General features: G+C 40.9%; 1 protein-coding gene across 2 annotated transcripts; it reads right to left on the minus strand.

Moving 5' to 3' along the window:
• Positions 1–8,435: 8,435 nt before the first annotated feature.
• SEC23IP (SEC23 interacting protein) lies at positions 8,436–59,258 on the minus strand. 2 transcript variants are annotated; one of them, XM_017872287.1, is made up of 19 exons: positions 58,515–59,258; positions 52,545–53,077; positions 47,856–48,066; positions 46,531–46,724; positions 42,309–42,398; positions 38,978–39,098; positions 36,163–36,252; positions 35,111–35,252; positions 32,973–33,181; positions 32,500–32,618; positions 31,426–31,578; positions 30,040–30,135; positions 24,751–24,942; positions 20,905–21,060; positions 20,229–20,331; positions 18,328–18,513; positions 17,448–17,607; positions 16,828–16,929; positions 8,436–9,975 (listed from the first exon to the last, which is right to left on the minus strand). In XM_017872287.1, the coding sequence occupies exons 1-18, from the start codon at positions 58,675–58,677 to the stop codon at positions 16,848–16,850; spliced, it is 3,000 nt and encodes a 999-aa protein (XP_017727776.1). In that variant the 5' UTR covers positions 58,678–59,258; the 3' UTR covers positions 8,436–9,975; positions 16,828–16,847. The 2 variants fall into 2 exon arrangements, with proteins under 2 accessions (XP_017727776.1, XP_017727775.1); XM_017872286.1 differs by having other exon boundaries at positions 17,448–17,610.
• Between the last annotated feature and the right edge of the window lie 1,575 nt (positions 59,259–60,833).

A 60,833-nucleotide genomic window follows, 5' to 3' on the forward strand; every position in this document is an offset into this window, starting at 1 on the left:
AAAAAAAAAAAAAATGTCTGTAGAGATGAGGACTCCCTATATTGCTTCCCTGTACTGCTAGTCTCAAACTTTTGGGCTCACACAATCCTCCCACCTCAGCCTCCCAAAGTGCTGGGATTACAAGCATAAGCCACCGAGCCCAGCCGAGATCATCTTTTTTAGATAATCACATATTCCTCTCCCTTCCAAATCCACTAGAATCTTGATCAACACACTCAGAGATTTTTTCCAAACTTTGAGAGAACATTAACAAAATAATTTTATTATTTTGAGAAAAAAATTCATTTTGAGAGAAAAAAACAAAATAAGTAAAACTTTGGATCTTCATCTCATTTTTAAATTTTTGCCTTCTCTACTCTGACCACAATTCTACCACTTAATCATTTTGTGATCTTGAACAAGTCACTCAGCTTTTAAAATCTGTTTCCTTACCTGTAAAATGTGCCTGTCCCATTCCTGTGCCACAAACGTCAACATGATGTATGAAGCTCTTAATCAGTTTTGGACTCGAGGTGGACATGAATGGACCTGGACTCAGGAGACTGGGACCATAGTTCTGGCTTTGTCATTATCTACCACCGTGATCACACCTCCTCCCTTCTCAGATTGCCTGGGACTGGTTGGTGGATTCCTGAGTCTGCACTCCAGCCACGGTTCAAGCTATACATGTCTGCATATCCACTGGTCTCCCAGAATGGAGATGTTTACATACAAGTGACCACCCTGTTATTTCAGGCAGCATTCTGCCTCTGTCTGCTGTGTCGACTTTACACAGATGGTGCTGCCAAGCTGCCAATCACAGCGTTCATTTGAGTTGTTTTCCTAGTTACAGAAATAAACAGATTTGCACTGACATGTCCGCGGGTTTTTATTGTCTGATAAGACACCTGTGACCAAAACTACAAATTTGTGACATTTCAAGGCATCCTCCCTCCTGTCCTCCAGTTTCTTCCCAAACTGACCATCCTATTTTGTTTAGCCACTCTGAACATTTTTCCAAGTTTCCACTCTATAAACTTCCCATGATGAATAATCCAGAATAATCCAGCATATATAAATTTTTGTCTTTTTTTTTTTTTTTGAGATGGAGTCTCGCTCTGTCACCCAGGCTGGAGCACAGTGGTGCGATCTCAGCTCACTGCAACGTCCACCTTCCAGGTTCAAGCGATTCTTTTGCCTCAGCCTCCCAAGTAGCTAGGATTACAGGCATGCGCCACCACGCCCAGCTAATTTTTGTATTTTCAGTAGAGACGGGGTTTCACCATGTTGGTCAAGCTGGTCTCAAACTCCTGACCTCAAGTGATCCGCCCGCCTCGGCCTCCCAAAGTGCTGAGATTACAGGTGTGAGCCACCGTGACTGGCCCTGTCCATTTTTTTTTAAAAGACTCTATTTCTGAAAGTTCAATTATTGGACTAAAAGATACAGATCATTTTAAGGCTCTTGATACATATTATACCAAGTCATTTTCTAGAAAAGAAGCACCCACTGATATTTCCACGAGCAATGTATGAGCTTGTGGGTCCATCTCTTTTTATCTGCCAATATGAGCAGTTAAAAGAAGACATTTCTTTTAAATTTTAATTTATATGTTTGAGATAAGTAATGAGGATGAACATCTTCTTTAACTGGGGTTTTTTCCCTAGTGAATTGTCTGTTTATGTCCTTTTCATGTTCTTCAGTTGCTAAAAGTTCACCATAAGAAAATCTGTAGAGCAGTTTCTTCCACAGCTAAAAATACGGGAGACTTAACTGTCAACATAAAAAGTGACCACTTTCAAGCTGGTTGGGNAAGACATTTCTTTTTAAATTTTAATTTATATGTTTGAGATAAGTAATGAGGATGAACATCTTCTTTAACTGGGGTTTTTTCCCTAGTGAATTGTCTGTTTATGTCCTTTTCATGTTCTTCAGTTGCTAAAAGTTCACCATAAGAAAATCTGTAGAGCAGTTTCTTCCACAGCTAAAATACGGGAGACTTAACTGTCAACATAAAAGTGACCACTTTCAAGCTGGTTGGGATTCATACTATGCAAATGTAAACATCTATAAAATAAAACTTTTCAAATGTTCATTTCTTTTTGGATCTTGGCAAGTGGGAATTTAGTTCCAGTTGACTCCCCATGATCCCTCCCGCAATTGAAGAATGCTTTCCAGAACTCTCAGATATGCCACGGAGTAGAATGTTGATGTTCTTCTCTCAGCACCAAAGAAAGCAGTGACAGATATGGCTCTAAAACCCAGTCACCAGACTGAATTTAATTCTTTACACATAAGCAGCACATGTTCGACTACAGAGATGCCTGGGGATTCTGAAACCTTAATTTTAACATGTTTCTTCTGGAGAAGACTTAATTTTTTTCTTATTGAGTCTCAAAATCAATTCAAAACTCACTATATTTGACAACAGTTGAGGTTAACAGACTATTATTGTCACTTAACAAAATTACCCTGATTATATAGAGGGTAAAACTCCATAGGACCCGGGCAATAAAAAGTGATGGCAGAGGGAGATAGTCATACACAGTCATCCAAGGTCACAGTCATGCTAGATTCGGATGTTGACAAAACTGATTTGGAAAAGGGGCAAAAACGTAGAAGTATTTGGCTGGATTCTAAAATGTGTTCAAAAATGAAAAGTGGTATCAGAAAACGAATTTTTACAAAAGTTAGTTGAAAGGTATCTGCGTTAAATGAGACACAGCATCAAGAAAAAATCTTGGCTGGACGCAGTGGCTCACGCCTCTAATCCCAGCACGTTGGGAGGCCAAGGCGGGTGGATCACCTGAGGCCGGGAGTTCAAGACCAACCTGGCCAACATGGTGAAACCCCATCTCTACTAAACATGCAAAAAAGCAGCTGGGTGTGGTGGCACGAGCCTGTAGTCCCAGGCACTCATGAGGCTGAGGCACGAGAATCACTTGAGTCCAGGAGGCGTAGGTTGCAGTGAGACAACATTGTAACACTGCACTCCAGTGACAGAGTGAGACTCTACCCCACTCCAAAAAAAAAAAAAAACAAGAAAAAATCTCAACCCTCCACTACAACTGTCTATTCCAAATCTGAGGCTCTGAAGAGAGGTGCCACCCCGACGCTGAATGAATGAAATAAAATCTCTGTCTCTCTCTCACAGACTCACATGGAAGAAAACAAGCTGGAAGTAGACTTCAAGGCACTGCCAAAGTTCTAATGATAATGAAAGGAAAGGGACGCTTCAAACTAAGAATTTCTGGATGCTATCCAGAAAAAATCTATCTAGTAAAAAAGATCATGGGTATTAAAGACACTAAAGTAAGTGTTCTGACACAAGATAATGATTTGAGGGGAAGGTTTAAATTTTTCCACAGGGAAAAGCTTTCCAATCGTTTTTTATTGCGATTAAAAAAGAGCACTAAATCCAAAGTCCTTGAGCAAATGTGTACTTCCCACCCTAGCAAAACCACCTCACAAGATGTCTGCACGTTTTGAACAAGGGCATGTCCTTGTGTCACTGGCTGCTTGCTGGAATCTCCTCTCTCGGGTACCAGGGCTTGCCATGAGAACCAGGGAGCAGAGGGCAAAGTCGTCATTCACACCCTTTCCTCAGCTTACAGATGTTCACGTGGCCCAGCTGTGCTGAGTGCCCTCTGCAATTCCACCGTTCCCATTTTGTCGGGGGAAGGGGCTGCAAGGTTGAGGACAGCATGGCAAAAGTGGATGCAGATACCAAGAAAGGGAGAAGCAGCACTCTAATAAGCTTGCTCTGGGAACTCTGGGTTTGCCTCCCCTTTAATGTCCTTTGAGACAAAAGAGTGGAATGAATAACCTAGCTTAGTTCACGCAGAGGGAGCAAAGGCAAGTCCAGCTGGGAGAAAGGCTGGAGGAAGGCAGGGAAGGCCAGGGAATTCTGAACACAGGAAATCAGCTCCTTCTCTCCTATGGTTCAGGGGAGCCGGGAAGACTTTTAAGGATGAGCCAGAAGGGCAGAGGTTTCCGGTCGGACTGCAGTCATGGTACGTGGGCATCGGCCCCAGCTAACGGAAAACCAGAGAATGAAGGGAGGATGGAGGGGCCAATCCAAGGAAAACAAGGCCAGCAGTGACCACTAAGAAACTCGGTAGACACACAGCCTAGGTCAACACTTTCCACTCTTTTTTGAAGACAAATAGATCATCTTGCGTGTATTCCTCCCTTTTCAGTTCAAAGGGTAGTTATACAAACATCTGGATCCTGTTGTTAATTAAACAGCTGGAGTGCAGTGGCGTGATCACAGCTCACACTGCAGCCTCGACCTCCTTAGCTAGGACTAGTCATGTGCCACCACATCCAGCAAGTTTTGTTTTTTATTTTTTGTAGAGACAAGGTCTTGCTATGTTGCCCATGTTGGTCTCAAACTCCTAGTCTCAAGTGATCCTCCCACCTCAGCCTCCCAAAGGGTTGGGATTACAAGCATGAGCCACCACGCCTGGCCTTTATCCTGTTTAGAACAATTTGGGAATCTTCATTAACACAAGGTCTTTACTCCCACATTTAAAAAAAAAAATTAAAATGGGCTTTGACTGCCTAAGTGTTTGCAAAAAGAGGCAGGCAATTTGTAAGTATTTGAAAATACGTCTTTCTATAGTAGAGGTTTCCCTTTATTTTTATGTTGGAGGCACATGCATGCTTTCTTTATTCTGCTTGCCATTAACTGTGTGGGTTTGGGCAAGATGACGAGCTTCTATGAGCCTTGCTTCTTTCCTCTGGTAAAACAACGATGACAACGCCCTCAATCGCCTCTGTAAAGATTACACAAGAGCTAGAGCTTGTGCAGCGCCTAAGACACAGTCAGCATCCAAAACGCACGAGTTCCCTCCCCAGCTCTCTTCCAGGAGGTAACAGCCAGGGAACTACAACAGCTTCCTTCACTTGAAGTTGCTGGAAGGGTCAGAAGCGCTCTTCAAAATAGTTTTACAACTCCTGACTAGTAAATATACCCTGAAAAGAGGAGCAAATTGGCCTCAAAGAAACAGCTGGGCACAGGTGTTGAGCGGCATAGGCGAATAATGCATCTTAGCTGGTAGCAAGCACTTTCCAATATTCCAAACTGTGCTTCTTTCAACAAGAGTGAATGTTATTAAGTGGCTGCAAAAATAAAAGCACCACTAGAAATGCTTTCTTTAAAAATTGTTTAATGAAAATCACACTCAACGCATTCATATAGCTCTCTCTGCATTCTGTGTTAACAACTTAATTTCTTCAGTTGCCCAAGTTGTGATACTCTTTCCCACCTCATGTCTTTCCACAGGTCTGGAATGCACTGTCCTTTTTCTGTCTTCACCTGGTCACATCTCTTTACCTGTCTTTTAGGTTCCTGACTGTATTCGTCTGTTTTCACACTGCTATCAAGGTACTACCTGAGACTGGGCAATTTATAAACAAAAGAGGTTCAACTGACTCACAGTTCTGCATGGCTGGGGAGACCTCAGGAAACTTACAATTATGATGAAAGGCAAACGGGAAGCAGACACCTTCTTCACAAGGTGGCAGGAGAGAGAGTGCAGGGAAAACTGCCACTTTTAAAGCCATCAGACCTTGTGAGAACTCCCTATCATGAGAACAGCATGGGGAAACAGCTCCCATGATCCAATCACCTCCCACCAGGTCCCTCCCCTGACACATGGGGATAACAATTCAAGATGAGATTTGGGTGGGGATACAGAGCCAAACCGTATCACTGACACCACCACTGAAGCTGGGAAAAAGGCACATGGGGATTCATTGTACCATTCTCTATACTTTTGAGTATTTGTGAAAATTCCATAGTAAGGTCTTTTAAAAACCACTCTTTAATACAAGAAATGAAAGAAAAACATGGTGGGTTATCCCAACTACACCAATCCCACCAGTCCATGAACGTGAACGGCAGCACAATCACTAATAAATATGTAGCATTGCCCACTATCTCATGGATGTGTCCTCAATAACTGCTGGCCTGTTTTATGTGTCTTCATACAATTTCATATATGAAACTCATTTCACTTGATCTGAAGCTGAAAGAAGTATTAAACAACAAGCCGGAATTATATCCCAAACTCCCACTGGTGTTACAACATGACATTATTTTCATTGTTCTGTGGGACCAATACATTTGGGAAATCTGCAAGACTTGCTGTTTTATTTTTTATTTACTTATTTTGAGATGGAGTCTCGCTCTGTCACTCAGGCTGCAGTACAGTGGCGAGATCTCGGCTCACTGCAACCTCCACCTCCCGGGTTCAAGCAATTCTCCTGCCTCAGCCTCCTGTAGCTGCGACTACAGGCACGTACCACCATGCCCGGCTAATTTTTTGTATTTTTAATAGAGACGGGGTTTCACCATGTTAACCAGGATGGTCTCGATCTCCTGATCTCATGATCTGCTTGCCTCGGCCTCCCAAAGTGCTGGGATTATAGGCATGAGCCACTGCATCCAGCCAAGAGTTGCTGTTTTACAGCAGGAAACGGTAGCAGGGAGAAAAGAGGGCAGAATTTAGGAAGGAAAAAAAAAGTGTTTTCTTGATCCTTATACCAAAATGAGTTTAAAGTAGAGAATCAGGGCGCAAACAAGTTATCCAAAAGTGTTATATAAGAGCCCCGCTGACTTGCATGGAAGCAAGCATTACCTCCCCACATGCCACCTAGCCCACCTGTTCCACAGCTCCTCACCCCTTTCCAATGACTGTGCCTCCTGCAGACTTACGCACTTGACACCTCTGCAGATATCTGAGAGGCCTCTGTGAGCAGACTCTACGGTGCTCTCCCTGGCAGGGCTCAACCACAAGAAACCTGGCCAAAGCTCTACCTAGGGAGGACTGGAAGTGGTGGTGACCTGAAATGAAGGCCTGGGTCATTCCCGGGCTCAAGTGCTCATGGTAAAAGAACAACAGTAGTAATAATCAGTTAACATTCTGAGTGCCCACTGTGTGCTGAGCACCACAATAGGTATTTTATTCATATTTTTGTTTAATCCTCACAACTCTTCTATGAGGTTGAGGAATTTAATGAGAAAGGAAACTGAGCAAAACAAGACAAAACACTTTGCTGAGAGGTTAGGGGGAAAGATCTTGCCCAAGGATTCACTGCTAAATAGAGCTTGGACACAAATAAAAGTAGGTGGACACTAGAGCTCTTTAGTATGCTATTAAGTTTTGGTAAGCTCAATTAGGAGGTGAAATACCAGGAAAAGACAGATAACCCCCTGGGAAGTATTACAGAAATGTCATGAAGACAGGTTAGCTGACAGTCCATCCTGTGCACCGCAGGGAGACAGTCAACAGCAGGAACACAATGTCAGCACCCCAGCTCATAGACGAACTGAATTCTAACCACTCTCCTCTGAGGACCCAGCCCTGGGAAACCGACTCAAACTAAGCCGGAATGCCAACTTATTAAGTTACAATGAGAACTATAACTTGGAGGAAAACCAAAACACTCAGTGTCTGCAGTTCAAGTTTCCACCAGAAAGCTGCTTGGTAAACACTAAAGTACAGCATTAAGATAGTTAGATGCCTCAAGTCATAAAAACCTGAAACAATGGTACTATAAATACCAGTATCATCCTAGGTTTTCTGGGATAATGTTCAGTACTCTTATCATGAGACCAAATGCTGTGAGTTACTATTTCAAATACATGATCATCCCTGCCAAGATAGCAGCATCTCCTCCTTTTCATGTTCAAGGTTCTATATAGATCACACCTTTCCAATAACATACTTACCTCAAAAATCACTCGAATCTGTGCAGTTTCCTTGTCTTATACTGTGGTTTTGAAAAAACATGCTTGTCTGGTTGGATTCAAGAAGCACTCACGTCCAGCAGACTTGGAAAGCAGGTTCCTCTTATCATACAGCACGTTAACTAGCAGACGAGGCCTGGGTGTCTTCATCAGTACTGTGACGACTCTTTCACCTTTGATTTCAGATGCTGGTGCTTTTTAATTTTTGTGCCAAACTCTACACATGAAACACTTCTGGAATAACTAGAGACATGACTTTCTTTATCTGGGGAAAAGGAGGGCATTAAACCAGATTAGGGGCTGGAAGGGGAGGTTGTCAGGGGATGAGCTGCTCCTGAGGAAGAGGCAGAGGTCAAGTTTCACTCAGCAACTGGACTCTTACCTAATTTATAGACTGAAATCCTGCAAGGTGGTTACAACAGTAAACAATATGTTCATAGACTCTGCCCTCAGGGAACCTACTGTTTTTTGTTTTTTAAGAGATTGAATAGTAATACATACATACATATGTATATCTGTATGTATGTATGTATGTATCCACACGCAGAATCACCCAAAAATTCTATTTTCTGTTTCCTCAAGTATTGAAAGGAAAGGGCAAGACTGCTGCCACTTAGTTGCCATATGCTTCTTCTACGAACCCTGGTCCTTCTCTGCCCATTACTCAGAAGACAGGCTGAATGACACAAACAAAACCAGATGTAAATTGAAAAATCAAACTGGATTTTATTGAAATATATATAAATAACCCTCTCTTTTCTTTATTTCATCAGTATTGGGAAGTTAAGTGAAAATTAATTAAAAAGTAGTAGTCCTGAGAGAAATGAAGGCTGAAAGGGAATCAACAAAACCATATTCTATCCCAGATCTGCCACTACCCAGCCTGGGAAAGGCATTTAGTGTCCTGGCCTCAGCTGTAGAATGAGGTGACTGAAATCTATGTTGTCCAGAGTCAATTACAGTTCTTAAAATTTTGCTGTTCTAACTCTACCATTAGGAGCCAATGCTAATGCTATGTATTGACCATATAAGCAGATACTCACAATACAAAGGGAATAAACACTGAGTTCATCAAGATACTTTTAAGGAAGACAAGAGAAATACAGAAATTTGCTGCTTTAAAAAATGCATTAATGTCACTGCTTTATTCACACTAATTAGAATATATACACAAAAAATGTGTATCATATATCACTTTCAAAAATTTCCATGTTCCATGAGAACTATGTAAACAATGCAAAATGTTTCCACTACGTAACAAAAGAAGAAAATCAGCATTCCCATGTAGTATTAGGAAAATATTTAGATAATTTGAATTTATAGTAAAACAAAATGAAATATTACAAAGCAGTCTTGTCATGAAGTAGCCTTATATAGCCCAGAAGCAATACATTTTATATTTTCAAACACTTTGGTATAAGTGAAATTAATACAAAGCAAAAAGAAGAAGAAAAAAAAAAACCTCTACTTTGGTTTTCACATTATTGGAACTTCAGCAACAAGGCAATTGCACAGCTACCTTGGATGACAAAATGGAAAACCTCTCATCTGCTCGCTTCTCCTCCTGGAAATGGACGTGCTAGGAGAGCACTTCACAAGACTTCTGGAAAATAAGGTGCATCTCACTTCCTTCCACAATCAGGCTCTCAGCAATAGTTTGAGAGATTTATAAAACCTCAGATTCAGTTGGGATATGAGTGATCTTGATTATTTCCTCTTAACAAATATAAATGATCTTGCATTAAGGCAGCTCAGAAGTACAATTCACATTTAAAGTAGAACATAAATCTCTTAAAAATCATATTACTATAGTTTCTCAACAAGTTCGTACTTCAATTAAAAAAAAAAATACTGCATTAATAAAAGAAAATCAAAGTTTAATAGCCCACTAACAATACTTCTTAAGAAACAGAAATCACCGTTTACATGCTACAAATATTTCTTCATTGATATCACATATAACTTTGACAACTATACAACTAAACTGATCTATGAAATTTTTCATGGCATCATTTTTATAATTACGTTTTCTCACCGATACTGTCCAAATGTGGTACTGATTTTTTTCACTGTCTTAGTTCTGTGTACTGTCTTTTGAATCCCTATATCCGAGGATTGTGGCTGAGCAATTGTTGATGAATCGCTCTTCTGTCATCCATCACAGGAGCAAAGTGGGAACGTCCTCTGAGGATTTTCTCAGCAATGGAAGTTGTACTGGGATTTTCTGTGCAGACAAGAAAGTCTTAAAAAGAGAGAAAAAAAACAAAACAAAACATCAGTGAACTCTACAAATTTACAGTCAAATATAATGCACCGTTGTCTTTTCTTAAGTAAAAGAACGGACAATTGGCCGGGTGTGGTGGCTCAGGCCTGTAATCCCAGCACTTTGGGAGGCCGAGGCAGGCAGATCACAAAGTCAGGAGATGGAGACCATCCTGGCTAACACGGTGAAACCCCATCTCTACTAAAAATACAAAAAATTACCTGGGCATGGTGGTGGGCGCCTGTAGTCCCAGCTACTTGGGAGGCTGAGGTAGGAGAATGGTGTGAACCCGGGAGGCGGAGCTTGCAGTGAGCCAAGATCACGCCACTGCACCCCACCCTTGGGGACAGACCAAGAGTCCATCTCAAAAAAAAAAAAAGAACAGACAATCCACCAGTGCTCAACTTTACTGACAAACACTGCAAACCGCCTCCAAAGAGCACAGCCTGTGAGCAAGTCCTCAGACAGGCCTTCCAAAGGGACAAGAGTGCCCAGGAAACAGTAAGATTAACCAGCATGATAATCTTCATAGCAAAGCCAGTACAGAGAGTAAAAGCCACAATTTAAAGTTAGTTATGGCCATAACTGTAAAGTTAGTGGCTCATTCCTGTAATCCCAGCACTGCGGCAGGCCAAGGCAAGTGAATCATCTCCCAAGGCAAGGGGATCATCTCAGCTCAGAAGTTTCTGGGCAACTTGGGGAAACCCCATCTCTACCAAAAAATAAAAAAATTAGCCAGGCCTTGTGGCACACACCTGTGGTCCCAGCCTCTCGAGGCGCTGAGTTAGGAGGATCACTTGAGCCCAGGAGGCAGAGGTTGCAGTGAGCCAAGATCACGCCACTGCATTCCAAGATGGGTGACAGAGTGAGACCCCTTCTCAAAAAATTAAAATAAAGTATTTTATTTTATTTTTCTTCTTTGAGACAGAGTCTCACCCTGTCGCCCAGGCTGAAGTGCAACGGCGCGATCTCGTATCACTGCACCCTCCGCCTCCTGGGTTCAAAATATTCTCCTGCCTCAGCCTCCCAAGTAGCTGGGACTTACAGGCGCATGCTACCATGCCTGGCTAATTTTTGTATTTTTAGTAGAGACAAGGTTTCACCATGTTGGCCAGGCTGGTCTCAAACTCCTGACCTCGTGATCCGCCAGCCTCGGCTTCCAAAAGTGCTGGGATTACAGGCGTGAGCCACGGCACCCAGCTAAAATAAAATATTATTGAAAAATAATATTAGTTATTTGCCATGTTAACTTGAGGCTTTTTCGTTTTTATTTAATTATTTATTTTTGAGACAGGGTCTCACTCTACAATCCAGGCTGGAGTGCAGTGGTGTGATCACAGCTCACTGCAGCCTCAATCTCCCGAACTCCAACAATCCTCTCACCTCAGCCTCCCAAGTTGCTGGGACTACAAGTGCACACCATCATGCCCCCAGTGATTTTTCTTTTTTTTTACTTTTAGTAGAGACGAGGTGTTGCTATGTTGCTCAGCTGGTCTCAAACTCCTGAACTCAAGCAATCTGCCTGCCTCAGTCTCCAAAGTGCTATGATTACAGTGTAAGCCACCACGCCTGGCCAATTTGAGGCTTTTCAAAGAACAATCCTAAAAAGGACTAAAAGGACATAAACATAAAACAACCATTCAGCAAAACTGCTCTAAGCTTGAATGAACCATGTATAGAATGACTGTTAACATTTTAAATGGATTATCTTATGATACTAGTATAGTATTAGAAACTTAAATTCTTGCCTAAATTTTACAGCCAAGTATAGGAAGAAATAAAGAAAACAATTACAGTGAACGAATCATATGTGAAATAGAAGGTTCTTACTGAGTTTTTCATAAAAGGTGATGGCAAAATCCTAGACTTATTCTTTTGGTTTTGTTTGTTTTGCTTTGTTTTGTTGGGGGAGAGAGCGTCAGGGGAACTTAAATTATTTCCAACTTCATTCGGGATAACTGCAAAGACTATGGTATACTGAGGACTTCTACTGCCAGATATTATGCATAAAATTACAATTATTAAAACACCATATTTCACCAAATCTAAGACACCATCGATTGTGACACTTCACTGTTATGTACCATAAAAAGATGCCCAGAAAGGGAGTCTCAAAGGAAAAGCCCTCACAAAAAGTGGGGGTACCAAACATCTATAGTCTCAGTGCGGGATAAAAGCAAGCAACTACATGCATAAGGGATGGCAAAGAGGCCTGCACCCCTCTTCCTTAACAATGGAAAATGGGAATAAAACCTCCGATATCTGAACTGATAATCCCTGCAAATTTTGGGTGCTGAATTCACACTATCAGCATAGTCCTAAAAAATCTCAAGCAGAGAAATTAGCTTAAGCAGAGGCAGGTCGGTAAAACCCTTCCCCCAGTAACCAGCAGAAGAAAATGCATGGCTTCTCACAAAGAACTCAGCTTCCGTTAAGACAACAGCTGACTTAAATTTTCTTCTTCTTCTTTTTTTTTTTTTTTTTTTTTTTTTTTTTTTTTTTAAGAGAGGAGGTTTCACTATGTTGCCCAGGCTGGTCTCAAACTCCTGGGCTCAAGTAATCCTCCCACAGTGCTGGGATTACGGGTATGAGACACTGCACCAGCCCCAGCAGCTGATTTTAAGATGCATTACAAATTTAAAGATGTTAAAATGTGGAAAATGTATGACTTGAAATCAATGAAGTACCATAGACAAATAAATTGCTAGAAGAGATGAGAAAGCCTAGGAAACAAATATTAATTAAAATGTCAAACAACACCAAAATATTTGGCATATGATAAAAACATCAAACCAATGACAAAAGGGTACATTATTCAATATATGTTACAGACAGACATGATTATGTAAGAAAAAAGTTAAATTGCTTTCCACACCTTACTCTTCTAAATTACAAAGCCAAATGGGAAAGAAAAAAAAAGAACTAAAAGAAAATAAATGTAAAAATCTAAAAACTAATTAATCATAAAAGACTGAGCTATGGTGTTGTTGCTGCTGTTGTTGTTGTTTTGAGACGCGTCTCGCTCTGTCATCTAGGTGGGAGTGTAGTGGCACAATCTTGGGTCACTGCAACTTTTGCCTCCTGGGTTCAAGCAATTATCCTGCCTCAGCGTCCCAAGTAGCTGGGATTAGAGGTGCCCACCACCACACTCATCTAATTTTTGTATTTTTAATAGAGGCTGGGGTTCTCTATATTGGCCAGGCTGGTCTCAACCTCCTGACCTCTGGTGATCCATCCACCTCGGCCTGCCAAAATGCTGGGATTACAGGCATGAGACATCTTGACCGGCGTAGGGCTACGTGTTTTTAAAACGTGCTCCCCTCAACTCCCGCCAAAAAAATCCAAAGTATAAGGAAAACTAAAAGGCTAATTTCAAACTGGGAAAAAATATTTCCAATGACAAAGGCTGATATCCTTAAATATATTTATAAATCCATAAGAAAGAAAAGGACCCTACCCCACACCTCCAAGAAAATGCAAATAGGTCAAGAACAGGCAACTGACAAAAGAAACATAATCAGCCAGTTAAGATACACCCGAAGAGCTCAACTTCACTAGTAATAGAAATGTAAGTAAAAATGGTATTATAACAATTTCTGGCTACCAAATTGGCAAAAAAAATTTTTAAATCAGTAATACCGGCCGGGCGCTCATGCCTGTAATCCCAGCACTTTGGGAGGCCAAGGCAGGCTGATGACGAGGTCAGGAGATCAAGACCATCCTGGTTAACATGGTGACACCCCGTCTCTACTAAAAAAATGCAAAAAATTAGCCGGGCGTGGTGGCAGGCGCCTGTAGTCCCAGCTACTCCGGAGGCTGAGGCAGGAGAATGGCACGAACCCAGGAGGCGGAGCTTGCAGTCAGCCGAGATGCGCCACTGCACTCCAACCCGGGCGACAGTGAGACTTCATCTCAAAAAATATATATATTTAAAAAAAAAAATCAGTAACACCCACTGTTTCCAAGAGTGCAAGAATACTGGCCTTTACATACTGATGGTAAATATGAAAACTGAGCAACTTTTCTGGAATGCAATTTAGCAAAACATAGGGATCAAAAAGCTTTTCTTTTTTTTGAGACAGAATCTTACACTGTTGCCCAGGCTGGAGTGCAGTGGCGCAAAATCAGCTCACTGCAACCTCCACCTCCCGGGTTTTAAGTGATCCTCCTGCCTCAGCCTCCCAAGTAGGTGAGATCACACCTGGCTAATTTTTTTGTATTTTTAGTAGAGACGGGGTTTCACTGTGTCAGCCAGGCTGGTCTCAAACTCCAGACCTCAAGTGATCCGCCTGCCTCGGCCACTCAAGCTGGGATTACAGGCATGAGCCACCGCGCCCGGCCAAAAATCTTTTAAAAATGTGCAATATTCTCAGAAATAAGAACACTACTTCTAAGAATGTATCCAAAGCAAACAGAGATGGGCAAAAAGTGTGTAAAACTACATATCAGAGTTATTTATAATGAAGAAAATTTGGAAAATCACCTAACACCCCAACAATGGGGTAAAATTAAGTATTTTAATACGAGAACTATAAAATGGAATGAAATGCAACTATTAAAATACCATGTATCACTGTAGTACTGTTCATACTAATAAAAGATTAGAATAACTGAAATGCCCATGAGTAGGGACTGGTTAAGCAAATTATGGTGCAATAGTCAACAGAATACATAAAAAGAACAAGGTCACTCTCATGGTCTGATCCAGATTTTTCTCTCCACCTGAAATGGTCTTCTTCCTCCAGATATCCACCTGGCTCACTTGCTCAAATGATACTTTGCCCGTGAAGGGGGTCCCTTGCCATCTTATATACAATAACAACTTGCTTCCATCCCAAATGAATTCCTCTCCTCCTTGTCCAGCTGCTCAATCTTTACCATGTGGTACATTTCAATTGTCCACGTGCTGTCTGCCTTCCATTAGAGGAAAAAAGGTCCTTGAGGGCAGAGGCTTTGGTCCACTGCTGTGAAGCCCAATACCTAAAATAGCACCTGGCACTTAAGTAAGGTGCTCAACAGATACTAGACAGATGGATGAATGGACGGATGGGCGGACAGATGGATGAATGGATGGATGGATAGATATGGGACAATCTCAAAGATACAAAGGTAATAACGGTGTGTCAATTTTGCTATCATTTGTCTTTTTTTTGAGACAGACTCTCTGTCATCCAGGCCGGAGTACAGTGGCGCAATCTCAGCTCACTGCAACCTCCACCTCCTGGGTTCAAGCGATTCTCCTGCCTCAGCCTCCTGAATTGCTGGAATTACAGGCGCCCACTACCACACCCGGCTAATTTTTGTATTTTTAGTAGAGACAGGGTTTCACCATGTTAGCCAGGCTAGTCTTGAACTCCTAACCTCAAGTAATCCACCTGCCTCAGCCTCCCAAAGTGCTGGGATCACAGGTATGAGCCACCACGCCCAGTCTCTTTTGTCTTTTAAGAAAGAAAAACTTAAAAGTGTATGTGATATGTTAACAGATATCTGGAAGGATACACAAAACTTGGAACACTGGTTGCCTCAGGCAGGGAGGTTGGGGGTGAGTTATGGGAGAGCAATCTTTCACTTCTGGCTTTGCATTTCCCAACTACAGGCACCCGCCACCACACCCGGCTAATTTTCGTATTTTTAGTAGAGACGGGGTTTCACTATGTTGGCCAGACTGGTCTCAAACTCCTGACCTCAGGTGATCTCTGCGCCTTAGCCTTCCAAAGTGCTGGGATTAGAGGTGTGAGACACCATGCCTGGCCTACACTTTAGTTCTCTTTTACTCTGTTACAAGTTTAATTTTGGAAATGGAGCCAAAAAATTTCTCTAAGGAAACCCTACTAAAAGTAGCTACCTCTCTAAAACGAGGAGGCAGAAGATGAGGCTGAAGGAATGTTCATCTACCACTTACGATTAGAAAACCAAAAATGGCAGGAACTTCCTTTGATTTCAGTAATTTAGAGCTCAGCATTTTGTATCTGATTCTTTCAAAGGCTTTAAAATTTCTAACTACGTAAAAAACACATTAGTAATTTTTAAAAGTGATGCATAATCTAGTGAAGAAAAACAGGTATCTGGTGTCTCAGGAGGACAGTTAGGAATACAGAGTGTGGCTGAGTTGCAGGTCGGCTGACTCATCACAGACTTAACCTCCTTCTCTATTCTTTCCCTCTATAAAGATTGGGAATGCTCAAAATATCACTTCTACAATCTTTCACACAGACTGGAGATATTGGACATTAGACACAGGCCTAGTCAATAGGTATGAGTAAACTTTTGGACAAGCTTCTGCTTCCCTAATTAAGAGAGCGACAGATGTGAGGAGTACCACCCTCTCCCCTCTTCCCTCTTATTCATATTGTGAATACAGGCATGGTATCTGCAACTATGGGGGCATCTTGTAACTATGAGGCAGCAAGAGCCAACATTCAGGTGGGAAGATGCGAGCACTCTAGGTGTCTAGCAAAGTCATTCAACAGAGGAACCCTTCTTGTTACAGAATAAAAATAAACCTCTATTTGTTTAATGTATTGTAAACTGGGTTCTGTGAACCTGCAGCCAAAAGAATTCCTAACTGATATTCTTCGGAATCTATTTTAAAAGAAACTAAAATAAATGAACTCAAATTCTATGTAAATTTAGAAAGAAGACTGTAATAAATCAGAAGTGTACATTACAAACCAATTTTCTTCCTTAATGTCTCTATTGTAAATTTTTAAAAACGACAACGAAAACTCAGAGGTAACAGAAAAAAGCAAAATCAGTCAACATCAACTCCACACAACACATTTGAGAATGCAAACATTCAGAATTTATACATTCAATAAGGAATAAACTCACACAGTAAAACTGAAGTTTGATCAATGCTGGGGCTGTTCTGGACTAATGTTCATTGTTCGATAAATTTCTTTAAGTAATAACAGAGCAGTATCTTCAGATTCCCTATGAAAAGGAAAAGCATATTTACTTAAGAGACAATTAGTAGAAATTAACTTCTACGCACAACGGTGGAAAATGCAGGTTCTATTCTATTCAACTCTATCTAAGAAGGGCAAATGATAGCAATGTAATCTCAGTGTAATAAATAAAGCAGTGTAATCTCAGGGCTGTCCTTAAAAACCAGATGGATACTGATTAGCTCCTAAACAGCTGTGTTGCAATTCTCCTTGGTGACAGGGATACAGGAAAGAATGACTGATTTCAAAGTCCCTACCACTCCCACTGTGAAAGGCATTCCCACAAAAACTGTGCAAGAACCAAGGGTCTTTGATCAAAAGCAGATGACATACTGCCATCTTGTGGGTAACTAAAGGGGAAAAATAATGATTCTGAATATATAGGAGTTCAAATGAATATTCATAGCACATAGTATCAGTAAAAGAATCTCACTAAAACTAAAACTGCTGCACGTGGTAGCACCAAAAGCCCACTCAAATGTTACCAAATTGAAGAACACTTACCAATAGCATAAGTGACTCTGAAGAGCGAAAAGATATTCATTAAAACTCTCTATTGGTTTTTCTTGGAGAACGTAGTCAATTCGGCGGCCTCCATTTAGCATTCCAACCTTTCCTAAGTAGTCCTCATCCTTGGAAAAATCTGGACTTTCAACAACCTTTTCTGCTAGAATTTAAACCATTTCAATATCAAAGTCAATCACTTAATCATTATCCTTTGACTTTAGCTGACTTTCTGGGCTCAATGAGAATACTGCTTGACGCAGGTAGCAGTCTGAGGAACTACCAGGCTCACTCCCAGTTCTCCAAAGAGCCAGGGGAAGAGGGGCTGGTTACCCGAGAGAGAGGAGAAAGAGCCAACAAGCTGAGAGAAGTTGTGAAGATAAGGGGTGACAAAGCATTGTAGAAAGAAAGGAAATAGGATTAGAATCTGAAAAAGTCAAAAAACATCATAGCACAATGACCTTCGCATTGCATGTCAGGTCTCTTAAACAACAGTAGTTAAAGTCTAGTTAAACAACAAGTCTAGTTAAACAACAGTATCAGGAAAAAAACTTCTCAGAGTGAGTCTTTAAAATGCAAACACTAAAACAAATTGAGTTCTCAACTCAGATATTCCACTCTGGCTTTAAGAATCTCAATATAATTTTAAATTGCAGAGGGAAAAGTTCAGTAACTATCAGATAAAACCCACTAAAAAAAGATGCCATGGGTTTTGAAGTAATGCAATTGACAGTACAGTTTATCTTCACAGATTTTCCTTTAAAGGGCTTCTATAATTTAACCAAAAAGTCTAGAAAGGAAACGCATCATCATATAACTTTTAAGTATTATGTTCATATAAAACATTTGTATTAGAAAATGCCTCAAATGTCAAATTTACCTTCAACTACTTGCTTTTCTTCTTCTTCTTTGATCTGATTGGCCACCTTCTCCAATTCTTCTTGCAACTGGGTTGAAGAGGTATGAGCACGGGCAAACTCATTTAATGTCTGCCAAGCACTTTTGAGAGAGCTAATAAAACCCTGCTTCAAATCAGATCCCATACGAGAGAGACTTTCTTTCAATTCTAAAGAGATTAAGATGACACAACAAGTTAATTAGTCACTGGGTAAACTTCTGCCTCACAAAAATTACAAGTTAACACTCTTCTCAGACAGGTTAAGACTGCTTCTTCCTCTTTTAAATGTCAAATATATGGAGTGCCTCAGCCAAGAACCAACATGTTAAAATGTCATGAAGAGTCTTATTCTGTTTTTTGGTTTTTTTTGTTTTTAATGACTAAACCTGATCCAGCCAAAATCTATAAATTTCCTCTTTCCAAATAAAAGAAGTTCAAATACCATAAAAATGTAAGCACATTCGGCCAGGCGTGGTGCCTCACGCCTGTAATCCCAGCACTTTGGGAGGCCGAGGCGGGCGGATCATGAGGTCAGGAGATCGACACCATCCTGGCTAACACGGTGAAACCCCGTCTCTACTACAAATACAAAAAATTAGGGCATAGTGGCGGGCGCCTGTAGTCCCAGCTACTCGGGAGGCTGAGGCAAGAGAATGGCGTGAACCCGGGAGGCGGAGCTTGCAGTGAGCCGAGATCACGCCACTGCAGTCCATCCTGGGCAACACAGCAAAACTCCGACTCAAAAAAAAAAAAAGTAAGCACATTGTTATGCTTTTTTTTCCCCCCTTTTTATTACTGTAAGTTTAAACACGGGGGTCAGACACAGTAGCTCACACTAGTAATCCCAAAACTTTGGGAGGCCAAGATGGAAGAATCATTTGAGATCTGGAGTTCAAGACCAGCCTGGGCAACATAGTGAGACTCTGTCTCTATTTTAAATAACAAATAAAAATAAAAAGAGGCCTACGAGATTTAAAATCACTGTTTTCTAATCCGTAAACAGGAAGTGGTTTTGGGAATTTAAGATTCCTTTTTTTTTTTTTTTTTTTGAGACGCAGTCTCGCGGAGACTGGAGTGCAGCAGCATGATCTCAGCTCACTGCTACCTTCGCCTCCCAGGTTCAAGTGGAGAATTAAACATTCTGATAAAACCACAATTTAAACTCCAAATTAGAAATGAAGAAACCCCTGCTCCTTCACTTTTTCTACTATTGTCTAATAATCACGTGTGAATTCAAGGTCTCTAAGTTATCAAACACACATCTTATTTTAACTAAAAAAGAGTTCAGTATTTTTAAAAAGCATGTTAGCAAAACAAAAAACACACTTTCACATAAGAGTGCACGATCCCTTTTCCTTCTCTTCTACCCCTCCCATCCCTTCCAGCCAAACTATTAAATGTAGGGTTAATATACACCATTAACAGGAAGGAGACAAACCTAATTCTACTTGGAATCACCAATCCATTATGTTTAATGAATTTTTTCCACTAGAAAAGTGTGTCTAGTTAGCAAGAAAATAACAGCTCACTTAGATAACATCAAGTTTCTTTCTTGATGGTCTGGTCATTACTTTAAAAACTGTTCTTCTTCCTAATTCCAAAACTTATAACCAAACTCTATCAAAATCTAATTATGCATCTTATTGCCTTATTACCAACTTCTCCCTACTCCTAATTACCTCGACAATTAGAATGCCATCAAAGAGAAAGAATTCATTTGTAACTTTGTTAAAGCTCTTCCAAATTCTTAGTTTAAAAGTTCTGAACATAGTAGGCACTTAAATAATATTAATTCTCTCAGAGACGATTTAGTGTCAAAATTTTCATAATTCATTACAGATTACAAATGACAGGAAAAAAAGTTTTATAGTATTTGCTTTTACCTAAATGAAGTCTTTTTCTGCCTTTGTGATGTGGAATGAGAACAGCTTTTAGGTCCAAATCTGGAACAATCATAGGTTCTAATCTATATGCCACTGGATCAAGCTATAAATAGAAGAATTTATGAATAAATAAAAGAAATTTATGAAAGCTGTTTTGAGTTATATGCCTTCACTGGGTAAGAAAATGGATACATGGCAAACCAGAGATTTTTATTTTTCTCCACACCTTATTCAAATACTGACACTTATGAAAAGATTTTCCAGTTTGTGTGTAAGATTACTTTGCAAGCAAAGCAAAAGAATTATTTCCCTGAACAAAGGTTTTTGATAAGTAAGTTTATTGGAAAGTGTCAGACTATACCTCTTAGAACACAGAGCTGAATCTTATAAAATCAAGATAGGTATTAATTCCCAAGAAATAAGAATATGAGAATTTATTAGGATAAAGAGGACAGCTTCTTCATCTTCTTCTTCAAAAAAGAAAGTAAAAGGCCAGGCACAGTGGTTCATGCCTATAATCCTAGCAATTTGGAAGGCTGAGATGGAAGGATCACTTGAGGCCAGGAGTTTGAGACCAGCGTGGTCAACATAGTAAGACCCCATCTCTATAAAAAAGTAAAAAATGTTAAAAAAAGAAAAAAAGATTTTAAAAAAGAAAGTAAATTCAATTACTCACCGGATGATAAATATTGAAGAACCCTTTACAGGTAGGAAGGCTGTAATTCTCATCTATCCTATCAACTCCTCGAATAGTGAGAAACATAGCAATTGGAGACCCCAAGGCAAAGAATATCTCTGGTTCAAAATCTAATGAGTTGTAAGCAACAGAAACCTGGAAAGAATCAAATAACAATAAAAGATGATTGTTCCAATGTTACATAGTAGAAAATTCTTTTGAATTTTCAGGCCGGGCGTGGTGGCTCATGCCTGTAATCCCAGCACTTTGGGAGGCCGAGGTGGGCAGATCACGAGATCAGGAGATGGAGACCATCCTGGCTAACACAGTGAAACCCTGTCTCTACTAAAAATATAGAACAATTAGTCAGGTGTGGTGGCATGCACCTGTAGTCCGAGCTACTCAGGAGGCTAAGGCAGGAGAATCGCTTGAACCTGGGAGGCGGAGGTTGCAGTGAGCCAAGATCACGCCACTGCCCTCCAGCCTAGGTGACTGAACAAGACTCCATCTCAAAAAAAAAAAAAGTACTAAAAGGTTATCTTTAAAATCTTTATAGACTATTATATCCTCTGGCTATACTTTTACTTATTGTCTAGCACAGCATAATAGTCTATAAGAATTACTATATTTATTAGGGTTATAAATATGGTTAAAACTTTAGACTTCTAAACTCAAACTGCCTGGGTCTGAATCATGGTTTCATTCACTGTGTGACCTTGGGCAAGTTTCTTAACCTCTCTCTACTCCACCTCAGTTTCCTGATTTATAAAATGGGGATTATAACAATGCCAAGCTCACATGTGATTGAAAAATAAATAACCTAATCCACATAAAGTGGTTAGCACAGAGCTTGGCACAGCTTAAGCACTCAGTGAGCGTTACTTCTGTTATTATTATAACTATCATCCTCTCCAGTTAAGTTTCTTTCCATCAGAAAATGATTTGTCCTGAAAGAGCACATTTTGAGTAGCTTACATGTAGCCTCTCCAAGAGAAAACACAGTTATCTGAATAGCACTGTACAATTTGCAAAGCTCTTTCATTTGGTTCTCAGTAGCAGGAAATGTGTCTTTTTACTTCAGTATCTTGAGAGTGAAGCACAATGAATGGCATAATCCAAGTGTTCAACAGAGGTACACAGAAAGAGGGAGGCAAGGCAAGGCAAGAACCATCGTGCCTATGGTGAAGCTCAAATATGTGACACGACTTACCCAAGAACACAGAGCCAGTGAGTGGTGGAGTGCGGATTTAGATGTGGGACTTCTAATTCCAAATCCAATTCTCTTTCTACTACACTAAGCTGTCCCTTCTAACAAAGTCTAGACTTCACATTCCTAGGCTTGCCCTTATATTTGCAAATTCAACGGTTTTGTTCCAGCAAACAAAAAGAAGAAAAAGAAAGTTAAAGAACAATTACAAACTGGAAGAAATATTTATAACATACATGACAAGGAGCTAATAACTTTAATATGTAAATATTTTGTAAATGTCCGTAAAGAAAAAAAGAAAACAAATAGAAAACAGGTAAATTCAACACTTCACAAAAGAAAATGTCTAAAAAACATATGAGAAAATAACCTCACTAGTGCTCAAAGAAATACAGTGTGATACCATTTTCCCTATGGGGTTATCAGAAACGTAAATGAAATACTAAAAAGAAAGTAAGAAGCACTAACAAGAAAGAAAAAAAAATTGCACGAAAATACACACAAAAAACTAATTCTTTAGAATCAAGTTGTCAAAGTGAAACTACTACATATTTTTAAAGGAAAATGATAATACCAGTACTGGCAACGGACAGAGGAAACAGGCAACCTTCTAAAGTGCCAGTGAGAATCCAGATTGATGTGTTCCCCAGGGAAGGGACTGTTTTCATCCTTTGGCCCAGCTATTCTATGTCTACCAACTTAACTGGAAGAAATAATAAAGAATGTGCACAGAAAACTGGCTTTAAAATATTCATCACTAGACAACTTAAAAGAGTAAAAAGTAGAAATTGCCTATATGTTAAATATGATGGGTTGAACTGTGTCCCCACAAAACATTTATGTTGAAGTCCTAACCCCCAATACCTCATAATGTGACTTTATTTGGAAATAGGGTATTTAAAAAGGTAATCAAGTTAAAATGAGATCACTGTGGTGGCCCTAATCTGACTGATACATAAAAAAGGGAAATTTGGCCACACAGCCAGACACTCACAGAAGGAAGATGATATTAAGAGATAAGGAGAATATGACATAAAAACGAAGCCTGGAGGGATGCATCTGTAAACCTAGAACTGCGAAAGATGGCCAGCAAATCCCCAGCAGCTTGGAAGAAACACGAAAGGATTCCCCTCCAAGTTGCAGAGAGAAAATGGTCCTGCCACCACCCTATCTACTCTGCTCTGCAGAACTGTATGGCAACAATTTTCTACTGTTTAAGGCCACCCAGGTTGTGGAACTTTGTTATGGTGCCTTAAGAAACTAATACCTTCAATGATAAGGAAATAAGAATAAGTCATTATCTCTCCAAACAGTGGAATTAGTCATTACTGATTACAGCAGTCATTAAAAATGCAGTCGTAGGCCCGATGCAGTAGTTCATGCCTATAATCCCGGCACTTTGGGAAGCCAAGGCAGGAGGATTGCTTGAGGCCAGTTCGAGGCTAACCTGAGCAACACAGTAAGACTGTCTCTACAAAAAATGAAAAAATTAGCTGGGTGTGGCGGTGCATGGCTACAGTCCCAGCTACCTGGGAGGCTGAGGTAGGAGGTGTCCCTTAAACCCAAACCCCAAAACCTTGTTTTGAGGTTACAATGGTCTATGAACACATCACTGCACTCCAGCCTGCGCAACAGAGCAAGCCTCTGTCTCTAAAAAAGAAAAAAAGAGGCCGGGCGCGGTGGCTCAAGCCTGTAATCCCAGCACTTTGGGAGGCCGAGACGGGCAGATCATGAGGTCAGGAGATCGAGACCATCCTGGCTAATACGGTGAAACCCCGTCTCTACTAAAAAATACAAAAAACTAGCCGGGCGATGAGGCGGGCGCCTGTAGTCCCAGCTACTCGGGAGGCTGAGACAGGAGAATGGCGTGAACCCGGGAGGCGGAGCTTGCAGTGAGCTGAGATCCGGCCACTGCACTCCAGCCTGGGTGGCAGAGCAAGACTCCGTCTCAAAAAAAAAAAAAAAAAGAAAAAAAGAAAAGAAAATGAAGTTGCAAAGGAATATTTACTTAAATAAGAATATATTCCTCTAAAACTTAACTGTTAATACAAATAAAACATCCAATTTCATTTTGTACCTTCATGAACTCACTTATAGAAATGCATCTTTACATACTCAACTGTAAATATCCTGACAGTAACACTGTCTAAAAGGATTTTAATAATCCTAAAAGCCACTGTGATATAAGTATGTTAAAGCATATTACTAAATGTAGCATTGGTCAATTTTTATAAGACTTTTTCCCCAAGGGAAGAATTATGAGTACTAGGAAACATAAGTTGAGTCAATACAGCGAAGTTGCTCTCATAGAAACTGAAGTATATTCTGAACATAATTTTTTAACTATGGCCACTTGTGTTGTTAGTGGCCATAACAGACTGATGCTATAAAAGTACGAGTGGTGGGAAAACTGAAATAGAGACAATTTCAAAAGTCAGACAACACGTTCTGTATGCATTTAATCCCTTATTTTGAGCACTGTTGAAGAAGAAAAAAATTTTCACTAAGAGAAAAATCAGTTTTCTCCACATCCCAAATAAATGTTAAATAAATATTTAAAGAACTTAAAGCCAAGCCACACGATAAAGATGTATGATTTCAACATGAACTATGTAGTCCTAGTCAATACGTAAACTTACCTGTCCGGCACCAACTTCAAAAGATTCATAATTCACACACACCGAAGACACGCAAGCACCAACTGGAAGTTTCCTCTTTGGCTCATTAGATTCTGAGGGGAGGGAAGCCATGTCTTTAGTCTTCTGGGTACTTTGCTCTTGTCCTTTTGCAGAAGTGGCAGCCACTGCCTTCTTTTCTGATGCTGCTTTTTTCTGTAAAATACCAAAATTTAATAACATAATCATGAGGAAAGGTTCAGCTCTCAGCTATCATTACAAAACATGCTATCTCAGTATTAAGGAATGATTAGCAACTTCTCAGGAATAGTAACAACATTGTGATTACTTTTAAAAATGTCCTTTTCATTACCTGCAGCCTTTGCTTCAGCTGATTAAAAAAAAAAATGTACAGGCCAGGCACAGTGGCTCACCCCGTAATCTCAGCATTTTGGGAGACCAAGGGGGAAAGATAGTTTGAGGCCAGGAGTTCAAGACCAACTTGAGCAACATAGTGAGACCTCCATCTCTAGAAAAAATTAAAAATTAGCCAGGTCTGGTAATGCAGACCGGTGGTCCCAGCTACTCAAGAGGCTAGGGTGGGAGGATCACTTCAGCCAAGAAGGTCAAGGCTGCAGTGACCTGTGATCGTGCCACCGCACTCCACCCTGGGCAACAGAGAGAGACCTGTCTCAAAAAAAAAAAGTTTAATTGAAAAAAATTTTACATGTCCTTTTAGAAATGCATACTAAATATTTAGGGAACAAATGTCATGATGTCTATAGTTGAAAATTCTTAAGAAAAATAATTAAGAAACAAAGAAAATATAGCAAAACAGTTACAACTAAGTATAACTATTGGTTCTCATTAGACAAATCTCAAAAATATTACTTTAAGTAAAAGAAACCAAGTATAAAAGAATACATACTGTTCATTCTACTTATATGAATTTTTTAAATAGGCAAACTATTCCATGTTGAAGGAAATCAGAAGAGCGGTTCTGTGGTGGGAGGAGTTAACTAGAAAGAAGCATGAGGGAGCTACCTGAGCTCTCTCATGAAATAGAAATGAACACAAAACATAGAAATGAACACAGAAATGTTCATTTCTTGTTTTAGGCAGTGATGATGCAAGTGCATGCAATCGTGAAAACTTACCCTACTGCACACTTACAATTTAGGCATTCCAGCACAGTGGCTCATGCCTGTAATCCCAGCACTTTGGGAGGCTGAGGTGGGTGGATCACTTGAGCTCAGGGGTTCAAGACCAACCTGAGCAATATGGCAAGACGCCATCTCTAAAAAATTACAGAAAAATTAGCTGGGCACGTGGTGCATGCCTGAAGTCCCAGCTACTCAGGAGGATGAGGTGGGAGGATTGCTTGAACCCAGAAGGTGGAGGTTGCAGCGAGCCATGTGTGCGCCATTGCACTCCAGCATGAGTGACAGTGTGAGACCCTGTCTCAAAAAATAATAAATAATTTTTTAAAAGATCTATGCGTTTCCATAAATGAACAAAAGCTTTGGGGTATCTACATAAAAGGTGTTATCTCAGCTGGGCGCAGTGCCTCATGCCTGTAATCCTAGCACTTTGGGAGGCTGAGGCGGGTGGATCATTTGAGGTCAGGAATTTGAGACCAGCCTGACCAACATGGCAAAACCCCGTCTCTACTAAAAATACAAAAAAGTTACCCGGGCATGGTGGCAGGCACCTGTAATCCCAGCTACTCGGGAGACTGAGGCAAGAGACTTGCTTGAAACTGGGAGGCGGAGGTTGCAGTGAGCCAAGATCCACCACTGCATTCCAGCCTGAGCGACAGAGCAGGACAAAAAAAAAAAAGGTGTTATCTCTATAATGAGAGAAAAGTCATTCACACTGGTTTGTAATTTGCCCTGAATACAGCAGCAACAGTAACACAGGAGAAATTTAAACAGTTGGGTGGGAGGGGGAGTTGTTTACTTCCCAATAACACAAGTTAGGCTGTGAATGACTGAGTGTTAGTCTCTGTTTAAACAGCTATTAACAGTGCCTAAACAACACAGCTGGCCAAAATGATTTATCTACTATTGAATTCCAAACACCAGGAAATCAGGAAAGTAAGTCTAACTGGTTAATTGAAAAGGTAATCTATAAAAAAGAAAACTCTTAGCGAGCTTGTAACTGTTTCCTCCATTAGTGTTTTAGAAGGCTAGGTTATCTCTGCCCTTTGGAGGCAATACAAAATTAAGCCTAAAATCCGAAATAAGGAACATTTTCAGGGTTTCTCACTTCTGAGTGCTTTCTCACTCAGGAGTGCCTCCCGTTAAATTCATAAAACATTCTAAATTGCTGAGAGCTGTCTGAGGAAATCAGAAACTGTCCTGTTGCCAAGAGTTGTTTTGTTCAAAATTTTGCAATAATTTTTAAACTGTGAACCAACAGTGTTTAAAAGTGAACCAACATAGGTGGGCGTGGTGGCTCACTCCTATAATCCCAGCACTTTGGGAGGCCAAGGCAGGTGGATCACCTGAGGTCAGGAGTTTGAGACCAGCCTGGCCAACATGGTGAAACTCCACCTCTACTAAAAATACAAAAATTAGCTGGGCGTGGTGGCAGGTGCCTATAATCCCAGCTAGTTGGGAGGCTGAATCAGGAGAATCACTTGAACCTGGGAGGCAGAGGTTGCAGTGAGCCAAGATCATGCCACTGCACTCCAGCCTGGGAGACAAAGCGAGACTCCCTCTCAAAAAAAAAAAAAAAAACACTGAACCAACATATACATACTTGATTATCAATATTCCCAACACTAGAAACAATTCCTTTTCAAATGAAAATTACTAAGATGCTTTAAAAAGAAAAAAAAGTACACAGTCACAAATATCACAAATATTTGATCTCCTTATTATATTATAATCACTAATTTTGGTCCCATTATTTCAGTTACAGTAAATCAACAGGACATACCATATTACTTTTGTATTTATCTAGTAGCACCTTGTTATCTGTAAAGCAATCAATGGCAACTCAGCTGAGAAAGTTTCATGGTTCATCCAAAGGCAATTACCTTTTAATTTAAAAAACAATGTCACTCTATAGATTTTTGCTCATTTCAAAACATTCTTATAAATGCCATAATTTATATATCTAAGCAACTGCAGTCCATAAACCAGTCTCCTACAAATTCTTCAAGAACTATAGAATCCTTTTCTACTTTTTTCCCTTTCATTACAGAATAAATTAAGAACATGGTATAGGGCCTGAATACAAAGCTTCTCATTTCTTTTTTTTTTTTTTTTTTTTTTTTTTAACCGGCTTTGCTTCACTGATGTATAAACATGTATACACAGAGACAAGCATTTTTATGTATGGAGCATGCAGCCTGTATACAGGAACAACACTGACACGCTTGAGTCCTAGTCTCAGTTTGACTACTTGGCTCATCAGAGACAGATGCCTGGGAATCTACTCACAGGGATGCTGTGAGGCTCACATGAGATGAAAAGCTCTTTGTAAACTGGAATTACAGAACAATTCAACATACAAGAAAAATGACACGAAAGATACCTCTTAACTAATAACCTTTCTCAGCACTTAATCAAATACTGCTTGTCTATGTCTAAAACGTCTTTTGAGTTGCTCCCTTCCTCTCCACCTCCTACCTTATACCCTATCATCTCTCTTTCAGTCATGGTACAATTACAATTACTACTGTACAAGATTGCAGCCACCTCCACTTCACACCTTTCCAACTTCATCTGTGCACTGTGACCAAGTAAACTCTCTACAACCCAAAAGTTAAAATTAAAATTTAGACTACACAGATGATTTGGTGCTAAATCATAACTTGTGATAGAACAAGCAGGTCAGTATTTTGTAATGTTTGTTTAAAAACATCATGACTTTCACGGCCATAAGAACATGTTTGAGAACCACTCCCTTACAAGACAAAATCCAAGCCCTCACACCTGCCATTTGGACCTTTGGAACCCTCTGCCCTTCCCAGTTTCCAGCTTCCCTGATGCTACAGGAAAACAACATGCCAGCTTCCAGAAGGCCATCTCCCCTAATCTTACCCCTCCTTCAAGCTCAAGCACCATCACCTTGGGGAAGTCTTCTTTCGCCAACCCCATGCTTGTTTCAACAAGCCAGAACCGCCACCTCTCATCTGCCTCAGGACAGAACACACAGCACGCTATTATGGGGCTGGTATGTTGTCGTTTGAGCTCAACACGCTCCCCCTAACTAGATAGCACAGTCTTGGTTAATCTCCGGCTCCCAAGAATTGAACACAGTGCCTGACTTAAAAGAGGTAGCTATTCAATAAAATGCTGAAAGACTCAATTCCTTAAGCTAACTAAAAAAAAAAAAAAAATCACTCCTATGACTTTATAGTCATTTTCCATATAAAGAAATGACGTAGGTTAAGTTCCAAATAGGTAGTAAAATAATAGAACCATAGAAATTCAAAAGATGGAAGGATCATCAAAGAGCATGTTAACAACAATAAAAACAAGACAGCCACCCTGTCATCTAATTTTTCTAATTAGAAAACCTCTGTAAAATTAATTTGATCAATAAATTAAAATTAATAAAACAAGTATATTTTCCAGTTGTTCTAGTTTTAAATGCTTTTAGTTGTTGCCTTGTTTTGTATTGTTAAAAATTTTTGCTGTTTAGTGTTTAATGAGACTTTAGTGTGTATGTTTTGCCTCATCTCTTTAGATGATAAGGACTGGGAAGAAAGTAAGCTATTACTTGGCGCTAAGCTTTGCATGCATTATTTCATCCTTACTCCAACCCTATGAGGAGGGTATTATTACTTCCATTTTAGAAATGAAGAAAACAAAGGATGAGAAAAATTAAGAAAATCACTCATGCTCAGAAGGCTGAGGCGGGAGGATAGCTGGAGCCCAGAAGTTTGAGACCAGCAGTGGGAAACACAGCAAGATCCCATCTCAAAATAAACAAACAAATAAAACCAAATAAAAATTGCTCATTAATATGCAGTTAATGAATGGTTGAGCTGAGAATTTATTTGTCAGAACTTAACCAGCTTTTGCACTAGGAAAACCTTAAATATCCATTTTAAAACGGAAAGCCCTTCATCCTAGGAACTTAGTCCCAGGAAAACCCGGCTGGTCACTTAGCCTAATGTGGACTTAAGCCCAACTCTGACTGACTCCTAAGTCTGGGTTTCCATCAGCTCCCTTACTGTGCCCTAGGTAGGGAGCAAACTAGCTTACCTAACCATAGCAGTATCAAAATTTTCTACAATATAAACAAGCTGGTCACACCACAAGTTTTAGTTTTGCTTGAGTCAGAGGTGAACTTTACCAGTTTGGCTGCTTTATGTTCTACAAAGTTAGCTATCTTCTTTCTGGGTCCAAGGGGTATCCCCATTTCCTTCAGGTCATCAACTGTACACATAAGCTTTAAAAGGAAACAGACAAGCACATTAATCAATCTAGTGACAGAACTGAAATGAGAATATGAAAATTATAAAGAAACCACATCATCTAAAGCAATCTAAGAACCACTCAACTTTTTAAAAGTTAATTATTTCGTATTTAAATCATGCACTGGTTTAGGTTATAAAATCTTAGGCCTCCACACCTAAATCATTCTATTAATTAACAGAAAATACATGTTATACAAAATTCCAAAGCTATATATAGTCAAGCATACGATGAAATATCTTCCTTCCACTGCTGTCCCAACCATACAATTCTCCTTTCAGCAGCAACTGTGGAAATTCGCTCTTTGAAGAGATGTCTTATGTATGCATAGTACCCCTACATGTTTTTTTCTGTGTGTGTGGTCTACTATGCAGACAGTACTGAACTTTGCTCTCTTCATGTAAATGTATCTCAGAGACAGGTATCTCTGACACTGCTTCATTCATTCAACAGCTGTAGTGTACTCCATTATGTGGATGTACCATAAATGATTTCACTAGCACACTACTCCTCAACACCAATGGTGTCTCTAATGTTCTGTTATATTGCAAACACTGCTGTGAGTATCCTTGTAGATATTCTTGCGTGAATATTTCTCTATAGGAAATATTCCTGGCAATGAAATTGATGAAGCAAAGGGTAATTTTTATATTCTTAAAGATATTGCCAAACTGCCCCCCAAAGAATCTGTACCAATTTAGAGTCTGAACAACAATATATCACAATGCCTACTTCCCTTCATCCTGGCCACACAGCGTATTATCAAACTTCCTATTTTTTCAAACTGGTAAGTTAAAAAAAAAATCCCATTGTACTTTCAATTTCCATTTCTCTTATGAGTTTTCACATGCTAAGAAACCATTTGCTATTTCCTTTTCTGCAAATCACATTTATATTCTTTGCCTATTTACGTATCACACTGATGTGATGGTCTTTTGTAACTGATTTGTAGAAGCTTTGAATATTAATGAAGTAAGCCCTCTGCCTATAATGTGTGTTGCAAATGTATCATTGGCCTTTAGATGTTGTTTATGGTGTCTACTGTTACACAATTTTTTTCTTTGATGGCTTCTGGATTTTGCATCATACTCAGAAAAGCCTTTCAGATTATAAAAAATAATCTTCTGTGTTTTTCAATTTTTTAAACCATTTCAGTCTTTGTCTACTCTGAATATATTTTGATACAAAAGTGTTTATTCTTAATTTTCAATCTATACACAAGAAAAACAATTTCAAACGAAGTGAAGCAAACTATGATCAGTACCAGAGATTCCATATCAATCTTTTCCTTTTCAAAAGTGCTAAAGTATTCAGAGAGGCTAAGTGCTTCCAGAGTTTCTTGCAAAGTTAGGACTTCTTCATTTTCAACATCAAGGTCACATGACTCATCCAAAGTCAGCTTTGGCTCTTCAGGTAACTTTAAAAAAAAGTATGAAAAAATTAGAAGCTCAGAAAAACTCCCATATAACAACTCCTTATCTACGAAAAATCTGAAACAATTTTGCTCTATAGACAAATCATAATTTTAGGTACAGTACTTTGCCATTCAAAGTTTGAATGTTCTGGCCAGGCCCAGTGGCTCACGCCTGTAATCCCAGCACTCTGGGAGGCTGAGACAGGCACATCACCTGAGGTCAGGAGTTGAAGACCAGCCTGGCCAACATGGTGAAACCCCGTCTCTACCAAAAACACAAAAATTAGCCAGGCGTGGTGGCAGGCACCTGTAATCCCAGCTACTTGGGAGGCTGAGGCAGGAGAATCGCTTGAACCTGACAGGCAGAGGTTGCAGTGAGCTGAGACACCATTGCACTCTAGCCTGAGTGACAAGAGCGAAACTCTGCCTCAAAAAAAAAAATTTGAATATTCTGAAAAGTATATAAATTTAATAAATCACTCATGTCTCCATTTCCTATCATTTACATTTTTAAAAATCATAAACTTTCATATTTAAATTTATAATCCATAAAGAAGAGTGAGAAACTCAAATAATGAGCTATATGATTCCATTCCATTTCTAAACCTCGGTGTACTTTAATATGTAAAACCAGTTTCAGGGCTGGACACGGCAGCTATTTTATTTGGGCCTATAACTGTACTCCGAATTTGGGGATTCTCTGAAGAGTTATTGATCCCAGCACTTTGGGAGGCCAAGGCAGGAGGATCGCTTGAGGCCAGGAGGGAACTCAAGACTAGCCCAAGCAACCAAGCAAGGCTTCGTTAAAACAAACAAACAAACAAACAAACAAACAAACGTTTCAGGAAACAGTTCAGACTTTTGAAAACTGTTCAGCTCCATAGACTCTAAATCAAAATGTTAATTGGCCATGTACAGACATACCTGCTTTTCCTGAAAATGTAGCTGCTTCACAACTCCATTAGCAACAGCAAGAGGTCCAGGGCACTTTGATAAATTCAAATCTTTTTGATTAGACAGGATGTCAAACAAGATTAAAGAACCTAAGAAAAAGCAACATTTTGCCTTATAATGTAGTAGGCGCTTTTATAACACTAAACTCTTTTTTCAATGTCTATAGTCAAAAGTCATACAGAAGTTACATGTTACTCAAGACCTGATAATTAATAATTTTATTTTATCAAACAGCAGAATAAATTAAAATACGTAGCATTCCCTAGGTAATACTAGAGATGAATATAGAAAAGGCAGAATCTAAACTCAAAGCATTCATTTCTACCCTTTCTGAAACTTAAAATCTGTAATTCTTAATTTTGCACTAACAATATCACCTATATTGAAAGCAGTTATAACTCAACAAAAATTGTATTTAAAATGTGAATATTTGACAGTTTTACCTAAACTGTGACCAGCAACAGAGACACCTCCTTTGAAGTCTGGGTTCCGACTCATAAAGAGTGCATGCAGACGGTTTATCTCCATTCCTACTTTTTCCACAATTGTCTGACAGTAGGTGGGGCTGTTATAAAATAAAATATCTAGCAAAGTTTCATTGGTAAAGTGACGAAATCGACCAATACTTGGCAAAGTGATTTTCTTAATATTCCTGTTTAAAAAGAAAAATACAGCACATTCAGTCGGCATCTACCTTAAATTTACAGATTTTTTAAAGTTTAGATTTTTGACTCCTGAAAATGCACTAAGAAAACCCCACAGACTAAATATTGAGTTCTTTCTGTAGACAGTCATTATAAATAAATCAAGATAGGCCAGATGCAGTGGCTCACATCTGCAATCCCAGCACTTTGGGAGGCCAAGATGGGTGGATCACTTGAGGTCAGGAGTTCAAAACCAACCAAGCCAACATGGCGAAACCCCGTCTTTACTAAAAATACACAAATTAGCCAAGTGTGGTGGTGTACACCTGTAATCCCAGCTACTCAGGAGGGTGAGGCAGGAGAATTGCTTGAACCTTAAAGACAGAGGTTGCAGTGAGCCGAGACTGTACCACTGCACTCCAGTCTGGGCAACAGAGCAAGATTCCATCTCAAAAAAAAATTTTTTTGTAATCAAAAGTTAGCCACATGTCGTAGCACGCACCTGTAGACCCAGCTGTTTGGGAGGCTGAAGAATGAGTATCGCTTGAACCCAGGAGGTGGAGGTTGTAGTGAGCCGAGATTGTGCCACCACACTCCAGCCTGGGCGACAGAGCGAGACTCCACCTCGAAAAAAAATTAAAAATATAAAGATAAAGCCAAAAAAATGTGTGCTGCCATATGTGGTGGCTCATGCCTGTAATCCTAGCACTTTGAGAGGCTAGGGCAGGAGGATCGCTTGAGCTCAGGAGATCAAGACCAGCTTGAGCAACACAGTGAGACCCCATCTCTACAAAAAATTTAAAAATTAGCCAGGCAAGGCGGCTTGTGCCTGTAGTCCCAGCTACTTAGGAGACTGAGGTGGGAGGACCACTTGAGCCCAGGAGGACAAGACTACAGTGAGCCATGATCATGCCAGTGTGCTCCAGAGCCTGGGTGAGAGTGAGATGTCTCAAAAATAATTTCTCTTTTTTTTTTTTTAAGCTATTTGTGCCTATAACTATGCTATGAATTGTGGGATTCTCTGAAGAGTCAGCTGCTATATAAGTCATATGCAAAGATTTCTATTTTATTTTTAAAGAGGGAAGATTACTCCTCCATTTTTCTTCCAGTTAACTGCAAATCTGGACACCTGACAAAACTTGTGGGTCAAAAGGACTAAAGAGAATATCAAACAGAAAAAACAGGGCTACATGGAATGAAAAATCTTTCCAAATTTGAGAATGACCAAAATGAAATTTAGGAATACACACAAAGAAAACACCCTTACAATAGGGCCTAACATAGATAAAATGCTGTTGTAGAAATAGTTTTACTAAACTATGTACCCTGAAACATTACGGCGTTCACTAAAATCTAGACAGGTGCCAGCATAACTATGACCTGTATTTATGATTCTCAGTTGGGAGCATTCAAAATTGAGCAGAGTATTTTTAATTGTCACAGCACCTGGTGAGCACTGCTAGTACCGAGTGGTCTTTACACTAAGGAAGTTAAGTGGTCTGCACTGTGACAGCAAAGAATTGTCCCGACAAGAGCATCTCCAATGAGAAACAACATTCTGAATCTGGTTCTCAGTCAGGGGTGATTTTTACCCTCCAGGGCATATCTGGCAATTTCTGGAGACATTTTTGGTTGGGTGGAAAGGCCATTGGGCATCTTACTATATAAAGGACAGCCCCCTGTCTAAACCGCTACAGATTAAAATTGTATTTTAAAACCAGCTAAAATTTCTTAGATTCTCTTAAATATTTACAAGAGGAATGCACACACACAGAGAAAAGTAGTGTGCAAACTTTACAGCCAATATTTAATCATGTCAGAAGTACACAATTTTAAAAAACACTGATTGAAGCTACAATAAACTATTTCATATTATGGTTTAAATTTTAAATTTAAATTTGACTAATTTGAAAAACAAGTTATCAAAATCCACAAACCTGTCAACACCTGTGGCGTCCCCACCCAAAGAACTATGCCAATGAACTGGAAGAAACTCCACTCTGCTTATTTTCCCGTCATCTAAAGATTTCTTGAAATGTGTCTGCAGCAATTTGAGAGAAACCACCCTAAAATCATCCACTTCAAAAAAAAAAAAACAAAGAAAATAAATTAAATTCTCCTAGCTTGATAGCTAGTCAGCAGTTACTTCAAACATGCCAGTATTTTTAATAACATAAAGATACATTTTTTTAAGAAAAAAATGAGGATAAGAGAATTAGTAAAATTTTTTAAAAAGAAAGGAATAAGTAACTTTTGGGAAGCTCTTTTCAACTTTCCATCACTGCAGAGGAATAGATGCTTGGGATGAATCAGTTCAACCACCACTGCTGGGAGGAGGCAGCACGGCACCTTGGGGAAAGGCTCTGGAATCACACTGCCAGCTCCAGGTTCCAGGCCCTACTGACTGTGAGATCGGAGAGTTTCACTCACCCCCACCCCTACCTACCTCTTCACTCCCAACCCCCACTGCCCTGGGCCTCAGTTCCTCATTAGTCACAGTAGTGGCGGTAACAGTGACAGTGCCTATACCCCAAAGGTTTATTTGTGAGGGTCAAATGACAAGACATCCAAGATACTTGGCATATACCAAATATTCAATAAATACCAACTATTATTATATGGACATAAAAATAAAACTTCAAAAATTTAAGTCAACCAGGCAGATTCACGTTTCCATTAAACAACTTCTCCCAACTCACTGACTATAAATCCCTTCAATGCAGAGGTGGTCCTAGCTGCTGCAGGTGCTCAGGCAAAGGCTGTCAGCAAGATCCCTTCTAATTCCTCAGAGTCTGGGATTTTATGAGTCACATGTGTCACAAGAGCAAATCAAGTACAAATTAGTATTTCCCACTGACCATTTAAATCTCCTCTTACAGCCCCCTCAGCAAGTAGTACACAGCTGGGAACTATCCTAAAAACGAATACTCCAAAGCCCTTCTATTAGTTCTCAGATCATCCCATGAAATACAATATGCCCAACACTTACCACACTCAATAATGCTCCTAAAGCGTAAGTCACACACAGGTCCAATGCCATGCACCACGAACACCAAATGGTCAACTTGAGGCATCTCCCCTATCAAAAAAAATTTTAAACATACATAAAAGATGGCAATTTGCTTGGATTTTCCCAATGGCAATATTCTAGATATCTCTTTTGTCATCACAAACTTGCCAAAGAAATTCATGACCCTTCAAAGAGAATAAGCCGCATTACCCCTATCAAATTAGAGGAACAGTTTGACCCTCTCGGCAAATAAAAGCGAACTAGAACAAGAGGTGAAGGCAGCAGGCTCTCTCTCTTCCCAGATGCAGTTAGCACATGACGAACAGCAGGTTTGTATCTACGGAGGCTCCACAACCTTGTGAGGCTTCACAACTCCCCAGGACACTAAGCCCCACATGGAGATTACTCAGATTTCATAGTGCGAGTATTGATTTATAATAAATATACATTTTACATACACTTCAATAAACATGAAGTATATGTAATTGTAAAAATAAAATCCATTCTTAAATAATAGTATAGAAGAAACCAAAGCATATACACTAAAGCAGGCAATGGCAAACAATGGCCCACAGGCCAAATCCTACCCACTACCTGTTTTGTTTATTTTGTTTTGTTTTTGAGACAGAGTTTCGCTCCTCCTGACTAGGCTAGAGTGCAATGACACGATCTCGGCTCCCTGCAACCTCCGCTTCTCAGGTTCAAGTGATTCTCCCGCCTCAGCCTCCCGAGTAGCTGGGACCACAGGCACCTGCCACCATGCCCGGCTAATTTTTATATATGTATTTTTTTAGTAGAGACGGGGTTTCACCATGTTGGCCAGGCTGGTCTCGAACTCCTGACCTCAGGTGATCCACTTACCTCGGCCTCCCAAAGTGCTGGGATTACAGGCATGAGCCACCAGGCCCAGCCACCTGTTTTTATAAATAAAGTTTTGACAAAAGTGAAACCATTCAAGGAAAACATAAAATAAAATAAAGTTTTATGGGCTGGGTGTGGTGGCTCACGCCTGTAATTCCAGCACTTTGGGAGGCTGAGGCATGTGGATCACTTGAGGTCAGGAGTTCAAAACCAGCCTGGCCAACATGGCAAAACCCTGTCTCTACTAAAAATACAAAAATTAGCCAGGAATGGTGGTGGGTGCCTGTAATCCCAGCTACTTGGGAGGCTGAGACACAAGAATCGCTTGAACCCAGTGGGTGGAAGTTGTAGTGAGCCCAGATCACACCACTACACTCTAGCCTGGGAAACAGAGTGAGACTTCATTTAAAACAAAAAAAGAAGTTTTATGGAACATGGATATGCCCATTTGTTTACATACAGTCTTCAGTTGATTTCACATAACAATGGCAAAGCTGAGTAGCTGTAACAGAGACCATATGGCCTGCAAAGCCTATCTGCTATCTGACCCTTTACAGAAAAAGTCTGCAATCCCCGCACCAGAGTAATACAAACCAGTGGGGTGTAAAAACACAAGCTTAAAAGCGTTGCCAAACCTTAGTTCCAACCAGCAAAGTGCCTCTCCACAACAAAACATATTTTAGAATCTATGCTATGTGCTTTATGTATTTTAACAGAATTTCAAATTTAAAGATAAAGATATATCTGAATGTCCTCACTCATATGTAAGAGCTAAAGAAGTTTATCTCACAGAGGTAAGGGCAGAATGATGGCTATCAGAGCCTGGGAAGGGTCGAGGGGAAGTAAAGATAAAAAGAGGTCAATTAATGGGTACAACCATACAGGTATGTTGAAGGAATAACTTCTGTTAGATAGCACAGTAGGGTGACAACAGTTAAAAATAATTTATTGTATATTTCAAAATACCTAGGAGAGGCAGGGTGCAGTGGCTCACACCTATAATTCCAGCACTTTGGGAAGCTGAGGTAGGTGGATGACTTGAGGCCAGGAGTGTGAGACCAGCCTGGCCAACATGGTGAAACCACATCTCTTCTAAAAATACAAAAATTAGCTGGGTGTGGTGGTACACGCCTATAATCCCAGCTACTCGGGAGGCTGAGGCAGGAGAATCGCATGAACCTGGGAGGTGGAGGTTGTCGTGAGCCAAGATCATGCCACTGTACTCCAGCCTGGGCAACAAAGTGAGACCCTGTCTGAAAAAAGAAAACAAAAAGAAAACTACCTAGGAGAAAAGATCTGAAATGTTCCCAACACAAAGAAATGATGAATGTTTGAAGTGATGGACATACTATTTACTTCAATTTCATCATTACACGTTGTATGCATTTATCAAAATATCAGGTGTACCCCATTAATATGTATAATTATGCATCAATTAAAAAATAAAGATACAAAAGTAACAAAATCAAAAAGAAAGATATGGCCAGGCACAGTGGCTCACACCTATAATTTCAGCACTTTGGGAGGCCGAGGTAGGCAAACAGCTTGAGCTCAGGAGTTCGAGAAAAGCCTGGGCAACATGGCAAAACGTCATCTCTACAAAAAATAGAAATATTAGCTGGGAGTGGTAGTACACACCTTTCATCCCAGCTACTCAGGAGGCTGAAGTGGGCGGATCACTTGAGCCCAGGAGGTTGAGGCTGCAGTGAGCCGTGTTCATTCACTACACAGCACTCCAGCCTGAGTGACAGAATGAGACCCTGTCTCAAAAAAAAAAAAAAAAAAGATATGCGCCAAACTGGCTGATTTCTGCATGCCATGGCCGCTGTGGCAGTGAATTCTAATTAACTGTTTCTTTCTTCATCACTCTAAAGAATTACGCTAAAATGGAGAGGACTAAAACAGACCTCAGTTCTAAACAAACTATACACACCGTCAGGAATTTCATCAAGGTTATCGTCAATTCCACGCTTTACAACCCTGGGCCTTGTCTGTCCATCTTGCGTGGTCCCCCATTCATCTGGCACTGAGGACGGCTGGAACTGAACAATAACCTTCAAGATGCAACAGAATTATGACAAAGCTCATTAACAAATTATTTTCCACTACAGGCTAAGTAGTTTAATACATAATAAGCTACACCTCAGAGTATGGAGACTTATACATTATTAGTGCTGTCCCCCCAAAACAAACTTTAAAGGAGTCTTGCTAGTGTTCACTAACCACCAAAATTAAGCAAATCGATCTCTTTCCAATGCTTATGTTGAAAATTATACAATTAAATCAGAAGTATTACACCTTGATTTAAAAACTTATAACATAGGCCAGGTACAGTGGCTCTTACCTGTAATCCCAGCACTTTGAGAGGCTGAGGTGGGAGGATCACTTGAGCCCAGGAGCTCAAGACAAGCCTGAGCAAAATGGTGAGACCCCGTCTTCACAAAAAATTTAAAAATTAGCCAGGCATGGTGGTGCATGCCTGTGGTCCCAGCTTCTCAGGAGGCCAAAGCAGAAGGATCACTTGAGCCCAGTTGGTCAAGGCTGCAATAAGCTGTGTTTGCGCTACTGCACTCTGGCCTGAGCAACAGAGCAAAATCCTGCCTCGAAAAAAAACCAAAAATAAACAAAAATAAAAGCTAAATAAAACTCCAGGTTTACACAAAAGAAATCAAGGACAGACCCGGTGCACTGGCTCATGCCCGTAATCCCAACACTTTGAGAGGCCAAGGTAGGAGGACCACTTGAGCTCGAGTTCCAGAGCAGCCTGGGCAACCACGTTAGAGACCCTGTCTCTACAAAAAATAATAATAATAAAATAAAATAAAAACAAAAAAAAGAAATCAAGGACAAGTAACCTGCAATTGAGGAGTCTTTGTCTTATAAAAACATGTAAAGCAAAATCCTTTAAATACTAAGATTCCCAATTAAAATAAAATTTCAATTTCAATGACAAAACATAATGACAAAACCCTACCACTTTTAGGAAATACATTCTGTTAAACCAACTGTATTAAATTCAGCCCTGTACCACATAGAAAATTTTCTTTAAAAAAAAAAAGAAGAATATATACTTGATGTAGTATGCAAAATATTTGTCTAAAAAAAAAAAAAGGTTAGCCAGTCGCGTTGGCTCACACCTGTAATCTCAGCACTCTGGGAGGCGGAGGCAGGAGGAAGGCTTGAGCCCAAGAGTTCCAGACCAGCCTGGGCAAGATAGCAAGATCCCATCTCTGCAAAAAAATCTTAAAAACTGGCCAAGCAAGGTGGTGCACACCTGTAGTCCTCGTTACTTGGGAAGCTGAGGCAGGAGGATCCCTTGAGCTCAGAGTTCAAGGATGTAGCAAGTTGTGATTGGCCACTGCACTGCAGCCTGGGTAAGAGAGTGAGACCTTGTCTCTTAAAAAAACAAAAAGATTAAGAGCAGTTTCTATGTAGAGGAGAAATGAGGAAGGCAGAGATAGGAGGCTTTTATTTTCATTTAATGTCCTTTTAAACTGTTTACATTTTGTTGGCATATGAATGTTTTATTTTATTTCAGTATCAATAAGGACTACAGAAGTAGTTGGATTGTAAGTTTTTTATATACTTTTCTATTAAAAAAAATGAATAAATAAAAAGCCTATGTTCTCAGAAACTACTGTGTGCTAAACCCCATGCCAGATGCTTTTGCATAAATTACCTCACTTTACCTAAAATATGACCCTGGGAGATCATTATTGCAGGTGAGGAACTTGGAGCTCAGAGAAATTAAGGTTGGCAAATGAAAGAATCAGAACACCAGCAATCAATATTTTTTTAAAAACAAGATAAATTCATAAAGACAATAAAAGGAAAAGAAAAGAAAAGGACACATTTTACTTGAAAGGTTAGAGCAAACCACATCAAGGGCAGACAGGCATACTACAGCCCACAGGAAAATCTGGCCCACTATCTGTTTTTATAAATAAAGATTCATTGAAAATATCATACCCATTGGTTTACACATTGTCCCTGGCTGCTTTCACACCATAGTGGCAGAGCTGCTGGCTGCAACAGGGAACATGTAACTTGCAAAGCCTTAAATATTTTGTCTCTGGCCTTTTATAGAAAAAGCCTGCCAACTTCTGATCAAGTGATAAAAACTATCAAGCAACTTCTACAGTGCATACTAAACTCCAGTTATCACGTTGTCACAAACAGAAACTTCGTAAGAAATACTTACTTTATTTATTTATTTAGACAGAGTCTTGCTCTGTCACCCAGGCTGGAGTGAGCGTGATCACAACTCACTACAATCTCAAACTCTTGGGCTCAAGTGATTCTCCCATTTCAGCCTCCCGAGTAGCTAGACGGGTGCACACCACTATGCTCAGCTAATTTTTGTAGAGATAGAGTCTCTTTGTTGCCCAGGCTGGTCTCAAACTCCTAGCCTCAAGCAATCTTCCCACTTTGGCTTCCCAAAGTGCTGGGATTACAGGTGTGAGACACCATACCCAGCCTGAGAAAAATTTACTTTTTATTTTGAGATGAGGTCTTGTTCTGCCACCCAGGCTGGAGGGTAGTGGGGCACAATCATGACTCACTGCAGCCTCAACCTCCCAGGTTCAAGTAATCCTCCCACCTCAGCCTCTCAAGTAGCTGGGACTACAGGCACGTGCCACTATGCCCAGCTAATTTTTCTTTTTTTTTTTTTTTTTGAGACGGAGTCTTGCTCTGTCGCCCAGGCTGGAGTGTAGTGGCCGGATCTCAGCTCACTGCAAGCTCCGCTTCCCGGTTTTACGCCATTCTCCTGCCTCAGCCTCCCGAGTAGCTGGGACTACAGGTGCTCACCACCTTGCCTGGCTAGTTTTTTGTATTTTTTTAGTAGAGATGGGGTTTCACCGTGTTAGCCAGGATGGTCTTGATATCCTGACCTCGTGATCCGCCCGTCTCGGCCTCCCAAAGTGCTGGGATTACAGGCTTGGGCCACCGTGCCCGGCCCTGCCCAGCTAATTTTTCTATTTTTTATAGAGACAGGGTTCTGCTGTCCCCTTGGCTCAAGCATTCCACCTGTCTCAGCCTCTCACAGGCGTGAACCTTGCCCTATGAAAATCTGTGTTTTGTTTCTATGATCAATGTGAATCATAGAAACATACTTGTTTCTGTAAGAAACTATTTTAAAAGCAATGCATTTGTTATAAAAACATTCCCACTGTAGAAGTTACTAAAATGAACAATTTATCAAACACATACAGAAAAATATTAAAATGAACTTAATACCTTAATATTTTAAATAGCATCATTACCTTTGGATTGTGCATAACAATTGTCTCTCCACTTGGAAACTCTAATCTTCGGTGCCACTGATTAGTGGTTACAGCTTTTTTATATTCAGCCTATAATGGGAGAAACAACATATATTCCAATAAGACAAATTTATACCATATTGAAAGTACGGAGGAAAATGATAACTATAATCGTGATAAAAATAACAGTAATAGCAGTTCTCATCTCCTGACTGGTTAACATTTTTATCACCTTATACATATCGTTCAAGTAATCACTCTCAATCACTCCTAAATAATAGGATCCCCATTATATAATGAAGAAAACCAAGTTTTAGGCAGTCTGTTCATTTCCTAGGGCTGCATTAACAAAGTACCACAAACAGAGTGACTTGGAAAACTGGATCCAAGACCCCTCAAAGATACCAAAATCCCTGGTGTTCAAGTCCTTTATATAAAATAGCATTGTTTTTGCATAAAACCTACATACATCCTCCCTTATATTTTAAATCCTCTCTAGATTACTTATAATACCTAATAAAATGTAGATGGGATATCAATAGTTACACTGTAATTTTTATTTTTTATTTTCTTTGAGACAGAGTCTTGCTCTGTTGCCCAGGCTGGAGTACAATGGTGCAATCTCTGCTCACTGCAACCTCCGCCTCCCGGGTTCAGGCGATTGTCCTGCCTCAGCCTACCGAGTAACTGGCACTACAGGCAATGCACCACCACATCTGGCTAATTTTTGTATTTTTAGTAGAGACAAGGTTTCACCATATTGGCCACGCTGGTCTCAGACTCCTGACTTCAGATGATCCGCCGCCTCAGCCTCCCAAAGTACTGGGATTACAGGTGTAAGCCACCGTGCCTAGCCTGTGTTATTTTTATTGTTGTTGTTTTCTAAATATTTTCAGAGTATTTGGTTGAATCCGCAGATGTGGAACCTGTGGACACCGAGGGCCGATCATACTATTCTAGTTTCTATAAAGCACAAGTCTGAGGACCTCTTGAGGAGAGATTCAACACAAAGTAAGGCAGGGCCTCTGGCATATCCACAAGTCCTTTTTTTTTTGCTCATTTGTTTTTTTAATTGACAAGTAAAAATTGTTACAAAGTCTTTTTTTAAAACTAGTGACAGTGAGTATTTGACAATCATGTGAAAATAGAAGTATTTCCTTTTGTGTCTTGGACAATCATTCAGTAACAATTCCTCTTCATCAGTCTTCTGTACTTCTGTGTTTTTTCTGAGGTGGAGTCTCACTGTCACCCTGGTTGGAGTGCAATGGCACGATCTCAGCTCACCGCAACCTCCGCCTCCCGGATTCAAGCGATACTCCTGCCTCAGCTTCCTGAGTAGCTGGGCTTACAGGCAGGCATAACCATACCCGGCTAATTTTGTATGTTTAGTAGAGACCGGGTTTCACCATGTTGGCCAGGCTGCTCTCGAACTCCTGACCTCAAGCAATCAGCCCGCCTCAGCCTCCAAAGTGCTGGGATTACAGGAGGGAGTCTCCATGCCCGGCCCGGCCCGGCCTTCTGTACTTTCGACCCTTCTCTTCGATTAAAAAGAAAGAAACTTTAAACATAATTTATAATTTCTAAAAGCAAGGCCACAAACAACAATGATTAAAGAAAGGAAACTTCCACCATCTTAAAAATTATTTTCAGGCCAGGTGTGGTAGTGGCTCACACCTGTAATCCCAGCACTTTGGGAGGCCAACGCAGGCGGATCACCTGAGGTCAGGAGTTCAAGACCATCCTGGCCAATGTGGTGAAACCCTGCCTCTACTAAAAACACAAAAATTAGTTGAGCACGGTGGCAGGCACCTGTAATCCCAGCAGCTCAGAAGGCTGAGGCAGGAGAACCACTTGAATCCAGGAGGCAGAGGTTGCAGTGAGCCGAAATCGTGCCACTGTACTCCACCCTGGGGAACAGAATCAGACTTTGCTTAAAAAATAAATAATTTTCACTTCTTCATATTCCCTGTCAATGCACAGCTTTATAGTAAGTATCATCTGGTACAGATTGCACGTTCCATTGTCGAAATGGTCTTGGTTATCCTTGACATTTCGAACTTCCACAAAAAATTTAGAAGCAGCTTGCAAATTTCACCAAAAAAAAAAACCCGATGTGAATTTTGATTGGGATTGCCTAAAATTTATCAGATAATTTGAGGAGAACTGATATCTTTTATGATAGTGCCTACTTGAACATAATGTTTAGCTCCGTTTCTTTTTTTTTTTTTCCTGAGACAAGGTCTTGTTCTGTCGCCCAGGCTAAAGTGATGTGGTACCATCACAGTTCACTGCAGCCTCAAGATCCCAGGCTCAAGCAATCCTCCTGCCTCTGCCTCCTGAGCAGCTAAGACCACAGGCATGGGCCACCACGCCCGGCTAATTTTTGTGTGTGTATTTTTTGTAGAGACGGGGTTTTGCCGTGTTGTCCAGGCTGGTCTGGAACTCCTGAGCTGAAGCAACCCACCCAGCTTGGCCTCCCAGAGTGCTGGGATTACAGGCAGGAGCCACCACACCCAACCTAGTTCCATTTGTTGAGGTCGCCTTTTACATTCTTCAATTCTGTTTTGTAGTTTATCTCCATAAAGTTCACGGGTACTTTGCTTGGACTTTTTTCCTACAGTGCCTGTAGTTTCATAAATATATAGTCTCTCTGTTATAAATACATAGTATCTTCTTTTTCGATTTTTAGTTGGTTATTTCTATGGCACAGGAATGTTACTAATTTACGTATGTTAATTTTATATACACGGACTTGCAAAAATCTCTTGTATTGGTGCTAACAATATTTCTAGAGGTTCTTCTGATTTTCCACGTAGACAATCATGTCTTCATCAAATTAAAGGTGTTCTCTGTCTCCAACCCTTTCGTTGTTTTGTCTTAGTGCTCTGATAGGACAGGATCACCAACAGGATACTGAGCAATATGTATCTTGTTCCCTTTCTATTACTGGCTTTCTCACTTCCTAACTTTCTGTGTCTCTCCCCTGATCTGGTTTGAGTTTCCTGGAAGAAGCCGAACAAAAGCTAAGGTCTCCCTAGGTAGCCATGTGTTGCTGCAATGGTCGGTATGTGGATATCTATCCTGCCTCAAAGTCTGTCACCCATATAAAATCAAATACAGTTAAGATAAAGTGTAGACTTTCAGACACAGATTGGACTTGAAAATATATACTTCAGCTTTAAAACAGTAAAACTAAACATTTAATCTGGGGACATGATAGCTTCGTAGGGGCCTACCAAAGGTACCAAAAATTACAATATATCTTTACGTCTAAAATTAAGCTATAGATATCAGCATTCCTTTACATTTTTCTTTATATATACATATATACACGCATATATATACACACACATATGCACATATATAAATATATGCTTTCTTTTTTTTCTGAGGGAGGGTTTCACTCCCATTGCCCAGGCTGGAGTGCAGTGGCATGATCTCAGCTCACTGCAGCCTCGACTTCCCTGGCTCAGGTGATCCTTCCTCCTCAGCCTCCCGAGTAGCTGGGACTACTGACGTGTGCCCCCACGCCTGGCTAGTTTTTGTATTTTTATTAGAGACATGGTTTCGCCATGTTGGCCAGGCTGTTCTCGAAACTCCTGGCCTCAAGTGATCTGCCCACCTCGGCCTCCCATAGTGCTAGGATTATAGACACGAGCCACCACACCCAGCCAAAGTTAACTAAAACGTTCTGTATCTCATTTCCCATCTATGCAACTGAATTCACTGAAGGTATTTCAAATATCTAACATTCAACTCTTAAGTAGAATTAACACAAGCATTTAACACAATTATACAAAGAAATTATAGATTTAAGATGGCTAATAAGGCTCATGATACTTCTTCCAATTCTATTTATTTATTTTCACAAATCAGAGGTTAATTTCAAGCCTTTTACTGAATATTAATTTGAAAATGTACATATGCCTGGCATTTTCTATCAACAACAAATCCCAGCAGCCTAGGTTCTATTGAAGGCTTGACACAAGCACCTTATTAGATCTGTGATGTACCTCTGTAAATCATATTCTATCTTTAGACACAGATGCCACGATTAGCACCTCATGAGTGATGACACCACTTAAAAAGTAATCTTCTCCGTGAACAGCATCAAGACAAGCTGTCTTGTAAATAAAGTCAGCTCCACTGTCAATGTTACTCACCAACGTATACACGACCTATATTTTTTAAAGAAACTCATAAAGAAATAAAGCTCCCATACCTCTAGTTTTTCACTGAACTCCTCAGTATAGGGAATAAATCGACTATCTGTGTCCCCCTTGTAAAACCAAGTACAGCGTCTCACTTCAGCTGGCTCCTCTTCCCAGTAGGCAGCCTTCCTTATTCGGTCATAGAGGTAAACATCGTAGCGCCCTCCATCCGTGCCAAGAACCACGCTCTCTGGATCTGGCTGAACTAGAGAACAAAATTAACACTTTTCCTGACTGCTGCAAGGCGTATTTTAAAATAATCAATAATCAGCTGGGCACAGTGGCTCATGCCTGTAATCCCAGCACTCTGGGAGGCCGAGGCAGGTGGATCACTTGAGGTCAGGAGTCTGAGACCAGCCTGGCCAATGGTGAAACCCCCCTGCCTACTAAAAATACAAAAATTAGCCAGGTGTGGTGGCACATGCTTGTAATCCCAGCTACTTGGGAGGCTGAGGCAGAATTGTTTGAACTCAGGAAGCAGAGGTTGCAGTGAGTCCAGATTGCACCACTGCACTCCAGCCTAGGCAGCAGAGTGAGACTCTGTCTCAAGAAAATAAAAATAAAATAACTAATGAATACGGTGACTACTCAGTCTTTAAAGACAAAAAACTAAGCTCATTTTTATTTAAAATAGAAGTTTAAGATTAATCTGTGCTGTTAAAATTATGACTCTTCTTAAGTAGAAAAGAAACAGTCAAGGCAAACTTTAAAACATAATTCAAAGAACTGATGGATTTTTTTTTAAATCAGAACAATATATCTACGTACAACAATGTTCCATGGAATATGTTTCTAAAGGCCATTAATAGGTGACTTTTAAGTCCACAATCAAATAATACCAGGATAAACAAAGAAACACGTTTCTACACTGCACGACTTCTCAAAGCATTAACGCACTCCTGCACACCATCTCTCTCAAGACCTAGGTACAGTGAGCAGCATTTCCAAAACTCATCTGACCAGGGAACACTTTTTTCACAGAGCATCTCCAGGATCGAGAGTTCCACAGAAAGCCCTTTATAAATGCCCCTTATTCATTTGGAAATTCATTCCCAAATGAATAAGGGAAACAGAAAAATTGAAACCTGGATTATATGAACTGCTCAAGTTCTCTGATTCAAAATACCTTTAAACTACAAAGTAAATTACTAAAACACTTCTTCAAATACCTTACCCTAGTAACTCAGGACTTACATTAATATCGTCATCTTAAGGTACAGAGTCTGGGGTCTACAAGGATCAAAGAATTTGACATTCACAGAAAATACATCATGGATAAATACTCATTCCTTCTCTTCGTAAAATCATATATGAATGATGCATGACCAATGTTTACCTGAATTATAGATTTCTTCAAGATTCAAAGAATCAAACACACTAAAAGGCATCCAGAGTTGTTTGTATTCTACCTCCTTGCAGTAAAACCAGTGGGGCTGAACAGGCTCATATTGGTTTTGAAGTAGAAAAGGAGGTGGCACTTGAACAGAGGGAGCCCCAGGTCTGGCGGGTACCTGCTGCTGTGCCGGAGACTGCATTGAAGGAGGAACCTGGAGTGGACGGCAAAGTTAAGACTGTCACACTTGTCCAAAAGAATTCTGAATATGCTTCACACCCAAACTTATGTTAGTAGTAATTATCCTACATGTATATCTGGACAATTATATAGTGTAATAACTAGACCCCAAAGCAATTTTAAGAAGAATTTTTAAACCTAACAAAACCCCAAATCAAGGATAAATGCTTGAGGGGAGGGATACCTATACCCCATTTTTCCTGATGTGATGATTACACATTGCATGCCTGTAACAAAATATCTCATGTAACCCATAAACATATACATCTACTATGTACCCACAAAAATTAAAAATTTAAAAATTTAGAAAAAAATCAATTACAAGGTGAACTAGACCTTCTCACAGAACAAAGTAAACTAACACCTTTATAGAAATCAATCTAGCAATACTTCTTCCATGATTTATTTAACCTTTCCTGTGTGTGTGTGAGGCGGAGTTTCGCGCTTGTTGCCCAGGCTGGAGTGCAATGGCGCAATGCGCAACCTCCGTCTCCCGGGTTCAAGCGATTCTCCTGCCTCAGCCTCCCGAGTAGCTGGGATTACAGGCATGCGCCACCACACCCAGCTAATTTTGTATTTTCAGTAGAGACAGGGTTTCTCCAGATTGGTCAGGCTGGTTGCAAACTCCCAACCTCAGATGACCCGCCTGCGTTGGCCTCTCAAAGTGTTGGGATTACAGGCGTGAGCCACCACGCCCGGCCTATTTAACCTTTAAAATATGCCTATTCCTTGACCTACTCATTCCATTTCTAAGAATTTATCCTAAAGATAGAATTATAACAAATAGCCCAGGCGCGGTGGCTCACGCCTGTAATCCTGCCACTTTGGGAGGCTGAGGTGGGTGGATTACCTGAGGTCAGGAGTCCGAGACAAGCCGGGCCAACATGGTAAAACTCTGTCTCTACTAAAAATACAAAAATCAGCTGGATGTGGTGGCATGGGCCTGTAATCCCAGCTATTTGGGAGGCTGAGGCAGGAGAATCGCTCGAACCCAGGAGGCGAAGGTTGCAGTGAGCTGAGACTGCACCACTGCACTATAGCCCGAGTAACAAAGCGAGACTCCGTCTCCTAAAATAAATAAAAAATAAAAATAAAAATTTACCCACAAGGATGTACACCAAAAGGTTATTTAAAATAGGAAATCAGTGTGTACAACTGTCAAAACTCAGCTAATTGTACACTTTAAATAAATCAAATTATACACTGTAAACGGATGCCTTTTACTGTATGTAAATTATACCTCAATAATATTGATTATAAAATCATAATTAATAAATTTGGAATGTTTGCAAAAAAATAAAATAAAATAGGAAATCACTGGAAATAATCAAAATGCCTAACAGAAGCCTGATTAAATAATATTTCACTCAAATGCTAGATCGTCCAGAGCCATTAAAAATGTCTTATATCCTTTCTGCAGGAGATAGCTAAAAAAAAAATAAAAATAAGTAAATAAACAAAAACAAAAGTTTTAGAGGATAGACACGATGGTTCATGCCTATAATCCCAGAACTTTGGGAGGCCAGGGAAGGAGGATCACTTGAGGCCAGGAGTTCGAGACCAACATGAGCAACACAGCAATATCCTGTTTCTACAAAAAAATCTAAAGATCACCCGGACATGGTGGGGCACACTTGTAGTCCCAGCTACTCCAGAGGCTGAAGTGTAGTTCAAGGTTGCAGTGGAATGTAATCACACCACTGCACTCCAGCCTGGGTGACAGAGCAAGACACCCCATCTCTTTAAAAAAAAAAGAAGAGGCCGGGCACGGTGACTCAAGCCTGTAATCCCAGCACTTTGGGAGGCCGAGATGGGCAGATCACGAGGTCAGGAGATCGAGACCATCCTGGCTAACATGGTGAAACCCTGTCTCTACTAAAAAATACAAAAAACTAGCCGGGCGAGGTGGCGGGCGCCTGTAGTCCCAGCTACTCCGGAGGCTGAGGCAGGAGAATGGCGTAAACCCGGGAGGCGGAGCTTGCAGTGAGCTGAGATCCCGCCACTGTACTCCAGCCTGGGTGACAGAACAAGACTCCGTCTCCAAAAAAAAAAAAAAAATAGAAGAAGAAGAAGAAGAAAAATTAACGTTTTAGAAAAAATCTAAGTAACATTTAAAGTATGTTCACACAAAAAAAGCAGATTATAGAAACCACAGGTACTCTATGATGTTTGCCAAAAAAAAGACATATAACAAAATGAAAACAGTGATTTATCTACAGACATTTTTTATTAAATCTCAATTATCTGGCATGTTTTCAAATTTTTTTTTTTTTTGTTTGAGACGGAGTCGTTGCTCTTGCTCCCAGGCTGGAGTATCAGTGGCCGGGGCTCTCAGCTCACTTGAAGCTCCGCCTCCCGGGTCACGCCATTCTCCTGTTCAGCTCCCGAGTAGCTGGGACTTACATGGCGCGTCCGCCCTCGTCGCCTGGCTAGTTTTTGTATTTTTTAGTGTAGAGACGGGGTTTCACTTGTTGAGCCAGGATGGTCTCGATCTCACTGACCTCATGGATCCGTCCGCGTCTCGGGCTCCCAGAGTGCTGGGATTACAGGCTTGAGCCACCACGCCCGGCCTATTTTTCAAATTTTCTACAAAAATGATTTTAAAATCAGACTATACTTATTTTTAAATGTTTGAATTAGACACCATTTTGGGCCAGGTGTGGTGGCTCACACCTGTAATCCCAGTACTTTGGTAGGCTGAGGTAGGAAGATCACCTGAGGCCCAGGCGTTTGAGACAGCAGGTGAGCTGTGATTGCGCCACTGTATTCCAGCCTGGACAACAGAGTGAGACCCAGTCTCAAAAACATATACAATTTAGCCCATAATCTCAGAACTCTGGGAGGTCAAGGCAGGAGGACTGCTTGAGCCCAGAAGTTTGTGACCAGCCTGGGCAACATAGTGAGACCTCATTTCTACAAAACATAAAAAAAAAATTAGCCAGGTATGGCGGCACGTGCCTGTGGTCCCAGCTACTGGTGAGGCTGAAATAGGGGGATCACTTGAACCTGAGAACTCGAGGCTACAGTGAGCCGTTATCATGCCACTGCACTCTAGCCTGAGTGGCAGAGCAAGACCTGGCCTCAAAAAAAAGAAAAGAAAAAAATATATATATATATAGATATATATGCACACACACACACGTATATATACATACATACATACATATAATTTCTAAAAAATCATTTTGAAGTATTATGTCAACACTCAATTTCCTGAGATCCACAGCTGCGCTGTGGTTATACAGAAGAATGTCCTTATGCTTAGCAAATGTACACTAGGAATTTAGGAGTAAAAAATCATAATGTATTTTACTGACCTTCAAATGTTCCCCCCAAAACTGCATATATACAGAAAGAGAAAAAAACAATGGGGGGAAGGAAGGGAATAGGGAGGGGCAGGAGGAGAAGTAGGAGGAAGGGGCGGGAGAAAGGCATGGGGGAAAGGGAGAAGGCTCACATATACCAGCGTGTGCACAGGCACAAATTAAAAAACAAATGGGATAAAATGTTAATGATACGTAAACCTGGTGAAGGATATCAGAGTACTCTTTGTACTATTTTTATTTTTGCAACTTTTCTTCAAGTCCGAAATTATCATTTTTTAAATTATTATCTAAAACCTTTTAAAATTTTAAGCAACAAACTATAATTAGTTCGTTATAGTTAGCAAAATACTAACTATACCACACGCTGTGAATTTGGTTACTTTTCAGAATGCCGAAATCCAACATTGTCAAAAATTTGTGTATTGGTATGATTTAAACAAAATGATAAAACAGAGTCCATTCTCTAACAGAGAAGTTAGTTACATTCTGATCACAATACTGCTATCTCCACTACACCGAAATGGGTTCTTAATTCTTTTTAATCATTTCTCCTTTTGTTTACTTCCACTGATTTTTCTTTGGAAATCAAATGAACAATTAGTTGGGAAAATGCATAAGGGAATTTCATAAAATGTACCCAATGCATACGTTATTCCACCAACTCCCCCTAGATAGAGTTTGACTGATCTAGATCCAAACTCCATAAATAAAAAGAAATTACTGAAGTAATCAATTTTAGTCCCTGTAACTGACTGTTTTGATTGACTAGTGTAACTGAAAGATGAGAAACTAGTGGTCTGTTAAGACAATAACTGCTTCATCTCCTATGTCTCTAGACAACACTTATTATTTTTACCTTACTCTAAAATCTGGAAATACTGACATGTAGCTAACTCATTAAAATCAATTACTACTTCAATAAACAAGTAATACACACTAAAATATGAGCCATCCAATAAGCTATCTTTAAGACAATGTTTACTTCATGTAGCTTACAAAGAATACCCTCTGAAACTGATTTGTCATCATATTGATTATAAGATGTGAAATGTTTTTTAAAACATAGGTTCAGGTGAGAAAGAAGAAACAGAGTCAACAAGTAGGACACAAAATTATGTCTCCATACCGGCGGCAAAGATCCTGGAGGCATCTGGTACATCTGAACAGGGGGTCCAGACAGTGGAGGATGAGCAGGAGGGCCTGGTGTTTGACACTGCTGCAGCTGGGGTGGTGCAATGTAAGGATTAGCCCTGCTGCTGCCAGGGGTATGGCGATATGGATTGTATCCTGGTTGGAGAATTCCTTGGGGTGGGTTCCCAAAATGTGAAGGAGGGAGACTACTTGGCTGAGAAGGCAGGTAAGAATTTATTCCCATCAGTGAGGAAGGTGGAGCACCAGGTTGCGCCTTCGAAATGGATGGTGAAAATGCATTCGAGACATCTTGGGATCCAGTTGTAAAAGGGAGAGCAGTCAGGGGCTTGGGGAATCCTGATTGTCCAACTGAGGTTGCTGCAGTTGTTAATGGTGACTGTCCAATATTCCCAAAAGGATCACTGTTGCTTGATACCTGAGAGAAGTAACTAACTGTCTCTGGGGCAGACGTGTGAACAGAAGTTTGACCAAGGAAGCTGTCCTCCTCACCAACATCTGTGGAATCCTCTGAAATGGAACAAGAGAGCATGTGGTTTAAAGGGTACTCTATCATTCCACAGATACGATTCTATAAGGAAGGGCTAGCAATTATACTTCCTTATTTGTTCTTCAAACTTGCTATTTCTGCATTACAGAAAAAAAAAACAGTTTTTTCTTTTTTTCTTTGAAAACTTGCTCTTTAGAAACGAAAAACTAGAAAACATGAATAAGAAAACATAAGAGGAAACAATTATAATTCATTCATAAGCCCACCTCCCAGAGACAATCGCACTGTTAACAGTTAACATTTTGCTACATACCCGTCCATACTTTTAAAATAAATACAAATAGTTATTTGTTATTTATTTTGTAAATATATATTTGTATATAGAAGTTTTTCAAAATAGAAACAAAATCTATACTTAGTATTTTACTTTTTTTTTCTTTTCTGAGATGGGGTCTCACTCTGTTGTCCAGGCTGGAGTGCAGTGGTGCGATCTCAGCTCACTGCAACCTCTGCCTCCCAGGTTCAAGCAATTCTTGTGCCTCAGCCTCCCAAGCAGCTGGGATTACAGGCACCCACCACCATGTCCAGCTGATTTTTGTATTTTTTTTTTTTTTTAGTAGAGATGAAGTTTCACCATGTTGACCAGGCTGGTCTCGAACTCCTGACCTCAAGTGATCTGCCTGCCTTGGTCTCCCAAAGTGCTGGAATTACAGGCATGAGCCCCCATGCCCGGCCTTACATATTATTTTTTATGTTTTTCTTTGTAAGAAATAATGCAATTATTACTCTACTATCCAAATATGCACAATTTTATTTCTATAGTGATACCGAGAAACTAAAGATAACTCTGTTAACAAGAAGGGGTGTGTCAGGAATCTTACCTACAAAGCACTTATTATACAAATGAACACGCGGTATTTGTATTCCCAAGGCAAAGTAGGTCAACCATTAATTGCCATTCCCTAAAATCATGTACTACCACACACTCATCATTCTAGAACACCAAATTGTTGAAAAGGTCACTTTCTAACCAAGGGAAGATCTCCCATCCCTTTGCCCAACCTGATGTTCACTGTGGGTATTAACAATTCAAATTTAGCTTCTGTTCTACTTCCAAGTTGTAAAATAAAAGCATTTTCCCTGTACATCACCTCAAAAGTCCACCTATTATTCCTTACCAAACTTTTATTTTCACTAGCTTGTAGCTTTCATCTTCTTCCTCCTAATCTTCCCTGCTCCTGCCTCATTCCCTCTTACCTCCTTGCTGGAGGCATGGAATCCATCAGAGGGCTGGACTCACTCACAGCACACAGGCACACTCTGGTCCCTGCCCTTGCAGACCTGCCCAAAGGCAGCCTTCTTCCAAGCTCTGGGCTCCAAGCTTCTTGACCTCTGCTGAGACTAGAGCTTGAGCTTCTTGAGCTCTCATAATTCACACACATCAGTTTAACTAAAATACTCCACTATTCGAAATACTCCTCTTGATATTTTCTTTGTAACTAAAAATAAAATATCCCTTGCTGCAGGAGGCCCTGTGTCAGTCTGTATCATTCCACTTCTCTGATACAATTGCAGCTCCCACCCCTCTCTTCAGGTCAGTGACCCTCATTTGGACTTATCTGTATTTCTTAATTCATTCCCAACAATTAAAAGCAAGAAAGGAAAAAAAAAAAAACCTCAGTGGTATCTTTCATCCTTTAGAAAACTTGAGATCAACCTGATCCAAGAAACTTTTTTCTGATTAGCATCAACTACAAATGAAATGCTCTCCACATACTGCTGCCCTCACCTCAGGGGCACTTTCTCATTTCATTTGGACACATGTCATCTAAAGCCACAACTTTAATAGGCACTTGTATATCTGTGACACTCCCAACTCTATCACAAACCCAGACTGTTGTCATGTGTTCCAGAACTTGTTTTCCAACTACTTCCTCAATGTTTTGGCAGATTCAGCCACATATACCTCATGCTTAGTAAGCCCAAAACAGAGTTTATTATCTTAACTACCCACCTCCGTGCTCCCTTTTCCATATTTCACTATCTCCACCGATGTTTGCCAACATCCATTCAGACACTCAAACCAGAAACCTCAAGTCTCTCAGACTCCTCCCTCTCTCTCATACCCTTCATTTAATCATTCAGATATTTATTCAAGAAATATTTACTAAAGATGCATTATGTGCCAGGTACAGAGCTCAGTCTTGGGTCTAAAACGAAACAAAATGGGCCTCTGTGCTGACAGAGCTGACACTCTGGTCTTCTGTGAGTCTCCACAACTGTGTAGTCTACACATCTCACACATCTGCTCCCTGCTCCTCACACCCAATGTGGCTGACTCGGGCTAGACTGCCATCGCCACTGCCAGCCTCTCACTATGCCTCCCAACCAAATCCTCTTGCTACAGTCAACCTTATTCCAGTGCAACTAGAGAAAACTCCAGTCTTTCTGAAACACACATCTAATTTCACTGCCTTGCTGAAAATCCTTCAAAGGCTCCCAACACCCAACAAGATGAACTACAAACTCCTCCTGAGTATGGTATACGTGACCCATAGATCACTGAGGCCACTCCACAGCACACACTCTAGTCAAAGTGATCTACTGGGGCAGAAGACACAAAGGAAAGGAGACAAAGGTGAAGACACAGGAGAGAGGGATGAGCTCCACCCCTGTCCCATTCCACCAACCACTAACTCCCGCCAAATCTGCAGATTTTCTCACACCTTCAGACTTCACATATGCCTGTCTCTCCAGATTCCCTCACTTCTATGTATCCTTCAACACTCAGCTCAAGCATCACCTCCCCTAAGAGGCCCTGAAGGCCTAAGGGACATCCATTCCCCAGCTCAGCCAGCCTGAGACCCACAGCATTCACAGCCATCTATCAATCCCTCTTTCTAACTGTTCTAAAACTGTATCACAGTTGCTTACACAGGTGGGTGTGTGTATACATATATACTCTGCAGTCATTGAGGGCAGGGCTGTCTGCTCTTCTGTGTCTCCCAGCTTCTGGAACAGTGCCTGGCAAATAGAAACTACTCAATCCATGTCTGGTTTTGTTTTGTTTTGAGATAGAGTGTCACTCTGTCGCCCAGGGTGGAGTGCAGTGGCATGACCTCAGCTCACTGCAACCTCCTTCTCAAGTGATTCTCGTGCCTCAGCCTCCCGAGTAGCTGGGATTACAGGCGCCCACCACCACGTCCGATTAACTTTTGTATTTTTAGTTGAGATGGGGTTTTGCCATGTTGGCCAAGCTGGTCTTGAACTCCTGACCTCAGGTGATCCACCCACCTCAGCCTCCCAAAGTGCTGAGATTACAGGCGTGAGCCACTGTGCCAGGCCTTCCATGTCTGTGGAATGTATGAAATTGCTTCCTGTGTCTCTTTCACTTATATGATTAACTGTTGCTTCCAAGGAGACAGTTTCTTCTTTTTCTCTGGAAATTCTCTGAATGGGTTTCTGAGATTTTTAGAGATGAATTTTAGTTCTAAAAGCTATTAATGTTCACACATACACACACACACACACACACACACACAAAGACTGTCTCCAAGAAACAAGACCATTAAAGACAGGTATAGCTATACTAGACTTCACAATGAAAATGTTTAGCATGAATTCACAGTGACACACAAACTAAATACTACATAGCAAGGAAGATGGACATAACCAAACAACTTTAATGGTGCAGAGGATGATTAGAAAACCCCAGGTAAAGCCTTATTTATTCCTGCATCCTCTCACAGCATTCTGCTCCAATGATGCTGGTTCTTCACCAAAGACAGCAACGCCTAACCTTTCAACCACAGGTCAAATTGAGACATCATTTTGACTCCCATCCTTTCACTCATTCAACAAACATCCACTGAATAACTGGTCTACTACATACCACACATCGTTCTACGCAGTGGGAATACAATCATGAATAAAACTAAGTTTTTGCTTTCATGGTCTTACATCCTAGTGGAGTGGAATAAACAAGTGTGTGTACATGTCAGGTAGTGACCAGCATCAAGAAGAAACATTAACACATGTACAGCTGTTCCCACTGTGCCTGTCTTCCCTTCTCCATGAAACTGTCTTTAGTCCTTCAAACAAGAATAAATTACTCACTGCAAACTCAGTATCCAAAGAGGATCTACTTACTAGGCCCTAAACAACATCCTGGAAATAAAAAGGCAATTAGGTCAGAGCTGCTGAAGGAGACCGCAGTCCAAATGGAGAAGCAGGTGTGTTTATTTCACAAACATTAAATCACACTGTCTGGCAGGCAGTATACTTGGTGCTTTTCAAAAATTAAAGCATTTCTAATTATAATTCTGTGAGGCTATACATATACAGAAACTGAAGCACAGAGAAGTAAACTAAAATGCCTACAGTTACACAGCAAGTTACTGGCAGGGCAAGGACTGGAATACAGTCCGTGCTCCTAAACACCATGCTCTGGGCTATGCTACATCATCATCAAAAAGCAACCTCCCTGGACAATAATACAAATATGAAAAAAGAGCTAAGAGTGCACACAGGAGTGGGGGCCTAAGGGAACAAGAAAAAGTTTCTTGGACGAAGTGATGGATTGCCTTGAAAGATGAAAATGGGCCGGGCGCTCACACCTGGAATCCCAGCACTTTGGGAGGCCAAGGCAGGCGGATCACTTGAGGTCCGGAGACTGAGACCATCCTGGCCAACATGATGAAACCCCGTCTCTACTATAAATACAAAAATTAGCAGGGCATGCACGCCTGTAGTCCCAGCTACTCGGGAGGCTGAGGCAGGAGAATCACTTGAACTCGAAACGTGGAGGTTGCAGTGAGCAAAGATCGCGCCACTGGATTCCACCCTGGGCGACAGAGCAAGACTCCGTCTCGAAAAAAAAAAAAAAAGATGAGGAATGCATTTTATATGTCTACTTCACAAATATTACATGCTTCTCCTAGGAGAGGGGCACAGTCCATCTTACAAGATTTCTTACTGTAACCTAGAAGATATCCTACTGTATCACAACAATCTCCTAGTAGGACACAGTGTACCGTATCCTAGGAGAGAGGCACAGTCCATCCTAGGAGGTATCTTACTGTATCCTAGGAGTCTCCTAGTGGGAGATAGACTACTGTACCCTAGGAGAGGGCCACTGCTTATTTGCACTCCCTGCCAGCACCTGGCGTAACAACAACGGATGTTCAGCAAAGATTTGTGGAATGCCAGTGTACGAATGAACGTCCAGCACTCTGGACAACTCGGAACAGTGGGTTTCTGCAAGGAAGACCAAGTCGCACCACCTGCCGCCTCCAAGATCCCAAAGCCCCCGACCCACTCAAACCTGGTCACTAATGATCCTGGCAAGCTATCGAGAGGGTAGCTGGAGGCAAGAGGAATATCTCCCGTCTGACCCTTGTCACTGCACGTCCCCCCGCCCGCCTCCCACCACACACGGGACCGCCCTCCCCTTATTACCTCCGGGCAAGAGCAGGGAGGCCGGGGAAGCCGAGGCCTGGGTGACTGGAATGAAGGGCACATTGAAGCTCAACTCCGTGGCCGAGGAAGAGAAAAGTAAGTTAGTGCCCGACGAGGAGGTGGAGACGCCGCCGCTGCCACCGTTAGGTTTTCTCTCGGCCATGGCTGCGGCCCAGCTTCCGATACACGTCTCCCGGTACCCAGTACCGCACCACTGACCGGAAACCGATCACTCTCCCGGCCAGCGCACTTCCGCACTTGCGCACAGGAGCCGGAACTACGGGTAGCTAGTCAGCCGCTCTCTCCCTTCCCCCAGCCAGCGCCGCCAGAAATCAACATGGCGGCAATGTCTTCCCGCCCGAGTCTGGCAGGTGACACTCTTGGAGGCGGAGAGGGGCTGGGGCAAAGGCCGGGAGGGAGCGTGGGGGCGTGGTCCCCGCAGGTTCTGGATGGACGTGCGAATTGATACGCAATTGACCCTGAAAGTCACAGGTTGTGGCGGATATCTATGGGCTTTCTAAAAGTACTGTCAGGATTACTCTCCAGACAAAGATTTTGGAGGAACAGCGGAATCCTGCTGGACGCTGCCCGAAGGAGGAAAGGAGGAAGAGGGTTGTGTGGGAATTCGCATGCAAGGCCGAACCAAACACCCTCTCCAAAACCACTTGTCTTTCTGGACTGAACTGAACTTTGGCATTGACCCAGAAATAGAAATAGTAAAATTGTTTTAAGTGTTTAATACATAGGGAGAAAAAAAATCTTTATTTTTTTGTTGTTGTTTTGTGTTTTTCGTTTGTTTTTTGTTTTTTTGGTTGGTTTTTTGTTTTGAGACGAGTCTCGCTCTGTCGTCCAGGCTGCAGTGCAGTGGCGCGATCTCGGGTCACTGCAACCTCCGCCTCCCAGGTTCAAGTGATTCTCCTGCGTCAGCCTCCTGAGTAGCTGGGACTGCAGGCGCCTGCCACCACGCCTGGCTAATTTTTTGTATTTTTAGTAAAGATGGGGTTTCACCGTGTTGGCCAGGATGGTCTCAATCTCCTGACCTTGTGATCCGCCCGCCTCACCCTCCCAAAGTGCTGGGATTACAGGCATGAGCCACTGCGCCCGGCCAAAAACAAATATTTAAAAGAGAAATCAAACCGGATGCCGTGGCGCAGGTCTGCAATCCCAACACTTTGTGAGGCAGAGCGGGAGGACAGCTTGAGCCCAGGAGGTTGAGACCAGCCTGGCCAACATGGCGAAACCCAGTCTCTACTAATGCAAAAATTAGCCAGGCGTGGTGGCATGGCACCTATAGCCCCAGCTACTCAGGAGGCTGATGTGGGAAGATTGCTTGAGGCTAAATTAACCCTGATCTTGCCACTCACTGTGCTCCAGCCCAGGCAACAAGGCGAGACCCTGTCTCGTTAAAAAAAGAAAGAAAGAAAAGAAACCAGGACATTGAAATTAGAGATCTGACATTTTAGATAGCTTTCTATATCCACAGTAAGCTGACTGGTTCAATCCAGAAGGTACTGTGGATAACTTGGACATAATTGTCATCTTTCATAGTTAGAGATTTTGAAAGAAAATATAACTTAAGCAATCTTTCAGCTTCTTGGAGGTTGGGAGAGGAGATCCCAAAAGAACACTCAAAATAATGAAACTCTCCCCAGCTGTTTACACCTATGTAGAACCTAAATTTATTAATTCAATAATGATTTCATGTGCTTACTGTCAAAAAAAATTTTTTAAGTGGGACACTCGTTAAAGCAGTAAATTAGATTTTATTTAATGAAAACTATTGCAGTAGGGAAGTGGGTCCAGCATGAACTGAACACAACTTTGCTGAAACAAAAGATTGGAGGCTTTTTAGAGGCTATGGTTTGCTAAGGGAAAGGCACTAATGTGAAGGGGTGGTTGGTCCTGCAACTAGGCCACCTGGGTGTTTTAATCCATGCTTATCCAGAGGAGACACATAATTCTTCTGTTTTCATGACAAGCAGTGGTGTAAGAGAGCAAGGTAGCCATAGGGACTGGGAATGAGAATGAGAACCACCTTGAATGTTCGCAGTTCAAGAGACAAATCCCCAGGTCCTTGAGAAGACAGTTCTTGGTGGTCATGTGTCTGGAGTTGGTTCCTTCCAATGGGTTCTTGGTCTCGCTGACTTCAAGAATGAAGCCTCGGACCTTCGCGGTGAGTGTTACAGCTCTTAGAGGGGGCATAGACCCAAAGAGTGAGCAGCAGCAAGATTTACTGTGAAGAGCAAAAGAACAAAGCTTCCACAGCATGGAAGGGGACCCAGGTTGCTGCTGCTGGCTGCCGGGGGGGGGGGGGGGGGG

The sequence above is a fragment of the Rhinopithecus bieti genome, unplaced genomic scaffold (genome assembly GCF_001698545.2).
Source record: "Rhinopithecus bieti isolate Rb0 unplaced genomic scaffold, ASM169854v2 scaffold_6710, whole genome shotgun sequence".
Taxonomy (NCBI): domain Eukaryota; kingdom Metazoa; phylum Chordata; class Mammalia; order Primates; family Cercopithecidae; genus Rhinopithecus; species Rhinopithecus bieti.

Bases quoted from the DNA above. Each gene is read 5' to 3' on its own strand.
- SEC23IP (XM_017872286.1), bottom strand. From the start codon at position 58,677: ATGGCCGAGAGAAAACCTAACGGTGGCAGCGGCGGCGTCTCCACCTCC. The intron at 39,099-42,308 runs GTAATGATGCTA...TGCATCTTGAAG, and splicing joins TTGTTATGCACAATCCAAAG to GTTATTGTTCAGTTCCAGCC. The intron at 21,061-24,750 runs GTAAGTTTACGT...GATTCTTTCCAG, and splicing joins TTGAAGTTGGTGCCGGACAG to GTTTCTGTTGCTTACAACTC.